Raw genomic sequence first — 72089 nt, 5'->3', positions numbered from 1 at the left:
CCCCCAAATCATACAAATGTGAGAAGTGTTCCAGCATCTTTAGGTATGTTTCTCGGTTAAAGCCCATCAAAGAAGACACGATAATGAGAGGACATTTATTTGTGCCCAGTGTGACAAAGGCTTGTTCAAGGCATCAGACCTACGTGTGCATCAGAGGATTCACACAGGAGAGAAGCCTTTCAGGTGCAGCACGTGTGAAATGTCCTTCAGCCACAAAACCAACCTTCGGGCTCATGAGAGGATCCACACGGGAGAGAAGCCCTGTGTGTGTTCCCTTTGCCAGAGAAGGTACCGCCAGTCATCCACCTACCACCGCCACCTGAGGAATCACCAGAAAATTGCCCTCAAAGGTGTTCCCTCCACACCAGAAGCTTCCTCGCGTATGGTCCCAATGTAATATGTATCAATATGTATGATAGTATGTATATTTCCTCGTACTTCTCTATTTAGAACACTCTTTATAATTTCCTCATTATATTTTCCATTTATTGCCTCACTCCACTAAAGTGTAAGCTTAAGAAGGGCAGGGAATTTCCCAGTTTTGTTCACTAAATTATCTCAGGTGCCTAGAAAAGTGGCTGACACATTTCAAATGACCAATAAATATCTGTTGCATAAATGAGTGCATGTGTAATGTTGGTGTTTACTCCTTACAGTCCAGTAATGTCCAAGCCCAGGACACACACCCCAGCTCCCAGTGGTCCAGGGAGGCTTTCCCTGCCTGCTCCCCTGTCCTCTGTCCACACCTTTATCTCTAGTGCAGGCACAGGCACCTAAAACACAGGGAGCAGAGGCGGAAACCCGGAAATAGCCAATTAAAGGGAAAGTTTATATTTAAATGCTATAATCATTTCTTTAATTCACTGGAAATATTAATAGCTAAATTGGACCTGAATAAGACTGATGACTGAAAGTTGCAGAATGCTATTTTATTTTTTAATATTTATTTATTTATTTAGGTGTGTGCGTGTGTGCGTGTGTGTGTGTGTGAGGAAGATCAGCCCTGAGCTACCATCCATGCCAATCCTCCTCTTTTTGCTGAGGAAGACTGGCCCTGAGCCAACATCCATGCCCATCTTCCTCCACTTTATATGGGATGCCGCCACAGCATGGCCTGACAAGTGGTGCGTCGGTGCATGCCTGGGATCCGAACTCGGGCCGCCAGCAGCAGAGCTCGCGCACTTAAACACTACACCACGGGGCCAGCCCCAGAATGCTATTTTATTGACAAAGACATACCAGAAAGGTAAAATGTTTTCCATTCTTTTCTTCCAAAGATAGTGCGTATGAGGGGGGAGGAGGGGCTTATTTCCAGAACAGGTTTGAAAGTGTGGTTTGGAGAATAAGAAAGGATTCTGTGCAGCACTGAGGCAGAAGCGTGTACTGGTATGCTATTTCGGATACTTTTGAGAGCTATCTTCCACTAGGAAATTGGAGTTCAATCCCACTGAGAAACTGGGGAGTGCTATGTAGAATCTGCCCAAATCTCTCACTGCATCCACAGAAGGGAGAACTATTGGGCTGTGGATAATCCTCCACTGTGTGGAGAAGCCCATTTACCAATCTTCTTCCCTGCAGTGTCTCCAGGTATTATGCTACTGCGAACAGTTAAGGAGACTGTTGCCTACATAAAGGAAAAATTTGGCTATCTTGATTTGTGACTGTTCTAAATTACATTATTGACCCTAATAACAATTCTTGTGTTTCTAGAGTGTTTCTCAAGGGTAAAACCATTTCAGTTCTTCATTATGGAAACTGAAATACATGTCACAGCTATTATTCCTGCCCTGTTGAAATAACCACACCAGGAAGATTGTGACTCAATAAAGTGCCGGATAGCATGGTGGTTTGTTGTCTCTCAATGTGAAAATGTTCTCATACTTCATCATCCAATATTGAAACATCATGGCATTTGGAAGAAGGAATTGATCTCGTGAGGAAGTCTTCTCTAAATTGGATTTATTTTTCATTATTTTATTTTCTGTCTCTGTATCTTTACCCGTGATGGAAAATGTTTTAAGTGACATCCACAAATCTCCCAAACAGACCAGTTTTGTGTGCTCACACAAAGATTTCTCAATGTGAAATACAGTCTGTGCCACCATTGCAGGAAAAATGGTTGATACTTTCCCTTTATCAGATTTCTAAATGAGTTGTTTCCTTAACATCTTCCAGCATTAACTTTTACAGATATTTTTATATCACTTACATGCGTTTGGTTTACATGACTCAATCCTTTGGAGTTACTCTTGTACCAAAATTGTGCAGTGGCAGCTTCTTCAAGTGGAATCCTGTGACCTCTTATAGTGACCTCAGTGTTTTGCTTGTTCCCTTGATTCTCCTATGTAACAAGAAGTTTCGGGAATATCTTGGAAAGTTCCTGCCCTAGACCTGGAATACCCTCTCCCGCACCCCCCCCCAGGACACTCTGCTTTCTTATACTGAGGAATGGATTAAGAGCCCATATACTGGGTGCTAGAATTAGGCATTGGTATAGGGTTGTCTATAATTTCTAGACTTTTTTCAATTTAAAGAAGGAAGAAAATGCATATATGCTTAAAATCAAATACTATATGAGTTAATATTCATCATTCCTATTAAATGCAGGTTTTAGTTTTATTCAAATTCTTTGGTTTTATATTTGAATTTATTTTTTCTTACATAGAAAGCTTTGTTTTCCAATTGTATTAACATATTTGTTTCCAAAATACCATACCAATACTTTTTTTAGTAAATTTTATATTTTATTAAAATATAAAATATAATATTATATAATATATATAATATATATATTATATAATATATATTATATATAAATAAAATATAAAGGTATATTTTAGTAAAATATATAGACAAAGTTTCAGATTTCTTTGAAGGTAGTTTTAACTTGATATATTTCTCTAGGGTCATAAAACCAAAATCCTGTGTTTTCAATTCACTTGAAGTATTTCCTTTTCATATAGAGAATAACCAATGGGATATTCAATAAGTTATTTTTTAACCTTTAAATTTTATATTTTAAAAACATTTAATTTGCTTTGATATTGTTTAATAATTATGTGATATATGGACATTTGTATAAATAAAACACTTTAATAGGATTTTTTTTCTTAAAAGTCTAGCTTTAAATTCTGCCCCATCCTGTATATGTTGTATGCATATATTTTTTTGTGTGTGTGTGTGAGGGAGATCAGCCCTGAGCTAATATCCATGCCAATCCTCCTTTTTTTTTTTGCTGAGGAAGACTGGCCCTGGGCTAACATCCGTGCCTATCCTCCTCCACTTTATATGGGACACCGCCACAGCATGGCTTGACAAGCAGCGCATCAGTGCGTGCCCGGGATACGAACCTGGGCCACCAGCAGCAGAGCGTGCGCACTCAACCACTACACCACGGGGCCGGCCCTCTATGCCTGTATTTTCATTCCTGCATAGACATGGAAAAACTTTAGCATACTCTACACAGAGTTCTCTACCTGGCTTTTCACTTCAGAACACATACAGCTCATAACTGTACATCAGAGTGGAGAGATCCTCCTCACACAATTTACAAATGTGGGAAACTATTGTGCAGGTGGGCACTAATGCATTTACCTGGTTTCCGTAGATAGAAATTTCAAGTGTTTTCAAGCAGAATTTCCATGAATAGCCTCTGCACTCATAAGCATACATACTTAATGTCTATTTAAATTGAGGAAATATGTGTTAGGTTTAGCATTGAAAGTTACTGTGCATGATGGTGATAACATATTTCTTTTTTAAAACTTTATTTTTTAGGAGTTTTAGGTTCACAACAAAATTGAGAGGAATGTACAGAGATTTCCTATATATCTCCTGCCTCCACACATGCATAGTCTCCTCCATTATTAACATCACTCACCAGAATGGTACATTTTTTACCAAGGATGGAACTACCTTGATACATAATAATCACCCAAAGTCCATAGTTTACCTTAGGGTTCACTCTTAGTGTTGTAAATTCTATGGGTATGGACAAATATATAATGGCATGTATCCATCATTATGATATCATCCAGTGCATTTTCACTGCCCTAAAAATCCTATATACTGTGCCTATTCGTCCCTCCCCCACTCCTCTCCATTCCTGCCAATGACTGATCTTTTTATTGTCTCCACCTTTTGCCTTTTCCAGAATGCCATAGAGTTGGAATTATAGAGTATGTAGTCTTTTCAGATTGGCTTCTTTCACTTAGTAACACGCATGTACGTTTCCTCCATGTCTTTTCATGGTTTGATAGATTAATTCACTTTAGTGCTGATAACATTCCATTGTCTGGATATGACACCACTGCTCCCTGTTCATCTTTACTACCATGGAAATGTTTCCTTAAATTAATTCTCCTCTTGCTCTACAAGTCCCTCAAAGCTGGTATTTTTAAGTGTGCACGGGGATTTTAAAACCACACACGCAGAAGACAAACCCTCAGGATAGCCAGGAGCCCAGAATGCAGTCTGCTTGCTTCGTTACCTTATTTCACAGAGCTCACTCCACAGTCCTCTGCTCACCTCCTATTGATATTTAAATTACCTCAGTAATTAACAATATGTTTTCTCCCCGGTATTTCTGCCACGTTTTATGGATAACATTACTAATAGCATTCAAGGCTTTGCACATTTCGCAAATGGTTTCCAGATCATCTCAACTCCTCATATAGGTGGGGTCACAGCAACTAGAGGCAAAATGATAGTCACTTCCCAGAAAGAGAGGAGATCATGGGTACACAAGCCTTTATCTCAGGGCTCAGATGTTCATTTTCTGTACAAGTGTGGATGCCTCCATGACAGCCACCGTCCTGGCAGCAAATGACAACTTGATAAGTAACTACTATTTCCGGATAAGTGTCAGACTATGGGAACACACTTGTTCTAAGAATAGAACACATTATGAAAATCAGAAAGAAATACTATCTTGAAAATCAGGTCTGCTTGCTTGGGTTGGACATAAATGCTGACAGACAGGTAGGGGGATGGTTTCTGAGAGACCCAGAGACATAGGTCCCCCTTGTCTACTTGCTTTAGGGCTGCTTGATTTCTTCTCCGTGATGTCTCTGATAGCCTGTCTGAATCATCTTTCATTTCTGACCAAACTCCCTGATCCTCACAGCATCCACTCTAAAGCCCTCACCACGCATGAAGTGAAGATCAGGACAAGAGTGCCTTTAACTCACAGCTACTGAGTGTTCCTTTAGCGTCTTGATGGTCATTGTTGACATATACATTTTTGGGGGTCTTTTCAAGGCATAATTTGCTAACAGAAGTTGTTAGGAGTATTTCTCCAAAATTTCTCTCATCAGTGCAAGAGATGATCAGCTTTCTCATTTAGTGAACTGAAAGAGTCACATAGGAAAAATGTGACTGAATGTTTGCAACTTTCAAATGGCAAGAATAATCAGGGAGGTGAAGAATCTCCAGATGTAAATGTTACCGTAATATAGAAGCATGTTATGTATGTATTTAATATGTTAATTCTATTAACATCTCACCTCTCTCAGTATAAACATCTCAGATATTTTTGGTTCTTAGTGTACCATCTGAGGGACATAAAAAGTTTGGTTTAACCAATATTCAGACCAGAAACACTCTGTGCTGAGCATCTTCGTATCCTTTTCCTACAGAGAGATGTTTTCTTAATTAAACCCCAATTATGCGTCTGTAGAATCTTTTTTTTTTCTTTTTGCTTGAGGAAGATTGTCCCTGAGCTAACATCTGTGCCAATCTTCCTTTATTTTGTATATGGGACGCCACCACAGCATGGCTTGATGAGTGCTGTGTAGGTCTGCACCCGGGATCCTGGCCTGTGAACCCTGGGACTGCCAAAGTGGAGCACGCAAACTATGCCACCAGGCCAGCCCCTGCAGAATCCTTTTAATCAGAGGAAGGTTAAGAGCCTTTATTTGATCTTGAGTGACTGCCATTCTTAAGCGTCAGCTGTGTTCAGCAAGAAGAGCAAATTTTGGATTTACAAGCCCCTCTTGTCTCTAATGCAAGCCTTGTTCATTCTCACTCTACGATGGTCTGTTTTTAACATAAATTTATTTCCTAATTTCCCTTAACAGTAGTTCGGTTTCTTTCCTTATAACCCTTCTTTTATTTTGCTTCATCAATATAATTTCTTTGTATTACTATTCTACTAGTCATTTTCTCTTTCTTTCTATTTAATCGTAAATGTTGTTAGAGGGTCATCATCTCAGCCAGGCACTGAAGCCATCTTGAGGTTTCTACTCCAATTCTTCTGTGGTCCTTTCTAATTCTCCTCTCTGCACCACTGCTGCCTCCATTTAGCCCTCACCCTCTCCACCTGGAATATTTATTTAAATCTGACAAAAATATCATGAGTTACCATCAAATGCCAGGTATGAGTTAATGCTGGGGCTACAGTGGGGTACAAAACAGACAAAAATCCTTACCTGACTAGTGGTCATGAACCCGCCTCAGTTTTTGTTTATCTGGTAATGTCTTGATTTCTCCCTCATTATTTAAAGAACATATTTGTCAGGTATAGAATTCTCAGGTGACTGGTTTTTTTAAATGTCTGTGGGGGAAAGAGGGCTTGGAGTGCACTAGTCCACCATTATGCTGATGTCACTCCCCAGGAAATATTTTAATTGAAACTTTTTTAATTAAAAGAAACTGGAGATAGCAGTCTGGAGTGGATGACCTGGTAACATAGTAAAACTTTGGTGAGAACTAGGAAACAAGAGCCCACAAAGTTCTTGCCTTTTCCTTTTTGCACATCTGCCCACATGCCATTTCTTTTAAGAAGTTTTTAGAAACCATGTATGTGTAATTTCAAATTTTAAATATCCATAATTTTATTCAAAACATTATTATTGAAATGTTTTATGTTTATTATATTCTCTTATTTATTAATATAGAACATAGTCATATTGATTTTGGATTTCATTGGAAATAATACCTCTTTTTTCGTTAAATCCAAAATTTGGTACACTCATTTATTTCTTTAGTTTTGTTTTCATTTCTATGATTATATTTTAAACTATTTTGTTATCATATACATTCAGGCACAATAATTACATAATTCTAAAACAAAAACAAAACAAGATACGTTCTGAGTGATATAGTTTCATCCTTTCTCTTCTGTCCTCTTTCCTCTCCCCACCCTACAAGTGCTCACTTGTATACACTTTTCATTTATTTTTCCATTATTAAAACACAAATGCATAAACATGGAAATTCATAATCTATATGATTCATCCTCTCTTTCTTGGAAAAATAAAGCTAATTGCACATAATATTCCGATATTTACTGACAGTTTAGGTCTGCATAGTTGAAAAAACTTACTCTTTTGTCCTTTTAACAGACAGACAACAAAATTCTAATTTTGTACCACTTATTTTTGGTATTAAAACCCATTTACTTAATTAAATTTATTCCAATCTTAGCCAGTCCTGACCATACATCAAATTCCTTTACCTTATTATTGCCAGTAGTTCTAATTACATTTGTTAGATTTTTAACCCTTAGGAACCTTTAATTTCTAGTGAAAACTAAGAAGTAAGCAATTATGAACTGTCTTTTACATTAGCATTCTATGGATTGGTAGACATATACGGTCATGCATCACTCAATGACAGGGATATACTCTGAGACATACGTCGTCAGGCAATTTGTAGTTGTGCGAACAACATAGAGTGTACTTACAAAAGCCTAGATGGTATAGCCTACTACACACCTAGGCTATATGGTACTAATCTTATACGACCACTGTCATATATGAAGTCCATCATTGACTGAAACATTGTTATGTGGCTCTTGGTTGTAAACACTTTTTATAATTTCTAGAAACGTGCTTTCTCAGGAAAATTTCTTTGGGGTGACATAAGACATGCTTACTAATAGACCCAGTTTTATCTTTAGTTTCTCTGCAAAAAGAAGCTAAAAGTAGACAAACATATGTTCAGTAATGAATATTCAATATTTGATCTTATTAGGGAATGGTCTAGATATTCAGTAAGTTTCTATCATTTAATTTAACTTAGCAAAACTCTGAAAAGTTTCAGGTTGCTAAAAAGATTTAGAAAACTTATTTGAAAAGTTCACCTAAAAATCTTTTATTCTACTTATATTAATTTACTTGCTCTTAATGATTATATTTAGAATATTTATGAAAACTTCATCATGCTAAGTTCTTTTTCTTTTTTGTTTTTTTTCTTTGTGAGGAAGATCAGCCCTGAGCTAACATCTATGCTAATCCTGCTCTTTTTGCTGAGGAAGACAGGTCCTGGGCTAACATCCATGGCCATCTTCCTCCACATTATATGGGATGCGGCCACAGAATGGCTTGACAAGCAGTGCATCGGTGTGCACCTGGGATCTGAACCTGGGCCACCAGCAGCGGAGTGCGTGCACTTAACCACTACGCCACGGGGCCAGCCCCGCCAAGTTATTTTTCTTCCTGACAAATTTGTAAGCCTAGGTAAAATAAAAATATTATATTTAATGCTGATAACTCTAAAGACATGTCTGTTTTAATTAAACCAATGAACTTATACTAGCTTTTATATATTAAAGATTATCTTAGATCATGTGAACTTCAAAGAAGATTTGGGTTTGTTTTTATATTCCTGAGAACTTTAGAATGCCCAATCCTTACAAGCACTTGACCTTCAACCCAATTAAATGCAGCTCTTTTACAAACTAGTTTTGGGAATACCATCGATGGAGCTCAGGGCAGGCTGCCCCAAGGTGCGCCACTCTGGCATGCAGATTATTTCAAGCTGAAGACAACAAAGGCTCAGAAGGCTCAGGAAGAACATTGGAACTTCCCCCAAACTGCCTGAAAGAATTTAACATAGAAGGCCTGTTCCAGGTAGGAGCCACTACTATATGATAGCTGTAGTATAAGCGTGATAAGAATAGGCACCAACAAGCCCATCTTATTGATATTCTGTCTCTTGGGCTACATTCTCTATAGGTGGCCCAGTGAAGAGTTCCCTGACAAACATTTACATTTCTATCTTCATGTAAATTGTCCTCTTCCCCTCTGAAATCCCAAAGCACTACCCCCCACACCCTCCTCACCTTTAGCTGAATACACTTAAGTAAGCAGCTTAGTCAGAATGGCTGAGTTGCTCAGTTCTCTTGCTGAGTTTCTCCCATGTATACTGTTATTAAACTTTGTTTTATTTTCTCCTGCTAACCTGCCTTTTTAGTTATTTGGCCAGCCATGAGAACCTTAAATGAAAGGGCGGGGGGATTCTCCCTCTTCCCCAACACCAACCAGAGGCAGAAAAACGTAACACATCTTCAAAGACATACACACACAATCATATAGATGGCTGCAGAGACCTGTTAGTTCCTAATACCTGTGAAGAGGACACCTAAGATTTTTCATTAGCCCAATTTCTAAACACCTCTTCTCTTTTTTTTCCTTCTGATGAGAAACTTCTCCCTAAAGTTTGCATTTCAAAGAATGACTCTTAGTTCCTAAAGTAATTATTATTTAAATTTACCTCCTTTTTTTGTTAGGTAATTGAATTGCAGTTTCCTAACAAATTGCAGGACAATCCTATAGCTAATGTCCTGATCTTTTACAATATAATAGGGGAGGTTTTGAGATTGGCAAAAAGGATTGACACATCTATCCACTTATTCTTGGAATGTTTCTTTCTCTCTGGATACATAGTTTCATTTTAACTTAGGGGAGGAGGCCTCAAAAAAGTCCCTATACAGAGAATTGGCAAATCGCGAGTACTCAGGTGAAGGATGGGGTGGGGCGAAGTAGGAGTCACAGTCATAGTCTTATGGATTCTATTGTTTTTTGTTTTAGGTACTTTTTAATCTCTTTCATTTTTCATTAGCCTTTTGTGAAGAGCCTTTCAATGAAGCTATTTTGGAATCTTGAAGCAGGCGTATCCATGGAAGGTGTGAGAAAGCCTCAGAATCCCTAGCAAGGCTGACAGAAGGTATTTCTCTCCTGAAGTCAGTCAGTAAAGACTGCAAGAGGTAGTTGCTCCTTCAAATGAGAAGACAATAATGCGAGACTTCAAGGAACATGAAAATCAAGGACACAAGACACCACCAAAGGAACACAATAATTTTCCAGTAACTGACCCCAAAGGCATGGAGATCTGTGATTTACCCAATAAAAAATTCAAAATAGCTGTTTTAAGGAAGCTCAATTGAGCTATAAGAAAACACTGAAAGAGGGCAGGTGACGTCAGCATCATGGCAGAGTGAGCTTTCCCGTGAACTATTCCCCCAATAAGATACAACAAGAGGAACAGTCACAGACCAACAATGGAATCCCAGACAGTGAAAAGCTAGATCAGAAAGATCCACACTGCCACACATCTGAGAGTGGAACATGCTGGGCCCCAGGAGGAAGTGGGGAGAGGTAAGGAGAACTCCTCTCCCTCCGCATCTGATCAGCGATCTCGGGCCCCACGGCTCCCAGAGAGGGGGGAGGGGCGGCGGGGGGAGGGGCGGCCCTCTGCCAGGAAACTGTACCTCTTTGGGCTCTCTCAGCCAGTGGGAAACTCCCGCACAGAGGACTCAGAAGAGCCACAGGGCTACCATCAACATCTGAGCACACCAGAGAGCAGATAACAAGGGGCGAATGAGAAGCCCCCCATGCCAGGGACCCAGAGGGCAAAAGAGAGAGGCCCCTCCTCCCCACAAACCGGACCCTGCAGCTCAGCCGACCAGACCAGACCAAGCGATCTGCGGCAGACCAGATCAAGAGATCCGACCCGCGGATCGCAGCAGAAAAACCAAGGATCGCATTGGAAAAACTGTGGCAGAGTGCAGGGGGCTTAGATTACACAGCCCTTTACCACCACACAGTGGGGGTGGGTGGATTTGCAACCAGAGGTTTCCAGCATGAGGAAAAACAAAGCCAACACAGGAACCACAATACAAAGATATATGAAATCACCAGACCAGAAGGAAAATAAGAAGCACCCAGAAACCAACCCTGAAGACACAGAAATCCATAATCTAAACGACAGAGATTTCAAAATAGCCATCATAAAAACACTAAACGAAATACGAGACAACACAGACAAACAATTCAATGAGATTAGGAGTTTCTTCACAAAAGAGATTGAAATCATAAAGAAAAACCAATCAGTGCTGATGGAGATGAAGAACACAATGGAGGAGATAAAGGAGAATCTGGAATCTTTAAAGAACAGAGCTGACAATATGGAGGAAAGAATTAGCATTTTAGAGGATAGGAACACAGATATGCTCCAGATGGAAGAGTAGAGAGAACTAAGACTAAAAAGAAATGAAGAAAGTCTCTGAGAAATATCTGACTCTATTAGGAAATGTAACATAAGAATTATAGGTATTCCTGAGGGAGAAGAGAGGGAAAGAGGAACAGAGAGCCTATTCAAGGAAATAATAGTTGAGAATTTCCCAAATCGGGGGAAGGAGCAGGAAATACCAGTAAGCGAAGCCAACAGGTCACCTAAATATATTAACAGACAAAGGCCCTCTCCACGACACCTAGTGGTAAGGTTAACCAGAGTCAATGACAAGGAAACAATATTAAGGGCAGCTAGACAAAAACAAAAAATAACATACAAAGGAACTCCCATCAGGCTCTCAGCAGATTTCTCAACAGAAACTTTACAGGCTAGGAGAGACTGGAATGATATATTCAAAATACTGAAAGACAAAAACTTTCAGCCAAGAATACTCTATCCAGCAAAAATATCCTTCAAATATGATGGAGAAATAGTAACTCTCCCAGATAAACAAAAGCTAAGGGAGTTCATGGCCATGAGACCCCCACTACAAGAAATACTCAAGAAGGCCCTCAGGCCTGAAAAAAAGAAGAGAAAGGGAATACAAAGCTTGGAGCAAGGAGAAAAATAGGTAGATAAACTCAGAAAAATAGTAGATCTTTACCGGAATAGGTTAGCAACCACTTAAATACAAAACTCAAAGATCAAAGGAAGGAATTCACCAAAAATAAATTTAACCTCATCACTGTAAACACACAGCTACAACACAAGATAGAATAAGGTATAACAAGAACGACGTAGAAGGCGAAGAGGAAAGTGATTGAATTGACTTAGTATAAGGAAATAGGAGGCCATCAGATAATGGACTATCTCATACACAAGATTTTTTACCCAAACCTCAAGGTAACCACTAAACAAATAATCAAAACAAAACCACATATGATAAACAAAGAGAAAACTAGAAGAGTCATAAGACAGAACAACCAAACTGAATTGGCAGTCCAAAACAAATGGGACAAGAAACAAAGGAAATGCAAAAGAACCAGAAAATAAGTGACAAAACAGCAACATTAAGCCTTCATATATCAATAATTACCCTAAATGTAAATGGATTGAACTCTCCAATCAAAAGATACAGAATGGCAGGATGGATTAAAAAGCAAGACCCAACAATATGCTGCCTCCAAGAAACACATCTCAGCACTAAAGAAAAGCACAGGCTCAGAGTGAAAGGATGGAAGACAATACTCCAAGCTAATGGCAAACAAAAGAAAGCAGGTGTTGCCATACTCATATCAGACAAAGTAGACTTCAAGATAAAACAGGTTAAGACAGACAAAGAAGGGAAATATGTAATGATAAAAGGGACACTCCACCAAGAAGACATATCACTTATAAATATATATGCACCCAACACAGGAGCACCAATGTACATAAAGCAACTATTAACAAACCTAAAAGGAGACATTAACAACAACACAATAATATTAGGGGATCTTAATACCCCACTTACATCAATGGATAGATCATCCAGACAAAAAATCAATAAAGAAATAGTAGACTTAAATGAAAAACTGGACGAGATGGACCTAGTAGACATATACAGAGCGCTCCATCCAAAAACAGCTGACTACACATTCTTCTCAAGGGCGCATGGAACATTCTCAAGGATAGACCATATGTTGGGAAACAAAGCAAGCCTCAATAAATTTAAGAAGATTGAAATCATAACAAGCATCTTTTCAGACCATAATGCTATGAAACTGGAAATGAACCATGAAAAAAAAAACTGGGAAAGGGACAAAAATGTGGAGATCAAACAACATGCTACTGAACAACCAATGGATCATTCATGAAATTAAAGGAGAAATCAAAAACTATCTGGAAACAAACGAAAATGAAAATATGCCATACCAAACCATATGGGATGCAGCAAAAGCGGTCCTGAGAGGGAAACTCATAGTGATACAAGCCAACTTTAACAAATAAGAAAAAGCCCAAATAGGCAACCTTAAATTACACCTAACAGAACTAGAAAAAGAAGAATAAACAAAGCCCAAAGTCAGCAGAAGGAGAGAAATAATAAAAATCAGAGCAGAAATAAATGAAATTGAGACCAAAAAAACAGTAGAAAAGATTAATTAAACAAAGAGTTGGTTCTTTGAGAAGATAAACAAAATTGACAAACCCTTAGCCAGGCTTACTAAGAAAAAAAGAGAAAAGGCTCAAGTAAATAAAATTAGAAATGAAAGAGGAGAAATTACAACGGATACCACGGAAATGCAGAGGACTATAAGAGAATACTATGAGAAATTATATGCCAACAAATTGGACAATCTAGAAGAAATGGATAAATTCTTAGACTCATACAACCTCCCAAAACTCAACCAAGAAGAAATGGAGAATCTGAATAGACCAATAACAAGTAAAGAGATTGAAATAGTAATCAAAAATCTTCCAAAAAATAAAAGTCCAGGACCAGATGGCTTCTCAGGTGAATTTTATCAAACATTCAAAGAAGATTTAATACCCATCCTTCTCAAACTATTCCAAAAAATAGAGGAAGATGGAGTACTTCCTAAATCATTCTATGAGGCCAACATCACCCTGATACCAAAGCCAGATGAAGACAATAAAAAGAAAGAAAATTACAGACCAATATCGCTGATAAACATAGATGCAAAAATCCTCAACAAAATATTGGCAAACCGAATACAGCAATACATTAAAAAGATCATACACCATCATCAAGTGGGATTTATACCAGGGACGCAGGGATGGTTCAACATCCGCAAATCAATCAACGTGATACATCACATCAACAAAATGAAGAATAAAAACCACATGGTCATCTCAATAGACACAGAGAAGGCATTTGACAAGATACAACATCCATTTATGATAAAAACTCTCAACAAAATGGGAATAGAAGGAAAGTACCTCAACATAATAAAGGCTATTTATGACAAACCCACAGCCAACATCATAGTCAATGGGGACAGACTGAAAGCCATTCTTCTGAGAACAGGAACGAGGCAGGGCTGCCCACTCTCACCACTCCTGTTCAACATAGTACTGGAGGTTTTGGCCAGAGCAATTAGGCAAGAAAAAGGAATAAAAGGAATCCAAATAGGTAACGAAGAAGTGAAACTCTCACTATTTGCAGATGACATGATTGTATATATAGAAAACCCTAAAGACTCTGTTGGAAAACTATTAGAAACAATCAACAATTACAGCAAAGTTGCAGGGTACAAAATCAATCTACAAAAATCAGTTGCATTTCTGTATGTTAATAATGAACTAACAGAAAGAGAGCTCAAAAAGATAATACCATTTACAATTGCATCAAAAAGAATAAAATACCTAGGAATAAATCTTACCAAGGAGGTGAAGGACCTATACAATGAGAACTACAAGACATTATTGAAAGGAATCCATGATGACGTAAAGAAATGGAAAGATTTCCCATGCACGTGGATTGGAAGAATAAACATAGTTAAAATGTCTATATTACCTAAAGCAATCTACAGATTCAATGCAATTCCAATCAGAATCCCAATGACATTCTTCACAGAAATAGAAAAAAGAATACTAAAATTTATATGGGGCAACAAAAGACCCCGAATAGCTAAAGAGATCCTAAGAAAAAAGAACAAAGCAGGAGGCATCACAATCCCTGACTTCAAAACATACTACAAAGCAATAGTAATCAAAACAGCATGGTACTGGTACAAAAACAGACACACAGATCAATGGAACAGAACTGAAAGCCCAGAAATAAAACCACACATATACGGACAGCTAATTTTTGACAAAGGTGCTCAGAACATACAATGGAGAAAGGAAAGTCTCTTCAATAAATGGTGTTGGGAAAACTGGACAGCCACATGCAAAAGAATGAAAGTGGACCAGCTGCTATCGCCATTCACAAAAATTAATTCAAAATGGATCAAAGACCTGAAGGTGAGAGCTGAAACTATAAAACTCATAGAAGAAAATGTAGGCAACACACTATTTGACATCGGTTATAAAGGAATCTTTTCGGATGACATGCCTACCCAGACTAGGGAAACTAAAGAAAAAATAAACAAGTGGGACTTTATCAGATTAAAGAGCTTCTATAAGACAAACGAAACCAGAATCAAGATGAACAGACAACCCACCAGCTGGGAGAGAATATTTGCAAAACATACATCTGACAAGGGGTTGATATCCATAATATCACACAACTGAACAACAAAAAAACAAACAACCCGATCAAAAAATGGGCACAGGAAATGAACAGACACTTCTCCAAAGAATATATACAGATGGCCAATAGGCACATGAAAAGATGTTCAACATCGTTAATCATCAGGGAAATGCAAACAACACTAAGGTATCACCTCACGCCCGTTAGAATGGCTATAATCACCAAGACAAAAAACAACAAGTGTTGGAGAGGATGTGGAGAAACAGGAACCCTCATACACAGCTGGTGGGAATGCAAACTGGTGCAGCCTCTATGGAAAACGGTATGGAGATTCCTCAAAGAATTAAAAATAAAGATGCCCTATGACCCAGCCATCCCACTACTGGGAATCTATCCAACAAAGCTGAAATCAACAATCCAAAGAGGCTTATGCACCCCTATGTTCATTGCAGCATTATTCACCATAGCCAAGAAGTGGAAGCAACTAAGTGTCCCTCGACTGATGATTGGATTAAGAAAATGTGATATATATATATATATATATATATATATATATATATATATATATACACAATGGAATACTAGTCAGCCATAAAAAAAGACAAAATCGTCCCATTTGCAACAACATGGATGGACCTGGAGGGTATTATGTTAAGTGAAATAAGCCAGAAAGAGAAAGACAAACACTGTATGATCTCACTCATATGTGGAATATAAACCAACACATGGACAGAGAAAACTGTACTGTGGTTACCAGGGGCAATGGAGGTGGGGTTGGGCACAAGGGGTGAAGGGAGTCATATATATGGTGATGGACAAACAAAAATGTACAATCCAAAATTTCACAATGTTAAAAACCATTAAAACATCAATAAAGAAATAAAAATAAATTAAAAAAAGAAAACACTGAAAGACAATTCAACAAAATCAGGAAAACAATACATGAACAAAATGAGAAGTTTAACAAAGAGATGGAAATCCTAAAGAAAGAACCAAACAGAAATTCTAGAGCTGAAAAATACAATTAACAAAGTCAAAAATGTAATTGAGACCACCACCAGCAGAATGGGTAAAGCAGAAGTAGGAAAAAGAGAACCCTTATGCACTGTTGGTGGGAAAGGAAATTGGTACAGCCACTATGGAAAACAATATGGAAGTTCCTTAAAAAAATTAAGATAGAACTACCGTAGGATTCAGCAATCTCTTTTCTGGGTATATATCCAAAGGAAATAAAATTAGGAGCTCAAAGAAATGTCTGCACTCTTTTTTTCATTGCAGCATTATTCACAATAGCCAAGAACCTAAGTGTCTGTCTACAGATGAATGGATAAAGAAGATGTGAGATACATATGTATATAATGGAAAACCATTCAGCCATGAGAAAGGAGGAAACCTTGCCATTTGCAACAACATGCACCTTGAGGGCATTATGCTAAGTGAAATAAGTCGGACACAGAAAGAGAAATACTTGGTGATCTCACTTATATGCGGAATCTAAAAGTGCTGAACTCATAGAGACAGAGAGGAGAACGGTGGTTGCCAGGGGTTGAGGAATGGGGAAATGGGGAGATATTGAATGGGGAAATGGGGAGATATTAATCAAAAAGTACAAACTCCCAGTTATAAGGTGAATAATTTCTGGGGATCTAATGTACAGCATGGTGACTCTAGTTAACAACACTGTATTGTATACTTGGATGTTGCTGAGAGAGGAGATCTTAAATGTTCTCACCATGCACACACACACAAAAGGTAATTATGTGAGGTGATGGAGATGTTAACTAACCCCATTTTGGTCATTCTTTTACAATATACACGTGTAGCAAATCATCACGTTATGCGTCTTAAACTTACACACTGTTATATGTCAATTAAATCTCAATGAAGTTGGAAAAAAAGGTGAGGGAAGTAAAATGAGAGGGAAGAGCAGGAGTAAGAGGGAGGGAACCTGGTTAGAGAGTATAGAAACTCTCTCTTTCCTTTACCTGCATCTTTTCTGTAAGCTTAAAATTGCATCACAATAAAAAGTTAGAAATATCAATCCATACATATGGTCACTTTAGCTAAAAGAAATATCATATAAAAATTTCAACAGAGGTTTAAACATAATTTAATATAATTGGACCTCATCATGAAGAAAACCCCTAGGAAAAGACTGTCCAACAATCAATAGCATCTACCAAAACCTACACCAGTATTATACCCACTGCTCCAATATTAGAATAGTTTCCTTGTGTGCAGCAACAAAAGACAGATTCTCATCCTTTCTGTTATTGCACAAAGGGCACGATCTGCTCACTGCGAGACAAAAGCCAATCATCAAGAGGCAACATGGTGGAAAAGAAAGGGCAGTTTATTATAGCTTGGTAGCAAGGGGCAAGATGGCCGACTAGTGTCTCAAAGAACCATCTTACAGAACAAAGACTACAGGCCAGTTATATAGAGGGGTGGCCTCTGAGTGGGGGAGGCATCTGGTCTCAGGGTGGGGGCATCCATCTGTTCTTAGTTCCTGGCAGTCTTTTGTTTTACTTGATATGCATCAGAGACTGGAGCAATGCCCTCTACCCTGATCTTTCAGCTGTCATTGATGATGGTTATCAGCATAGACTCTCTGTCTGGGGGTCATCACATCACATTCCTAAGTAACTCAAAAGAACAAAGTTATCAATTTATAGCAGCTGGGAGGGGCCATAAAGTCCAGAGTTAGTCAGATGTCATTCCAAGTCACAATATGGTTTCCCCTCTACAATATGGCTTCCCTTATGTCAACCTCGTATTGAGCCGGTATCATTTCCACTATTCTTCATTTCTCTCCTCCAGTTGTAGTCCTATCTATTGCATTAATGCAGGAAAAACACGAACATTGAAAGATTTTTTTTTTTTTTTGTGAGGAAGATCAGCCCTGAGCTAACATCCGTGCCAATCCTCCTCTTTTTGCTGAGGAAGACCGGCTCTGAGCTAACATCTATTGCCAATCATCCTCTTTTTCCCCAAAGCCCCAGTAGATAGTTGTATGTCATAGTTGCACATCCTTCTAGTTGCTGTATGTGGGACGCCGCCTCAGCATGGCCAGATAAGCGGTGCGTCGGTGCTCGCCCAGGATCCAAACCCGGGCTGCCAGTAGCAGACCGCACGCACTTAACTGCTAAGCCACAAGGCTGGCCCCGAACATTGAAAGATTTAAAAGGAAGAATCAAACATGCCCCTTTACCTCTTTAAAATATTTGCTGCAGTATCATCTTCCCCGTGAGTCCTGCTATGAATATTCTACTTAATGTTGCAACCCCTCCTTGTCCGTTGAACTTTTCATCATCCATGCTCTGCTCTTTTTTTCTATTTTCTGTAGAACATAACACCCTCTAATAAACTAAAGAATTTAATAAGTTGGTGTTATTTAATGCTGTCTGTTTCTCTCCATTAGAAGTTAGTTTCCCTGTTTTGTACAATGATGATCCAGTGTAGCTACCAAAGTGCCCAACCATTGTAAGAACTTCAATAAATATCTTGGAGAACACTTAATGAGATGACATCACAGATTTCTGTTCACTTGAACCACCCAGCTGTTCTTTCTATCTCTACTCGTTTGCTGCTCTACTTTCACTTTCAGTACACTCGGTGAACTCAGGAATGGAAGGGCATCATATTCTGAGACAAACTTTCAAAGTGATTAATAACCCCAGATAACGAGATGCTCATTGCATTGTCTCACTTAGTAGATCCCAGTGCTTTCTGGCCAGCTCAGTGTCCCATGAGATTTATTTTTTTAAGTGTTTCACAGGTAAATTGTTCCCCAGATATTTCTGCAATTTCCAGTAGAAAACTTGATAATTCAATATTAATTGCTTACAGTAATTTATACAATCTGCAAATGTTTTGCAAAGATCATTTCAACTCCCTATGCAGATATTGTCACTGAAATTACAGGTGACATGATAATCACTTCCCAACAAGGAGATGACATCATGGTGTCCCAAACCTTTATCTCAGGTTCAGAGGCCCCTTTCCACACCTGCACAGACGTGCCTGGGAACCCAGAACCCTGACTGCAAATGTTATCTGGTAAGTGTCTATTTCTTTTAGATAACTGTCAGAGTCATAGGAGAATTATATCCCAGAAAATCCAATAAAACACACAAACATAAATCTCTCTCTCTCTGTCTCATATGTTTTCTGGGATTGGAACACAAGTATGTTTTTGTATATAGTGAGAAATGACACTTCCTGAGAACATCAGATGTATACCGCCCCTCTGCCCACCTGCTTCAGGGCTGCCTGCCATCTCTCCTCTTTTTTCTCACAGTTACAGCTTCTCTGAAATCTTCCTTCATTTTTCTCTGACGAAAGATGCTGAACCTCATAGCATCCACTCTAAAGACTCCACACTGCAGACATGTGCCTGGCAAGTAGATAATGACGCTGAGCTTCCAGCTCTGAGTAGTCACCTGAGGTCTGAGTGATAGGCGCTGGCATGTGCATTTGGTTTTGCTCTATTTTCTGTGAGCCTGTTGTGCTAAAGGGTGTCTGTAGTGATATGGGTCTAAAACCTCTGTTATCAGTAGAAGAGCATTAACATCTATCTTCCGTTTAGAGAATTGAAAGTCTAATCATTCTCCATTTAGGGAAATGAAATGCTTATTTAAAGAACATTATGTCTCATGATTGTTGGGTTTGGAACAAGGAATAATCAGAGACTTTCCTCTTAAGATGTAATGTAACCACCAGATGTTAAAATGGCCTTGCTATTCGCATTCTGTGATTCAGCTCTTGCTCTCTCTACTCTCTAAGATGTGTGTTTATCAATCTAAAAGATAAGAATAAAAACAATAAAATTCTGATTGGAGTACTTGTTTGATGGAGAGGTTCACATCCCTCTTTCTAAGAGCAGGAGTCACTTCATTTAGACCCTCCCTTTGTTGCCCTAAACCCTATGATTAGGGAAATGTCACGATCCTTTACTGCCTGTGTATTTCTAAAGTTTTAAGAGCTGCAATGATCGCTAACGACAGCAATTTCTGGATTTACAGGATCCTGATGCAGGCTTTCTATTTAAACAAATTTTATTAATTCGCTGCATACCGTGTCTTCTTACCTAAGTGTTTTGGATTTAAATGAATTTTATGATATCTCTTACAAAGGATTCCTGTCTCTTTCCCTTTCTAGTAGTTTACTTCAGTGTCCTAATGCTTTTACATATTTTTTATTCCATTAGTTATCCCCAAAATCTCTTTTCAATCTTAAGTGGTGCTTTTAAAATTATAAAATTTTACATTTAAATTTAAAAACTATAAATTTCACTGTGAACTTTTAAACAAATCAATGTATGTATAAATTTAAGGCCGACATTCACTCTGACACTGCATACTCTGCCCCTCTCCACCCTCTCACCACAGACAGGTAACCCTGCTTCACTTGGTGAGGATCCTTCTAGTCCACTTTACATGCAGTCACTAAGATCTCTCTTCAGTCACATCTGATGATTTACAGCTGAGTGAATTCACCTTCTGCATTCTCTTAGGAAACATACCAATCCATGTCCAAGGGCTGTGAGTGGGCCTCACTAGTGAGATATTTTCTCCACCTTCCTACCCCTGGATTCTCAGTCGCCAAAAGTGAGGCGTCTCCCCCACACTTAAACACAAACTGTTCTCTTTGGTTCAGTTACTGAAATATGATTGAAATATATTTTACAAAGGGTTTATTTTACTTAATCCTAAATAGCACAATCATTCTGGAAAACAAGATTAGAAAAGATATTATATAAAATTTTATGTATTCAGCACTCCGACTGGTTTTCAAAAAATTTTAAATTTTCAGATATTTTGTACTCTTCGTGATATGGTCTGTCAGCTGTGGCTACAATAAGGGACACAGGAGAGGCCCAAGAAATAAAGTGTATTATACCCACGGGTCCTAGAAAGACAGAGTCAGCCAAGGCACGAGGGGGCCATTGGAGGTGAGCACTAAGAGAGTGGGCTCAACCAAGCAGGTGGGGAAGAGAGAGAGATTAAAAGAGAGAGAGAGGGCCGGCCCCGTGGCTTAGCGGTTAAGTGCGCATGCTCTGCTGCTGGCGGCCCGGGTTTGGATCCCGGGCGAGCACCGACACACCGCTTCTCCAGCCATGCTGAGGCCGCGTCCCACATACAGCAACTCGAATGGATGTGCAACTATGACATACAACTATCTACTGGGGCTTTGGGGGAAAAATAAATAAATAAAATCTTTAAAAAAAAATAAAAAATAAAAAAATAAAAGAGAGAGAGAGAATCAGTGGCAATGCCATTACTGAGGGTCAGGGTGGAGTACACAAGCAAAGGGTGAAAGGGGATTTCACTGGAACTTTTGAAGGTCACTAGGTCACAGTCAGAGGAGGGCAAGAAGGGGCACTTGTGGCAGGGGCCAGCCTACACACTGCTGCACCTGGTCACCTGGCTGGGATGTTCACACCTTGTTTGTGGAAATGTTGAGGCAGCAGAAAAATATGAAGTTTAAAATTTTACAATATAGCAGGCCAGTTTTTTAAAACTTCTAAAATTAAATCATACTTGACCATTGTTTTTGATAGGAAAGTAAGATGATGCAGTTTTTCTGTTAGAGGAAACTGACCTTAAAATGAAATTGCAGAAACAGTATGTATATATATGAAACATTCAACGTCATCTTTAACATAATTGGGCTTTCTCTGATGTTTATGAGAAAACTATATTTTATAAGGTATGATTTCTAATAGTTGTCTGTTCATATGCATTTCCAAAAGAAGCACTGAGACTGTAATTGCCTCTTGTTATTCCACATCTTTAGGTGTTTTCTTTGAGTTTTATTTTTCTATTTGTTTTAGGAATCTTTCAGTAAAAGATAGCATAAAAGTGAAAAAAATTTAATTTTTATAAATACAAATGTACTAAAAATGTTTTAAGTCCTCAGGTTTGGTACATGCTTAATAATACGTTTTCAGGCAAAATTATGATAATATACTGCAATACTTTTAGCTAAGAGATTAGACATTTCTTATGTTTAGATCTAGTATTTATTTATTGTCTCTAAGGTTAAAGCTGGAAATACACCTCTAATGTCTTCACTAAATCTCCAAATATTTTAATATCGTATATTAAATAAGCCATTTCTCCAAACTAATTCATCATTAACTTTTATCATATATAAATTTCTATAAACTCATCCTATAAATACCTGCAAACACAGGTAATTTTCAAGCTCCCCTGTTCTACTCCATTTTTTTCTTCCAGTAGCAACCTGTAGTCATTATTATACTTTATAACTTTAAGGCAAGTTCTTTTCACTAAACTGATTTTTTTAAAATGTGTGTAGTTTTGATATTAGTAGAGGAACTTTAGGAATTTTCACTGGAATTTTATCTAATAACATACTTCTTAGTGTGAACTGAATTATTATTAGACAAATTTCCATCTAGGACAACTGTTTTCTCTGCTGTTACTTAAAATGAATCCTATGATTTCAATACACTTTTTGGTTTTCATACAATGTTTCTCCCATATTACTTAATTTTATTGTTGTTCTAAAAAATTTCACTTGTCTTTCACTAATGTATTTTTGCTTATACATTTAAGGACCTATTGCCTATATAAAGGAACAATTTCGACTCTCTTTATTAGTGACTATTCTAAATTATATTATTGATCCTAATAACAATTCCTTTATTTCTCAAGTGTATGCCCAACTTCAGTTTTCGATCATGGAAACTGAAATACATCTCACAGCTATTATTCCTGCCAAATTGAAATGACCACACCAGGAAGATGGTGACTCAACAAGGTGCTGTCCAGAGTGCTGGTTTCGCGTCTTCACATATGAAAATGTCCTCATACTTCATCATCCAATCCTAACATATCAGCGCATCTGGAAGGACTTGTTCTCATGAGGAAGTCTCATCTAAAATGTTGTTGGATGTATTCTTTTATGACTTAATTTTGTATCTCTGTATCTTTTCCTATGACAGAAAATGTTTTTAGGTGAAGTCCACAGGTCTCGTACAAAACAGACCAGTTTTGTGTGCCCACACAAAGGATTTCTCAGTGTGAAATACAGTCTGTACCGCTATTGCAGGAGACGTGGTTTATATTAATCTTTTATCAGTTTTCAGAATAATGAGCTGTATCCTGAACATCTTCCAGCATTAATCTTTGCAGTTATTTTCTATCACTTATACCATAAGCGTTTAGCTTATGTTTGTCAATCCTTGGGAGTAACTATCATACCAAAATTGTGCAGTGGCAACTTCTTCAGGTGGAATCCTGTGACCTCTTGAAGTAACCTCAGCATTCTGACAGTTTCCTTGATTCCCTTACTTGACAAGATGTTTCAAATTGATACTGGGAAGTTCCTGCCCTAGACTTAGAATAAGATTTCTTTTCCCCCCAAGACACTGTGCTCTCTCCTACTGAGAAACTGTATTAAGAGTCCATAAACTGGGTGCTGGAATTAGGCATTTTTGTAGAGTTGTCCATCATTTCTATATCTTTTTCAGTGGAAAGAGAAATGAAATACACGTAAGTTTAAAATCAAATACCATATGAGTGAGTATTGAGTGTTCCTCTCAAATGTAGGTTTTAGACTGGTATTCAAATTCTTTGGTTTTATATTTGAGTTTATTTTGTCTTAATAGAAAGACTCTTTCCAATTTATATTAACATAATTGTTTCCAAAATATCATACCAATACATTATAGCAAAATATAGGCAAAATTGAAGATTTCTTTGCAGGTAGTTTTGCCTTCATATATCTCCTTTAGGAGATATATGTCAAAATTCTGTACTTTCAACTCACTTGAAGTATTTCCATTACATATAGACACCACCAACTGGATATTCAAACAGTTTTTTTTAACTTTTGAATGTAGTGTTTTTAAACCATTTACTTTGCTTTAATATTGTTTAATAATTATATGAAATATGTACATTTGTACAAATAAAACACTATAACAGGAGTTTTTCCTTAAAAGTCTAGCTTTAAATTCTGCCCCATCCCATGTCTATCGTGTGCCTATATTTTCATGCCTCCATTACTTGGGAAAACTCTAGCATACTCTACACGCAGTCTTGTACCTGGCTTCTCACTGCAGAATGCATCCAGTTCATAACTGTAGATCAGTGTAGAGATCCTCCTTACTCACTTTATAGGCTTAGACAACTCTGTTGTACAGATGGGCCATAATGCAGCCACCAAGCTCCTGTAAATAGAATAGACATTTCAATTGTTTCCAAGTACAACCTTCAGGAAGAGCCTCTGCACCCAAAAGCACACATACTGAATGCTCATTTAAATTGAGAAAGTATGTGTTAAGCTTAGAACAGGAGGTTACCGGACATGATGGTGATGGCAGCATACTCCTTTTTGCTTGTTGAACTGACCATTCCTCTGAACTCAACTAAAATCAATGTCCCATAGATATTGATGTGATGGCTTCTGCCAAGTGGGAAATGGAGATTATCTTAGTCATTCAGATGGGAGTGGGAATCTTTGGAAACTGCTCCCTCTTTTGTCTTTATAACTTCACTTTGCTCACTGGACACAAGGTGACATGCACAGACATGATTCTCAGTCAACTGGTCTTAGCCAACTCCTTGGTGCTTTTCTCCAGAGGGATCCCTCATACGGTAGCAGCTTTTGGATCAAAATATTTCCTGAATGAGGCTGGATGCAAATTTTTTTTCTATGTGCACAGAGTGGCCAGAGGGGTTTGCCTCAGCACTACCTCCCTCCTCAGTGGCTTCCAAGCCATTAGGCTTTGCCCCAATTTCTCTAGGTGGATGGAGCTCAGAATGAGATCCCCGAAGTGCATTGGCTTCTGTTGTCTCCTCTGCTGGATTTTGCATCTTTTGGTAAATACCTTTACTCCTTTCAGAATTACTGGTCCAATGCACAGTGAAAACTTTAGTGTACAAGCAAATTATGGATACTGTTCCTCTCTGAAGCCAGACCGATTTATAAAGTTTCTAGTTGTAGTCATATTCTCCACAGTAGACCTCATATTTGTGGGTCTCATGGTCTGGGCTAGTGGCTCCATGGTCCTTGTCCTGCACAGGCACAAGCAGAGAGTCCAACACATTCGCAGCCACAGCCATTCTCCCAGAGCTTCCCCCGAGGCCAGAGCCACACGCACCATCTTGATCCTTGTGAGCTCCTTTTTCTCCACTTACTCACTGTCCTCTTTTTTGTCTCTTTGGATGACTCTATTTGTTATTCCAGGCCAGTGGCTGCTGGATATTTCTATATTCTTGTCTTTATGTTTCCCAACATTCAGCCCCTTTCTGCTCATTTGCAGTGATACTCGTGTCACTGCTAAAACAGTTCTGTTTCATCTGCCAGGCAGGGAAAACACTTTTTGCTAATTTGGTTGAGACCAAATGACTTTATTCTCTACAGGAAATTCAATCAATCTTTTGCTCATCTGCTAATATTAGGTGACTGATAATTTTTAGATTCTTGATAGGAAAGTATCATTCTATGTTGACTGGAACAATTAGGTCCTGGAATTCATATTCCTGTAAGATGTCTACCATGAATATTATGTATGTTATTTATACAAATATTACTCAAACTAACTGTTTTAGCTTCATCAATAAAAAAGTTCAAGAATTTTGAAATAGTATAACAGAAGAAAATTTTTAAGTTTGGGGATTTGGACAAACTCACTCTGTGGTTGTTTGGTGTGTATATATATATAGTGGTAAATTATATGTGGCATGAAATTTGTCATTTATATCATTTTCAAGTATACAATTCAGTGGACTTAAATATATTTGCAATGTTTTGCATCTACCACCACTATTGGTTTATAAAACTTTTTTAAAAATCAAACAGATAATGTGTACCCATTAAGCAATAATTCCCCATTCTCCCCTCCATCCAATCCCTGATAATCTTTAATCTACTTCCAGTCTCTATGAGCTTGCCTATTCTAGATATCTCTTGTAAGTGGAATCATACAATGTTTAGCCTTTTGTGTCTGGCTTTAATCACTTAGCATAATGTTTTCAAGGTTCATCCATGTTGTGGCATGTAGCAGGACTTTATTCCTTTTTATGACTGAATAATATTCCCTTGTACAAATGTACCACATTTTTTAATCCATTCATGTGTTGATGGGCACTTGGGTTGTTTCCACCTTTTGGCTATTGTGAATAATGCTGCTATGAGCATTGGTGTGTATGAGTATGTGTTTGAGTCCCTGCTTTCAATTCTTTCAGGTATATACCCAAGAGTGGAATTGCTAGGCCAATGGCATTTCTATGTTATGTTTTTGAGGAGTTGCTAAACTGTTTTTCACACTGTTAAACTGTTTTTCACATTGCAGCATTTTACATTCACATCAGCAATGTACGAGCGTTCCAATTTTTCCACAACTTCATCAATACTTTTGTTTTTTTTCCCCATAGTCATTCTGGTAGATGTAGATTGGTATTTCATTGTGGTTTTGAATAGAATTCCCCTAGTGATCAATGGTGTTGACATCTTAAGTAATTCACCCCTGCTGTTTTCCATGATCCTTTTCCTCATCTATTTTCTCCTCTCTTCTGAGCTCCCATCAGTGTACAATCATGGATGATACTTACTCCATTGAAAGGAAACTCTCTGCCTCCACCACCTCCTCAAAGCTTTATCTATTCCATTTCCTGAGGCTTCCTGGCTCCTCTTCACCATTCTCCATCCCAGTCAGGCTTGCAGCCCACATGTCAAATTCCTTCCTCCGCAGTCTCTCCTCCATTCCCAAGTGAAGTCAGGGAAACACATCTTTCTTCCAATGAGTAAACTGCACATAGCAAAATAGTTCTCCAATGGAAGTAGACACCTCCTATTAGAAATAGAGGTAATGGGGGCCAGCCCAGTGGCATAGCCAGTAAGTGCACGGGCTCTGCTGCGCTGGTCAGGGGTTCGCAGTTTCAGATCCTGGGTGCGCACCGACGCACTGGTTGTCAAGCCATGCTGTGGCAGTGTCCCATATAAAGTAGAGGAAGTTGGGCATGGATGTTAGCCCAGGGCCAATGTTCCTCAGCAAAAAGAGGATTGGCAATGGATGTTAGCTCAGGGTTAATCTTCCTCGCAAAAAAATAAATAAGTAGAGGTAATGTTGGGGACCAGCCCGGTGGCATAGTGGTTAAGTTCAACCACTGCACTTTGGCGGCTAGGGTTCATCAGTCTGGATCCCCAGTGTGGACCTACACCGCTCATCAAGCCTGCTGTGGCAGCAACCCACAGACAAAGTAGAGGAAGACTGGCACAGATGTTATCTTAGGGACAATCTTCCTCACCAAGAAAAAAAAAATAGAGATAATGTATAACATGGCTTGAGCCCGTCATTTTGAGATTTTCTTCCCTGCTTATTCAACTCACATGATAATTTTCATAACTCAAGTTAAGTCTTTTTCTAGAAGGGGCTCAAACTTCAAATAAAATTTATTCTGACCTTTAAACAGGTTGAAAATTTCATGCTGTACTCTGTGGATTTTGTGTAGTCAGAGCTCAGAGCTGAGGAGGTGGCTGGAATTCTTGTGTGGACCTGACAGAAAGTGGGATATGGGCATTGAAGAAGCCTCAAAAATCTGCATGGGGTCACCAGGGTGTTTGGCAGGAAAGTAAGCTGTACATGTGCAAGGTGAGACTTTGCAAGGATGGACAGAGAACTGTTGCTGGGGTGGAGAAGTGGCAGGAGGTTGCATAGGCTGCACAGTGCAGATAATATTAGAATCCTGACTGGCCAGAGGGGAGACACCTCCCTGAACACCCTGGGTGGTCACTGGAGACCCTAGAAAGGCCTCACCTTAGGAGTAACAGGGTGTCCTAATATTTATTTATTTCTTGTATCAGATAATCCTTTAATTTGAATAAAGCGCCGGCCTCTCCCTGCTCCCATTTTCCTAAGGGAACCTGGTTAATTTTTTTCCTCTGAGAACAGAGTTGCTCCAAGGCAGTGAAGCCATATGTGAACTGAGGGTGCATCTGATAGGGGACAATGCCAGCTGGGCACAGTGGGGGTGATACCAGTTCAAGGCAAGTTTGAGGGCCGGCCCCGTGGCACGTGCGCACGCTCCCCTGCTGGCGGCCCGGGTTTGGATCCCAGGCTCGCACCAACGCACCGCTTCTCCGGCCACGCTGAGGCTGCGTCTTACATACAGCAACTAGAAGGATGTGCAACTATGACATACAACTATGTACCGGGCTTTGGAGGAAAAAAAGGAGGATTGGCAATAGATGTTACCGCAGAGCTGGTCTTCCTCAGCAAAAAGAGAAGGATTAGCATGGATGTTAGCTCAGGGCTGATCTTCCTCACACACACACACAAAAAAAAGACAAGTTTGACATAAGGGATTATTTATTGTATAATAAATAGATATATTTTTTAATTGTACATCATATTGTAGAAAAGAAACACTATTGTAACTTTGAATGACCTCTGATTAACTAACTCAGCTGGATATGCACCCTCCAGGAGATCTAACTGCTCCGTAGATTTTACAATTCCTGCTTGTGCGTGTACCTCCCAGCAGCGATAAGACAATAACTTTGTTTTTTTGAGTTCCTTAGGAATGTGATGCCCCACCCCCAACAGAGAGTCTATGCTGATAGCCATCATCAATGAAAACTGAAAAATCTGGTGTGGCGACTCCCAGTCTGTAACACCCAAGGGTCAACATTCCTAACCCCCTCCCCTATAACCCACTGCTATATGACTGCTGTAAGATTTTGTGCCCCTTAAGATGGTTCTTTGAGACATTAGTTGGCCATCTTCCCCCTCGCTAGCAAGCTGTAATAACCTGTCCTTTCTTTTCCACCATCTTGCCTCTTGACGATTGGCTTTTGTCTCATGGAGAGCAGATCATGCCCATTGTGTGGTTAGAGAAATCTGGCAACCCAGATGGGTTGTTAAGTCCTGCTCATGGCCAGCCAACCTTGGATGGGCGACCTGTTGGGTAAGTCCCTAGCAGCTGCTGAAGCTCTGTTTGTCTTGAGGATCTGCCCTTCCTCCTCTCCTGTGCCAACACTGGCTGCCTCCTAATGCTCCCTAGGGTGGAAAGAGAAATGGCTACTTCTGGGGGGTCAACAGGCTCACATATGGAGTAGGGTAAGTCACCTCGGTGGTGCACCACTGAGAACTTTCCTTCCCCTCCATCTGGGGTCCCCTCTTTGAAAGGGGGTACCATCTGGTTAATAGGATGCCCTGCCAGAGTGGGAAGAGGTATAGGACTTCACCCGGAATCTGGGAACCAGTTTGTCTGTGTCTGTGTCTGTAAAGAGCTCCAGGATCAGATGTCTTTTGGGGTTGGGTGAGTGACCTCATTAAAATGCGCCTGTACCTAAAATTATCTAATAGCTCATCAGGATAGTGGGTTAGAGGCCCCACTGGTGAGATCTGGTTGCCAGGTTAAAGTCCCAAGGCTAGGATTGTGGGAGACAATATAAAAGTTACAGCCACTGGGGCACACAAAAGGATTCAGTTAGAGTCCCGAGCTCTGAGTTAGAGTCCCAGAGTATTGGATTTTGGTGTCCATTCATCTTTGTCTATGTCTGACTGTTTTATTTGTTAAAATTGGCTGTTTGAGGACCGAGTTTCTCGGTGATTGTAACAAACTCTCTTTTGAAATTACCTTGTTTGTTATGGCCACCTTGGGAAAAGCCCCCTAAAATGGAGATAACTGTAAACAGCTGGCAAGATAACCCAGGACAATTTAAAATTACATTTTGGGCTCTTTTTGAGCCTCCAGACCAAAGAACATAGAAAAATCTTTGAAGCATCAGGGGCTCCACCTTTTGACTGAAAGTTTCCAGAAGCTGTAAATGTTTGCAGAGAACAGCAGAATCTTACCAAGCTTGTTTTGTGTCCTGAGGGCTTGACTTAATAATCTTCAGGTTGGGGGGATCCCAAAATACGGTTGGATGAAAATATGGTTGCACCTCATTTTGCGGTCAGAGATAGTTGGACAGAAATGCAGGTTGCACTCCTGTTTGTGGCTAAGAATCCTACCAAACTGCCGACAGCCTCAGGAGAATTACATCAGCCATTTGAAGAAAGCCTTGGCTGGGCCTTCATTGTAAGGGTCTTGATTTTAGGGATGCTTGAAATTTTTGCAATCTGATTCTAGGTTCAGCATAAATATACTTTTGACCAGTGATGTCTAAATTCTGAAACAATTGGAAATGATAATTTGATCCCCACCTGAAACCCCTTAGGCTGCATTCTCCTGAATTGGGTGACTTTCAGCTACAAGTAAGCAGTACAAGCTACTGAGTACTAATTCATTTATTGATCCTTCTCCTCCCAGAGATGGTCACTATTTTTACTTGTCTCTGTTTTTTGGGTCATTTGTCATAAAGGAAAACCCATAGAGCAAGATGTAGGCATCTCCATAAGCCTGTCTTCTGGGCTGGCCTGCAGTAGACTTTGCCGAAGGGTCTGCCTATGGAGTATGCACATAAGGTGGAAGCTATTACTAAGGTCATCTTGGAAGCCAAAAGAACCGCAACATTGGTGGGCACAGGTCGAGCAGTTAAGAGCCATTAGGGCGCTCACCACTTCAAGAAGTCTCCCATGAAAGGATCAGTTGGTCAAGGAACGGGGTAGATGACACAGGTCCCCCATCAACTTCAAGAAAATGTCCGTGCAACAAGGAGGTACTCTGTAAAGCATACACAATCCCCAACCCCGTGGCACCTCCCCCCTAGGTATTAGTCTGGCTCTGAGAGACCCAAAGCATAGCTAAAGCTGTTAATGTGCATATAAGATGAGGTGTTTTTTTTCCTCTTTTTGTCTTATTCTATGTCTTGAGAGCTTGGCTTTGTGACCTCTTTTGTCATGAGGGGTCCCAGTTCATCGGGGGCTTTTGTCATCTCAACCTTTCTTGTTTGTTAGTGCACTACCACCTGCGCAGCAGAAGCCTTTGTTTTCTTGGGCAATTTTTTTGGAGTGAACTTTCTGGATCTTGTGAGGGCTAGTCGTTTTGCACTCTCTTTTGGGGATGCCTCTTGGGTCCATAGTTAAGCCATAAATGCTTGTAGATATTGGGACATTAAAAATTGACAAGGCAAATATCCCCCAGAAACTCCATCTTGGAGAAAACTTGAGTGGTTTCTCTCTGCATTTGTAATGTACTTGGACAGGTAGATCAACCTATATTGTCATTTCAGTTACAACCCAATTTTTGAGAAATTAAGAGCAATTGTCCTTAAAAATAAATCCTTGCAAAACTGGGAATGCAGTTCTAGAGGCAGTTCAGATTCCACTCAGCTCCTTTATCTCAAAAAGGATTATCATCTTGCCTCTCTGGGAATGGTTACCTGGCCCATCACTAATTTCTAGGACTGAAGGGAAAAAAAAAAGTAAAAAGGTCAGAAAAATGGCCATAAAAGCACCCTTGCCAAAAATTTAGCATCTTGAGTGTCTTCTTCAAAAATATTAGTAAAAAAAAAGGCTTAAAACAAAATTTGGATTCATAACTAGTACCCGATTCATGGCAGTAACTTTAAAACAATAGATGTGGAGACTATGTGTATGTGTGTCTATATGTATGTTATATATGTGTGATATTTTACCTCTGGATGGTATAATTTCTAATTATCTCTATTGAATTGGCTAAAAGTCAGTGCTTATATAAATTATTTCCAAATATAATATAAACTAACCCAAATGTCTTTGAGGTTAACCTGACATGAAATAATCTTTGTTAAATAAAAGCTTATTTAAGTTTGTTGGTTTGATTAAAATGTACATGTCCTCAGAGTTATCAGCATTGGATACGATGCAGACATGCAGGGTTTATTCTAGGTTTATTGATCAAGTAAGCTGATGTTATCTCTATTACAAAACTGGTTAACAGAATAATAACTTAAAATAATAGCTGATTTTGTCTAATGTCTCATGAAGTTTTCTTGGGTAATCTAAACATAATTGTTGGGAACAAATAATTTAGATGTAAATGAGATAAGAGTTTAAACTTTTAGCAATAATTATATTTTTTGACATGTATTTGATAACTTCCAAAATCTCTTTGATAACAAAACTTTAAAATTTTGCTAGGTTAATTTAAGTGATAAAAATTCATTGAGTATTTAGATCATTTTCAAATAAGACAAAATATTAAACATTAATTACTAAATATAAATTTACCTGCTTTTGTCTTATTACAGAAAAACTAAAAGGTGTTTTGTGTCTATTAGTAAACATGTGTTTTATTAAAAGATTGTACTATAAAGTAACAAGTTTCCAGAAATTATGAAAAGTGTTTATAAATTTGTCAAGCCACAGAATGCTAATGTAAAAGAAAGTTTATAACTGCTTACTTAGTTTTTACTTAGAAGTCAAAGTCTATAAGGGTTAAAAATTCAAATTAATATATGTGATTTATTAATTTATATATATATAAATATATATATTCAAATATATATATATTTGAATAAATTCAAATTAATATGTTACTAAAAATTAATAAGGGAAACATCTTTGTATTCAAGGAAAGTAAGATGTATATTTTTAGTGAAGAAGGTATAAATAATGGAAATATTTCGTTTGGTTGGTTAAGAAAGATAAATTTGTCCCAAAGTACTAGGAGGAAAAAAGAAAGGCATAGGACAAGTTCTGAATGTAAAAGAAAATTATAAAAGGTTTGTGGAAGAGGAATTCTGGAAAAAGAGTTTTATGCATGGTCAAGTTGGCTGAGATTAAAATAAATCCAATTAAGTAAATGAGTTTTAATGTCAAAAGCTGGTGCATAATTAGAATTTAGTTCTCTCTCTCTTAAAAGGATAATTTTCTTGAACTTTAGTCTGCTCTTGGTAGAGAAATCAGGAAAGGTTTTGTTTTATCAAAATAAATTTCCTGTATTATTTTTACCAGGTTTTTAATCTCAGGTGCTAAGGTTTTTCCTACAGCTATTTAATCCTGCATTCGCCTAAAAATCTTTAATTGTCACCATGGTTAAATGGATAACTAAGCATTGTTTCATAGGGACCTGTGATATTATGTGGGTAAATGTTATTGATATAGGTATTTTGAAATTGTGTAACATTACTAAAATTCTGATCTGTCCTGGTTATCTGTCATAATTCTAGTTATTATTTTAAAGTGTTGTATGTCACAAAATTAACCAAATTTATTTGTCAATTGCCATTTTGTGGTCTTGTTGTTTACAGACTGTTATTGCTTTGCTCTGATGCTTTTGAAAAATACATTTCATCTTCAGAGAAATTCATGGAAAGAACTCTGGAGTGCAAGTTTCTGATAAACTTTCAGATCATAAAACTGAACTGGGTAAGAAATAACAGAACTCTAACAGAGAAACTGCTGACTTTATGAAACTGCTAACAGAAGATTAAGATCAAGAATTGATTACACAGGACTGAATGAACTGAAGAGGATGATTATAATTTTTATGACTTTTGTTTGAAATATTACTGATTTTTTTAAATGTTTTGTTTTCAGTTTTAAGGAAAACTTTCCCCTTTTCTCTCAAGCTAACTACAACTTATAGCAATTTGGTAAACTATACTTTTGTAAGCAGAATTAAAACATTTATCTTTTCTCTCTACCTGATCCCTCCAGAATTTGGAAACTCTTAGTAAGTGAATATTCTTATTTCATGGCAATATAGTTATTTGCATAAGTTCAATAAGAATCTGCTCTCCTTATAACAGGACACAATTGGAAACATTGGTTACATTACAAAGGCTTTGACTGGAATATTATATTTGAGAAAAACATACAGACTCAGATATAAAAAGAGCTTTTGAGAGACAAAGATTGGACTTTATGAAATAAAGCCAGGTGGAAATACTAGCCTGGTACCTTATGTACAGCATTCCAAGCAACACTTACTGGATAAGTAAGAGATGCCACTTACCTGGCAGGTGCAAGGAACCTCAAAACATTTTGGGGAACCTTGAAAAGAGAGGAATTCTCCCAAATCTGTAGGTATTGCAGGCAAAGTCTGATGACAAAGTCCTTGGCTTGGCTTTCCTGGACTAGAGGCCTTCAAAGTTCAATCTGAGATTCCTTATAAAAAGTTCCAGCCGGGCCGGTCCTGTGGCTTAGCGGTTAAGTGCCCATGCTCCACTACTGGCGGCCTGGGTTCGGATCCTGGGCGCACACCGACGCACTGCTTCTCCGGCCATGCTGAGGCCGCATCCCACATACAGCAACTAGAAGGACGTGCAACTATGGCATACAACTATCTACTGCGGCTTTGGGGAAAAAAAAAAGGAGGAGGATTGGCAATAGATGTTAGCTTAGAGCCGGTCTTCCTCAGCAAAAAGAGGAGGATTAGCATGGATGTTAGCTCAGGGCTGATCTTCTTCACACACACACACACACAAAAATAAATAAATTGTTAAAAAAAAAAAAAAAGTTCCAGCAAAGCAGATTTAAAACAGCCCATATGATCAGTTGCTATTCTTGCTGTACTTACGTAAATAATCAGGCCAAATTTATTGAAAACTAGACTTATTTTGCAAACCAGTTAGTCTTATTTTGACTACCTTTGGTAAAAATGAGGGTGATTTTAGAAAGATTGTTTCAATAGAAACTATAATACACAATCGTGGATGTTAAATTCTGGTTCTGTTAATTGTCTTTGAGGTTTTTGTTATATCTGTTAACTGGACTGGATCCTGAATTCTTCTAGTCTCCTGAAATATCTGGCTTCAAATCTCCAAACATTTTCAATTTTTTTCCCACCATTTTCACTTGGAATCACTGAGAACTGAAGCTGCCCTTTTCCCTAAAGCCTTGCAAACTGAAGCTGGAGGACTTGATATAAACTTAAGAGAGATTCACGTCTGTAGCTATGTAAGCCACTCAGAAAGTACCTGAATACCCAATAACATTATCAGAGACATTTCAAATTGCAAAAGATGCTTTGACTCAGACATCTAGAAATCTTTTTGGCTGCCCCCCAGACCCAGAAACTGATTTATAATTTGCTCCCACCATTAACTGTTTTCTTTTTGTCTTATTAATTACCTGGTTACTTGCTTCCACAATATGGGCCTAATTTTGGGAGCCCATCTGCATTACCATACTACTAACAGACTGGTTCAATAAGATGGAACAACAGGATGTCCCTAAAGATTGAGGGATTAAACAACAAAAGGGGGGAATTGATACTGGCTCAAGACAACCTTGACATAAGGAAAGCCATATTGTAAAAAAGAAACACTATTTTAACTTTGAATGAACTCTGACTAACTCACTCAGCCGGATATGCACCCTCCAGGAGATCTAACTACTCTGTAGATTTTACAACCCCTGCTTGTGTATGTACATCCCTGCTGGGATAAGATGACAACTCTGCTCTTTCCAGTTCCTCAGGAATGTGATGACATCCGAACAGAGAATCTATGCTAATATCCACCATCAATGAAAACTGAAAGATCTGGTGTGGTGACTCCCAGTCTGTAACAACCAAGGGTCAACATTCCTAATCTCCCTCCCCTATAACCCACTGGCCTATATAACTGCTGTAAGATTTTGTGCCCCTTAAGACTGTTGTTTGAGACATTAGTTGGCCATCTTCCCCCTTGCTAGCAAGCTGTAATAAACTGTCCTTTCTTTTCCACCATCTTGCCTCTTGACGATTGGCTTTTGTTCCAGGCGAGCAGATCATGTCCTTTGCCCGGTAACAGGTGTGGCAAGAGAGAGGAGCTGGAACTCCAGACCCCACGGTGTCTGGGGCAGACGCTGGTTCAGGTGGAGAGCAGGGGAGCACCAGGTCGGAGACTCCTAGAGAGTGCAGGCACCTCCGCGGAGGCAGTTAAGGGCACTCCCGTCGGGGCTGAGCCTCCACCCCTGGCCCCAGAATCCGAGTTCCCCCTTTTCACTCAGTGGCCCGGATCGCGACTTTCACACGCGGCGCCCGCGGGTCTGGGAGAGTGGCGGGCCGCGAGCTGCCCTGGCGCCTTCCCGGTAAGAGCGCGGGAGCTGCGGGCATGCGGAGGAGCCTCCAACCCCACGGAGGTTCCTGTGTCTCAGGCTCCTCCCGGCAGGGCTTCCCCAGCCCTCTGGGCTCCCGGCGCCAAGTCCCCGCCGCCGTCCGGGGGCGAAGGTCCTCACCCCCGCCCGGAGGTGGGGCGCAGACCCGGGCCGCCGGCGAAGAGTCCGCACTGCCCTCCGGAGGCCGAGTCCCCACTTGACGCGCTCGGGGCAGAGTCTCAGCTTTTCGCCTCCGAACCCAAATCCTGACCTTTCCAGGCGACCCCAGGAGGTGCTCACAACCCGCCGACCCTGATCTGGTCACGTCTTAAACCCGCCCTCGCGGGGATCAGAGAGCCGAGGCAGCGGCCCCGGGACTGTGGACGGGAAGCAGAACCACCACAGAAGGCGCTTCCGGCGCCCCCACCCACCCCGCGCCCGGGAAGCCCCCTCGCCGCCCGCGACCACCCCGGAGGGCGGAGGGTCCCCGTGTGGGGTTGAGCTTCCACGCGAGCCCTAGACCCCAGCGTGGACCGTCGCCGGCTCCCTCCCGCGCCCCTGCGGGGACAGTCTCGGTGCCCACTGGGCTGAATGGCGCCGCAGCCCCACGGCTCCAAAGCGACTCCCAGCACTCCGCGACCTGGTGCCCAGCGCCCTGCACTGTGGCCTGCGTCGCCGTGGGAACTACGTTACCCATAATGCCCGGGCAGCGTGCCCAAACGTGCAGTCAATGAAGGCCCGGAACGTTTCCGCGTTTGGACCATGGGTCGGGGCGGGAGTTCCGGCGTCGCCATGGTGGCAGTCGCTTTGACTGCTCTCGGGTCAGCCGTGGTCTGACAGCTCCAGGAGCGGGGAGTCGGGCTCGTGGTGACCACATCGAGAAGGCCCTAGGGGCGGGGTAGTCCCCACGGCACAGCGGCTGGTCTGAAGGTCGGCGGCGGCCGTGGATGACCGCCGTGCACGGGTCCCGGTTCTGTCGCCCGCCACTTAGGATCCCTGCTCCGCCCCCAGAGTCCGATGGCGGCGGCCGCGCGGAGGGAGCCGGCTCAGGTCAGTGCTCGTGCTCCGCGCCCTCCCCGCCCTCAGCCCAGCCCAGCCCTAGAGCCCCGAGTGCGGGCGCCGCTCACGGGCCTGCAGCCCAGGCCCCGGTATCCAGGACGGGGAGGCGCTCGTGGGAGGGGTCGCTATATCTGAAAACCAGTGTGATGAGATGTAGGAGAGGGTTGCAGGCAGAGGGACCATTTTGTGTAAAGTCGTGGAGGGGCGATTGATCCAGAAGCATTCGCGCCTGGAACGGCAAAGTGAGGCGTTTTACCTTCAACCTCTGGTAACCATGGAGGGTTGTGAATAGAAGATGCACATGATCTGAGTTCGACTTTCAGATTTTTCAAAGTTGCTCAGAGTTAGAACACACAGGAAAGGGGATGATAACACTGAGGCACAGGGAGGTTGAGTCCTTGTCGAAGGTCACACAGCTGTTAAGAGTCAGCACTGAGGACTGAGGCTCAGAGATAATGTAGTCATCCCAGGTCACCTGGCTCCAGGGTACAGGGAGGCCTGAGCCCATGGAACCCTTCCCTGGTTACATCCCTCTAATGACCTCTCTCTTCCCACAGATTCCCATGACTACAGACGCACTTGTGGACTGTACGCAGGTGAGTGACTGGAGGATATTCCAGGCCCTCAGTGGTGCTCACCCCACCCTTTGTCTCTGGGATTGTGTCCTGGGACTCTTCACCTGCCACTCTTCCAGTCCTTGGGCCTGGAGATCCTGAAGAAACCCCAAGCCCAGGGTGGTAAATCCAGGCTGGAGGTTGTATGGAGAGGTTCCTGTTGCTGACAGCCAATACAATGAGGTGTAAAAGGTTGCTTCAGACAGAGGTACCAGAACGTGCTAATGCTGGGAGATGAGACTGAGCTTGTTCAGGGAAGTGCAGTTCTCCTCTCTCCTGTCTCCTCAAAAAGAAAGGAGAACTGAGAACAGGTGGGAAGGTGTCAGGCCTGGAATGGCTCCAGGAGAAGTTGGGTGTCTCTTCTGGAGGTGATGGGAGAAATAGGAGGTTTGGAGCAGGGGTGGCAGTGATCTGACCCAGGTCTCATCAGGCTCTCTGTGGCTGCAGCATGGAGAACAGACTGGGGGTGTGGGGAGGCGATAGGAATAACAGGGAAGAGGTGACGGCAATACTTCAGGTGAGTGTTGGTGGTATACCAGTGTGGTGGTCCTAGAGGTGGGAGAACTGGTTGGATTCTGGATCAGTTTTTTAATTAGGGCTGCCCAGAATTTCAGATTTTGAGGATGAGGGAGAGAAAGGTAGGGGTCAGTGATGACCCCAAAGTTTTAGGATTCAGCAGCTGGAAGGATGGAAACTCCATTAACCAGGATATTAAAGTTGGTAGTAAGATTAATTTTCATTGAGGATATCAATTTTGTTTTGGGCTGTCTTAAGTCTGAGATGTTTCAGAGAACAATTAGTAGATGGCCACACAGGTCTGGAACTCTGAGGAGGAATTCAGTATGGACACATCCAAAAGTGGTCGCCAGTGTCTGCACTGGGGTATAGCTGTGGGTCACAATTAGGAGGGGGCCATGGTCATCATGGTAATGGTATTAGCAGCGCAGCAATGGGGCAGTGGGGTTAGAGTTAGGGTCTCATCCTTGGGTACCTGGGTGGGGTGGTGGGCATCACGAACACAGCTGAGGGAGAGAAGTGGCTGTGGGGAGGTTGTAGGAGAGTAGATGATCTGTCAGGTGGCCAAGGCTTCCATGGGAAGTGTAGACATGAGAGGAATGCAGAGTAATTGAGACAAGATGACAGTTGAGGGCAGCACTAGTGTTTATTCAATGCTCTGTGGGCTCACCAGGATTTTGTTGTGATCTTGCTGTGTCTTGGGTGTTTCAGTCAGGCTGGCAGTTTAGCACAGGGGCACAAGTGACCATGTGGGAGAGTCTCTGGGCCTGGGGTAGAGGACCTCTGGGGCTGGGCTTTGAATGATGATTAGACAGAGAGAGGAAGGCAGTGACTGGTGAGGGGACATCAAGTGAGCACAGGTGGAAGTAAGCCATGGGTATCTGAGAACTGCAGGTGGTTCTCGGTGGCTGAGATTGAAGCAAGGAGGAGAATTGGGCAGGGAGGCCTGCAGGGCAGGGTTTGTCCCCTCTGGCAGTTCGGATCATCGGAGGTCTGAGTAGTACTGGATCCTGTTTGAATTGACCAGCACCATCTGGATGCCATGTGCTGAGTAACAGATGGGGAGGCCAGGGAGATGCCTGTGGTGTGGACAGGAGGGTAGAAGTGGTTGCTGGCCGAGACTGAGAGAGAGGTGTGGAAGAAAGAGTGCCGTGGAGAGAGAGTGTGAACTGAAGGACCTAGGGCCGTGACGTTGAGGACATAAGGGTGAAGGGTGAGCCCACATTTGGTTGTGTCTGAGAGGCACAATCTGGGGGACTCCAGAGGAATTGCCTACAAGAGGCCATACGCCCTAGTGCCAGGCCCAGCGTTTAGATGGTTTCTCCCTGCCCACCTGCCTGTTGTTGCTGTGAGCAGGCAGGGTGGTCATGGTGCCGTGAGGAGAGGGCAGGAATCTGTGGCACCAGGGCCTGATATTTCCTCTAAGGTGGGGTCATTGGAAGGAAGGTGAGCAGGGGCTGGATGTGTGGGTGGAGGAACTTGGGGACCTAGGAGAGAAGTTGATCATGGAATAATCTGTCCCCATCATGGCAGGGCTGTGTGACCTTTGAGGACGTGGCCATTGACTTCTCCCAGGAGGAGTGGGGGCTCCTAGATGAGGCTCAGAGACGCCTGTACCATGACACAATGCTGGAGAACTTTGCACTTATAGCCTCTCTGGGTAAGGCCCTTCACCCACCCCAGTGACCTGGTTCCTATCTGTCCTCTTTTCACCCAAAGGCAGCTCTCTCCTTTCCACAGCTGGACCATGGGCTCTGCTAACTTCCTCACTTTCTCTGCATGTGTGCTGTGGGTGCCAGCGCTGAGCTGTGTGCACTGCCTTGAGCAGCTGTAAGTCCTTTTGCCCCAAGGTGCACAGGGAAGGGTCTGAGCTTCAGGAGTCTGAAAGTCAGCCTGGTGCATCTTACCTTGTTTGCGCTCTCCTTGGCGGGATGAAAGTATCCATGGCACTTTGTGTTCCAGGTTCTGATTGAGTCAGTCATGTTAATAATATTGATACTGGGTATTGGGGATGGGACCACAGCATTCAGGTTGTAGTCCATGAGGCACCCTTTAATTTTTCCAGATATCAGAACAGGCACAATTGGGCTGTAGAATGGAGAAGCAGTGAGGATAATCACCCCTTTATTTATTACATTTTATATAATAAGTTTTAATTCTTGAAGGCCCTGTTTTAACTTACATTGGGCCATATTAACTGTTTTAGCTAGGTGGTCTATAGGGTACTATTTTATTAAGCCAGTTTGTGTCAACGACTTAACGTTAATTTAAATTTATTATTCATCATGTTAGAGCATCTGTGCCCAGTATGGGATATTTTCAGGTAACGGATGCTATGACGTTGAGAAAGTTAGGAAAGGCTACAGTTCAAGTGAGGCATATATGTTTTTCTCTGTTTTATATTTAGTTACTTTCCTACGAGTATAGGGGTACAGTGTGTAAAAGTAGTGGGATCCCCAGATATAGTTTGAGCCCCACTAATGATTATGTTTATGAAGTTTGGCCATTGGTGCCTTTTAGTAAATGTTAAAGGTTATTTATTTTTTAATGTTTAAACCACTTTATTGAGGAATGATTGACATGTAAAAAGCTGTACATATTTCATATGTAAAAAGCTGTACATATTTCATATATACAACTCAGTGGATTTGGGGATAGGTATATACCCTTGAAACCATCATCACGCTCAAGGCCTAAATGTATCCATCACCTCCCAAAGTTTCCTCCCATGTCTTTATTATTATTATTATTTTTTGTGTACATGTGATAAGAATACTTAACATAAGATTTACCCTTGTAGCAAACTCTAAGTATACATCACAGTATCGTTAGCTATAGACACTGCTGTATAGCAGATCTCCAGAACTTAGGATCTTGCTAATTGAAACTTTGTACCCTTCAACCATCACTTTCCCTTTTCCCCTTTCCCCCAGCCTTGGGCAAACACCATTCTACTCTTTGCTGCTATGAGTTTGACTATTTTAGATTCCACATATAAGTGAGATCATATGGTGTTTGTTTTTCTGTGTCTGGCTTGTTTCACTTAGCATATTGCCCTCAAGGTCCATCCATGTTGTCACAAATGGCAGGATTTCCTTCTTTCTCATGGCTGAGTAGTATTCCATTGTACGTATATATGACATTTTCTTTATCCATTCAGCTATCAGTGAACATTGAGGTTTTTCTGTATCTTGGCTTTATGATAATGCTGCAGTGGCCATGAGAATGCTGGTATCTCTTGGAGAACTTGATTTAAATTTCTTTGGATAAATACCCCAAAATGGGATTGCTGGATCATATGGTAGTTCTATTTTTATTTTTGAGGAAGCTCCATACTGTTGTCCATAATGGCTGTACCAATTTACATTTCTACCAAAAGTGTACGAAGGTTCCTTTTTCTCCACATCCTTGCCTACATTTGTTATCCTTTGTTTTTTTTCTTTTAATAATAGCCATCCTAACAGGCCTGAGATGATATCTCATTTTGCTTTTGATTTGCATTTCCCTGATGATTAGTAATGTTGAGCACCTTTCCATATACCTGTTGGCCATTTGTATGTCTTTGGAGAAATGTCTATTCAGGTCCTTTGCCCATTTTTTAGTTGGATTATTTGTTTTTTTTGCTATTGAGTTGTACGAGTTCCTTATATATTTTGGCTGTTAACTCCTATCAGATAGATATACAGTTTGCAAATATTTTCTCCCATTCTGTAGCTTGTCTTTTCATTTTGTTGATTATTTCCTTTGCTGTAGAGAAGCTTTTAGTTTGATGTAGCCCCACTTGTTTATTTTTGCTTTTGTTGTCGTATCCAAAAATTCATTGCCAAGACCAATGTCAAGGAGCTTTTCCCCTAGGTTTTCTCTAGGAATTTTATGGTTTCAAGTCTTACATTTAAATTTTTAATCCACTTTGAGTTGATTTTTGTGTATGGTGTAAGATAAGGGTCAAATTTCATTCTTTTGTGTGTGGATGTCCAGTTTTCCCAGCACTGTTTATTGAACAGGCCACCATTTCCCATTTTGTATTCTTGGCCCCTTGTCAAAGATTAGTTGACCATATATTCATGGGTTTATTTCTGTGTTTTCTATTCTGTTCCATTGGTCTATGTGTCTGCTTTTATGCCAGTACCACACTGTTTGGACTACTGTAGCTTTGTAACATAATTTGAAATCAAGAAGTGTGATGCCTCTGGCTTTGTTCTTCTTGCTCAAGAATACCTTGGCTACTCGGGGTGTTTTGGGGTTCCATATGAATTTTAGGATTATTTTTTATACTTCTGAGAAAAATGCCGTTGGAATTTTTAAAAGGATTGCATTGAATCTGTAGAACGCTTTGGGTAGTATGGACATTTTAAGAATATTAATTCTTCCAATCCATGCACAGAGTATATCTTTCCATTTATTTGTGTCTTCTTTAATTTCTTTCATCAATGTTTTATAGTTTTCAGTGTACAGATCTTTCACCTCGTTGGTTAGATTTATTCCTATGTATTTTATTCTTTTTGATGCTATTGTAAAAGAGATTGTTTCTTAATTTCTTTTTTGTATAGTTTGTTGTTGGTGTATAAAAATGCAACTGATTTTTGTATGTTGATTTTGTATCCTGCAACTTCACTGAATTCATTAATTCTGACAAGTTTTGGTATAGTCATTAGAGTTTTCTGTATATAAGATTATGTTATCCACAAACAGAGATAATTTTACTTTTCCCTTTCTGGTTTGGATACCTTTTATGTCTTTTTCTTGCCAAACTACTCTGGTTGGGACTTTCAGTACTATGTTGAATAGAAGTGGGGAGAGTGGTCATCCTTGCATTGTTCCTGATCTTAGTGAAAAAGTTTTCAGCTTTCCCCATTGAGTATGATGTTGGCTGTGGGCTTGTCATATATAGCCTTTATTATATTGAGGTACCTTCCTTCTATATCTATTTGTTGAGAGTTTTTATCATGAAAGGACATTGAATTTTGTCACATGCTTTTTCTGTATCTATTGAGATGATCTTACGATTTTTATCCTTCATTCTGTTAATGTGGTGTATCACATTTATTGATTTGTGTTTGTTGAAATATCTTTGCATTCCAGTGATAAGTCACAGTTGGACATGGGGTATGATCCTTTTATTGTGCTGTTGAATTTGGTTTCATAATGTTTTGTTGAGAATTTTTGCGTCTGTGTTCATCACGGATATTCACCTGTAATTTTCTTGTGTTAGGTAGTCTTCTTATCTGGCTTTGGTATGAGAGTAATGCTGCCTTGTAAAATGATTTTGGATGTGTTCCCTCCTTTTCAGTTTTTTGGAGGAGGATTGGTATTGAATGTTCCATAGAATTCACCAGTGAAGCCATCAAATCCTAGGATTTTCTTTTTGGGGAGGTTTTTGATTACTGATTCAAAGTCCTTACTCATTATTGGTCTGTTCAGATTTTCTATTTCTTCATGATTAAGTCTTGGTAGGTTCATTGTTTCTAGGAATTTATTCATTTCTTCTAGGTTATCCAATTTGTTGGTGTGCAGTTGTTCATAGTAGTCTCTTAGGATCCTTATATTTCTGTGGTATCAGTTGTAATGTCCCCTCTTTCATTTATAATTTTATTTATTTGAGTCTTCTCTCTTTTTTTTTGCTTAGTCTAACTAAAGGTTTGTCAATTTTATCTTTTAAAAAAAAATTCTTAGTTTTGATCTTTTCTGTTTTTCTAGTCTCTATTTTATTTATTTCTGCTTTGATCTTTATTATTTCCTTCCTTTTGCTAACATTGGGCTTAATTTGTTCTTCTTCTGGTTCCCTGAGGTGTGAAGGTAGGGTGTTTATTTAAGATTTTTCTTTTTTTCTTAATGTAGATATGTATCTGCTTTAACCTTCCCTCTTAGAACTGCTTTTGCTATATTGTGTTGGTATATTGTGTTTCCATTTTCATTTTTCTCAAGATAGTTTTTGATTTCCCTTTTTTTTTTTCCTTTTTTTGTGAGGAGATCAGCCCTGTGCTAACATCTGCCAATCCTCCTCTTTTTTTGCTGAGGAAGACTGGCCCTGGGCTAACATCCGTGCCCATCTTCCTCCACTTTATATGGGACGCCGCCACAGCATGGCTTGCCAAGCAGTGCATCATTGCGTGCCTGGGATCCGAACCAGCGAACCCCGGGCCGCCACAGCGGAGCGCATGCACTTAACTGCTTGCGCCACCGGGCCGGCCCCAGTTTTTGATTTCCCTTTTGATTTCATCTTTGACTCACTGGTTGTTTAAGAATGTGTTGTTTAATTTCCACATATTTGTGAATTTTCCAGTTCTCCTGTTACTAATTTCTATTTTCATCACATTTTGGTCAGAAAAGATACTTGATATGATTTCAATTTTCTTAAATATGTTAAGACTTGTTTTGTAGCCTACCGTATGATCTGTCCTTGAGAATTTTCCCTATGCGCTTGAGTAGAGTGTGTATTCTGCTGCTGTTTGATGGAATTTTCTGTATATGTCTGTTAGGTCCATTTGGGCTATAGTGTTGTTCAAGTCCACTGTCTCCCCAGCCATCAAGGTTTTTTAAGATATCAAAATATTATATTATACAGAAAGTAAAAAAAAACACAATTAATAGTCTCACACCGTAGTCAGCATAATTTATCAGGACTTCTCTTCTTTCAGTTTGTTGGCATGGAACAGAGAATGAAGAGATACCTTTTGAGCAGAGTGTTTCTATAGAAGCTTTCTCACAGGTCAGGACTCCAAAACCAGGTCCAGCCACCCAGAAGACTCACCCCTGTGAGAAGTGTGTCCCAATCTTGAAAGACATTTTGCACTTGGCTGATCTACTTGGGCAGAAACCATACTTGGTTGGGGCATGTGCAGACCTACACCAGCTTCAGAAGCGTTCCAGTGCAGAGAAAAGGGATGTGGATAGAGCATCATTTGTAAAGAGCTGTATATTCCATGTGTCAGGGAATCCCTTCGCCTGTAGGAAGATTAGAAAGGAGTTCCTGGTCATGCTGGGGCTGCTTCAGCACCAGGACATTCCCAACAGTGAGAAGTCAAACAAAATCACCAAGCATGAGGAGGCCTTTCATGGTGGAAAAAATCATTACAAGTTGCGTGAATGTGGGAAAGCTTCCAGCCACAAACACAGTCTTGTTTATCACCCAAGAGTCTCCACTAGAAAAAGAGTTTATGAGTCTAGCAAATATGGGAAAGCCTTCTGCTGTAAGTACTCACTTGTTCAGCTCCAGAGACTCCACACTGGGGAAAGACCTTATGAGTGCAGTGAATGTGGGAAATCTTTTAGGCAAAGAGCCACCCTCATTATACACCAGAGAGTTCACACTGGAGAAAGGCCTTATAAGTGTGGTGAATGTGGGAAATCCTTTAGTCAATGCTCCAACCTTATTGAACACTGCAGAATTCACAGTGGAGAAAGGCCTTATAAGTGTAAAGAATGTAAGAAAGCCTTTGGGTGTAAATCCAATCTTGTTCGGCACCAGAGAACTCACACTGGAGAAAAGCCTTATGAGTGCAGCGAATGTGGGAAATTCTTTAGACAAAGCTTCACCCTTGTTCAACACCGGAGAATTCACACCACAGCAAGGCCTTATGTGTGTGTCCAGTGTGGGAAATCCTTTAGTCAAAGAGCCACTCTCATTAGACACCAGAGAGTTCATACTAGTGAAAGGCTTTATGAGTGCAGGGAATGTGGGAAAGCCTTTGGATCTAAATCCAAACTCGATCGGCACAACAGAAGTCACACAGGAGAAAGGCCTTATGAGTGCACTGAATGTGGGAAATCTTTCAGACAAAGCTACAGCCTTGTTGAACACCAGCGAATTCACAGTAGAACAAGGCCTTTTGAGTGTGGCCAGTGTGGGAAGTCCTTTAGCAGAAGAGCCATCTTCACTAAACACCAGAGAATTCACACTGGGGAAAGGCCTTATAAGTGTGGTGAATGTGGGAAATCCTTTAGTCGAAGCACCAGCCTTATTCAGCACTGCAGTATTCACACTGGAGCAAGGCCTTATGAGTGTGGCCAATGTGGGAAATCCTTTAGGCAAAAGTCTGTTCTCATTCAACACCAGGTAGTTCACACTGGAGAAAGGCCTTATGAATGCAGCAGATGTGGCAAATCCTTTAGCCAACGCTCCAGCCTCAATCTCCACCGAAAATTTCACACCATGGAGAAGCCCTATGAACGCAGGAAATATGGGAAATCCTTCACTCCAACATCTAACAGTTAGCACCAGAAAGTCCACACTTTAGAAAGGCCTTAGACCTGAAGGAAATGTGCTGTCTCTTTGTTCACTGTAATGGCACTAGACAGCTTTTGTGAGGGAGCCACCTGCCTGAAGTTGAACCTCATACTTCCAAACATGCAGAGGGGTGAAATTCCCCATGAGTTCCAGACATGTATGAGGCTTACAGGAGCTGCATTGCACACTGTAAACTCCCCAGGGCCCTTGCCAGAGTTACATCACTGCCAGTATCTCTGCTAGAAGCCATCTCACCTCTTCCACCTTGCACAGTGTTTCCTTGGTCACCCCAATGTGCTAAGGAAAAGCAGACTTCTGAGCTCTCTCTCCCAGTCCCTGGAGGAAATCTTGAGCAGTGTGTGCCCTTACAGTGATTTCCCTTTTCTGATTGGTTCAGAATGAATCTGACCTAGTTTGGGCCAAGAGTGGACTCTGCTGGAGGCTTGCAGGGAAGGCTTTTCTTCTTCATGGGTATTGTTGGTCACACATGACACTTGATTTTTCCAGCCTCCAAGTCATCATTGGGTAACTCTGCCTCACATTGCTCTGGTTTATGCTGTAATAAAATTCTTAATGTTTAATCTACCTTTAATCTTGGGGGTTACAGTCATTGTTTTGGGTGGGTGGAAAACAGAATTGGGCTCCATTTGTGTGAAGGGGTGGATGGCTTTTGTGGGCCCTCAACTTAATGTGTGCCTCAGCAGGGACAGTATGACAGAGAGTAGTTCTCATTCCAGTTTTGGCCTAATTTGCATTGCTTCCCAAGACCTAGGGACCAGTGCACTGCTTTGTGGTCCTAATTTGTGGCCTGGATGCCTCCATATATTGTGAGACCATAGGTCACCCTGAGGAGGGGTCACTTATTTTGGCAAGCTCCAGTGCCTTTGGGAATGGCATGAATTTCTTCTCTTGTTCCTGGAGAGTGTTACATAATGCCCAGCACTGTTGAGGGGAAGCTTTTCACCAAGTTCTACAAAGGAGCCAAGCGTCCTGATGTCCATAATTCTGTAGGCTGGTGTCACTTGTCAGACTACAGGAGCCAGGTGTGAACCATGATTGGTACTGAAATCCTGGGTGTGATTAATAGGCAGTGGAAGAGCCTGCAGCAAACCAGATGGAATGTGCCCCTTCTAAAAGTGCATCCAGTGACTATGGCTGTGAGGAGTCACAGGACCTCCAGAGCTGTGTATCTCCTGCAGCTGAAGTCATTGTTAGAGCAAGTAATCTAAAGGTTTTGTGAATTCTGGTTGTCTTTCCAGGCTGTTCACCTCAAGTCCATTGCTGTAAAGGGAGGGACATGAGGACAGAGAATGGAGGTCCTGTTGTCCAGGGATGTGGCTTTTGTGATCTAGCCAGTGGTCCTCTTGTCTCTTGTCCCAGATTGAAACAGCCTCCATTGCTCGCCAGTATTTCCTGCCCTAATTCAGGGCTGCCCTTCTCCAGGAATAAGGAGAACTAGAGTGGAGTAGGTGTAACAGTACAGTGGAGTGGGTTATTAAACCTTCTGGTTTCCAAAAAGAGTGGGAGATCCAGATTTTTTATTTTGAACTAGTTTTTAGAAACTTTATTGAGGCATAATTAACATGCAGTAACCTACACGTATTTAAGGTATACAATTTGAAAAATTTTGTCATACATATAAAACCATCATAATCATAGTAATGAGCATATCCATGATTTTCCTCATACCCTTTATAATCTCCTTGTCCTTCCTAGGCCTACAGGAGTCTAGTGATTTCCTTTTTTTAATAACAAATTAGTTTGCATTGTCTAGATTTTACATGAATCAAATCATGAAGTGTTTACTTTTTTCTGATATTTTTCACACTGCATAATTATTTTGAGATTCATCAATGTTGCTTATATGAAGAGATGACTCTTTTTATTGTTGAGCAGTGTTCTTCTCTTTGCATATGCCACTTGTTTATCCCTTCATCTGTTAATGGGCAGCTGCATTGTTTCCAGTTTGTTGCTGTTAGAAATACAGCTGCAGTGAACATGGGCATCCAGTTCTTTCTATAGATATGTGTTTTATTTCTCTTGTGCCAATTCTTCAGAGTATATGAATGTTTCAATATTTAAGAAACTGCCAAACTGTGATCTAAATTGGTTGTACCCATCCGTGTTCCCACCAACAGTATATGAGAGCTCCTGTTCCTCCACATTCTGCCAGTACTTGCTGTTATTAATTTTAGCTGTTTTAATAGGGGTGTAATGGCATCTCACTGTGGTTTTAATTGCAGTTCTCTGATGTTTCATGACCTTGGGCATTTTTTGTGTGTTTGCCACTTGTATATTTTCTTTAATGACTGTTAATGCCATTTGCTTATTTTTCAATGGATGTTGGCTGATATTTCCCTTTTTATTAATAAATAAAAAGACATGTATAACAAAGACATTTGTTGGAACTTCACTCATTCTTCAGCAGTGATGTGTCATCTTTGCTAAATGGAAGTATTGTTTTTGAATACTATATTTTCTCAATTTTTCTATGCTAGTCACAGTATAACTCCCACAGAGGCTGTATACTTTTAAGCATAATCTACATTCTCAACATATTCTCCATTACTTTCTTAAGTCTAGCCAGTCAGTAAAATAAACAAGCCCTGTTTCGTAGTGTTTGTCAGTTTCTCTAGTGTATATACTCCCATCCTGGCCAATTTTTTTTTTAAAAACATGATATCATTTATGTAAATAAAAAATACACATTTTGCAAAAATACAAATTTATAAATATCAAACAAAATTATAAATATCAAACAATTTATAATGTGTAGGGCTTGGGAGGGGAATAAGGAAAAAGGGAATAAAAAAATGAAACGAGGCAGGTCCTTCTATGGATGAGTAAAGATCATGTGTCATGAATTGAAGAGTATGATTAACTCTCCCTTCTGTACCTGAAGTCCCCCAGAAAAATAGTGTTCTAGTTTTGTTTTTAGGGTGATTCATACTCTAAGAAACACATTTATTTACTCCTGTCGGTTTCTTTTGTTTTGTTTTGTTTTTCTACTTTTTTTTTTTATTGCGGTAACATTGGTTTATAACATTGTATAAATTTCAGGTGTACATCATTATATTTCTATTTCTGCATAGATTACATCATGTTCCCATGTTCACCACCCAAATACTAATTACAATCCATCGCCACACACATGTGCCTAATGATCCCTTTCGCCCTCCTCCCTCCCCTCTTCCCCTCTGGTAACCACCAATCCAATCTGTCTCTATGTGTGTGTTTGTTGTTGTTTTTATCTAGTACCTAATGAGTGAGATCATACGGATTTGATCTTCTCCCTCTGACTTATTTCACTTAGCATAGTACCCTTAATGTCCATCCATGTTGTCACAAATGGCTGGATATCATCGTTTCTTATGTATCCTGGCCAATTTTAAGTTGCCAAAATGATGTCCCTAAACACGGAGTTGGGAAGAGACGTGCAGTAGCACAGCATTGTATTCTATTCTCACCACACTGATGCAGTGGTCACAGATAACCTCGGGAAGAGATGTAAGAGTAAGACAGAGGAAAATAATTTGGAAGTGACAACTTTTGAGTATTTACTACATTTACTTTAAAAATAGCTTTATAGAAGTATAATTGTTTTATAATAAATTGTGCATATTTAAAGTGTACAATTTGTGTTTTGATACATCCCTTAATCCCTTAATTAAATCCCTGAAACCAAAAGTTTCCTCTGCCCTTTTCAATCCATTCTTCCTGACATAAAGTTGATAGGACATATTCTACCCTTTGTAATGGATATTTTCAAATATATGCATGAAAGGAATATGTTTTTGAAGCCCCATGACCTCATCCCCAGTCCTCCATCATCATTGGTCAATTCATGCCATTCTTGTTTCATCTATTACCACGCACATCACTGAATTGTTTTACTTATATTCCCAACATCTTGTCTTTCAATACCTAATCTCTTCAGAATGCATTTCCAAGATGTAAGGGCTCTCATAATCTTAATACCTTTTCCAAACAAAATATTTGAGGTGTCATAAAATATATTGTCAGAGCTCAGGTTTTTTTAGTTTTCCCAAAAATGTGATTGTTCTTTAAGGCATCAGATCCAAAATGGATATATGACTTTTAGTCGATGTATCTGGTCAGTCTCTACTAATTTATAGATATCACTTCATTTTTTAATTCTTGGACCATTCATTTGTTGAAGTTGTTCTGTTGTTTGTCCATCAGAATTTGCCATGTTCTGGATTTGTTTTTTTTGCATCTGTCTGAAGCTGTTTCACATGCTTGACCCCCCACATTTCCTGTACACTGGATATTAATGAGATGGATGACTGAGGTCTGCTCCTGGTGGATAAATGTGTGAGAGTGACACACCTGGAAACCCACACAGTGGGACAGTGTGTTTTGCTAGCACACTGTAACTCAGCCTGGAAACAAAAGCATTTCAGTTACCATATGTTGCAGGTGTCCCCAGTAGAGTGGGAGAGTGCGGTTTGGTGCCTGCTAGTGTCACTGCAGCGTAGCCTAGAGACAAACACATATCTCAAACCCTGTGCAACAGGTATGTGAAACTGACGCCTCAACACAGCCTGCTTGTGGTATACATGTGTGTATACCACATCCACAACAGACAACAAGTGTGACATACATGGGACACCCAGCCAGCATATGCAAAGCACACGAGGGACCTGTGAGATGGGACACAGGTACCAATACACCACAGGAATGGTGGCCACACAAAAGCACCAATACAGCAGAGATTTGTGAGGCAGGCAGGTGATAAGGATGCCCCAGGGCCTGGTGTGTGGGTTGCACACACATACACAGAGACTGAATATACAAACAGACAATGGTGAGACCATGTATGAAAAGAGAACTTTGACCCACATCCTCTACATCAACCAACCTGCAATGGGGAGGACTTGGTGAATAATTGTTAGCTTCCCTAAAATCTGCCGATTAAGCCACTTCCGACTTAAGACCAACTAGAGAAAGCCAAATATGTTCCCCTAACTAATCACATAGGATGTGTTGCTGCTAGTTAGCCCGCCTCCAGCCTCACCATGCTAACAGCCTCCATCAGGGCATTCCTGAAGCTTTCTCTTTTTTCACCATCAAGTTTTCCCACTTTCCTGTCTGCCTTTGAGTCTCTGCCAAAGCAAGTGCTGGTGACTGACTCTCTTGCTATAGCAAGCTCTGAGTAAATAGCCTATAGCTTTTGCTTGTGCTCATTTGAGATGGTCTTCATTTATTTCCACAACACACACACACATATAGTCACACAGTCTCCATGTTCTGAGTGGGACAATGCAAGGACAGCATGGTTTGCAGAGAACAACGCTTCCCATCATTCTACAGGCTTGATGTGCTGATGGGGGTCAGAATAGGGAACAGGTGCACCCCTTGGCACAACTTGGAGGCTCCCAGGTCAGATGATTGAATGTGAGTGCATGGGGATAAGGGGGGATGGGGTTAGAAACCACCCAGAAGCCCAGTAGCAGAAGACTTGACTCAGAAATTGTTTCCCCAATCGGAGGCTTCTCAGCTGCAATTCCATTATGTCCAGAGGCCACATGGCCCTCCCCCTGTAGGCCGACACAGAAATCCTTCTGGAGGCCTCACTGATCCAGTGGTACCCTCTACAGCTTTCCCAGTGACTGAGCAATAGGTTCTAATCTTATGCAACAACCCAAGGCCTACTGGCGCCCTCTGACTCTCCAGGCATTGGTGACCTTAAAGGACATGACTGTGACCTTCACCTGGGAGAAATAAGGGCATTTGGACCCAGCCCGGAGGACACTGTAGCAGGATATGATGGAGAACTGTGAACTCCTGGTCTTGCTTGGTAAGACCTCACCTCTCTGCCACGTGGGCAACCCAAGGCTTCCTTCCTGATTCCACCTTTTGCTCACGTGTGGGTGGTAAGCACGGCCTCTTCAGCCTTCCTCCCTCTACCCACGGCCCCTGCTGTGTTCTGTGTTCCAGTCTGCCATCCTTTTGCCTAATCTTCCTGTGTCTGGGTCAGGAAACATTAGATAAGAAATATGCCTTCTGAACACAATCTTAACCCTAGCACCCAGCATGCTCTGTCCTCAGTTGGAGGTCCTTATTCCAGAATCCACAAGAGAGAGGCTGATTGGCTCAGCCTGGTTAAGGCAATTATCCCCAAAGCTCAGTTAGCAGGGCCATAGGTGATGGGCTGTTATCAGAAAAGGGGCTGAGTCAGGCAAACTTCCAGGTGGTATTTGCCATCAGTGCCCTCTGGGTATCTTCCTAAACAACACAATCTCAGTAAAAAGGCCCCTGGTGTTTACATGATCTTCCCTGTTTCCTGAAGCCTGGGCTACACCCCTCTGCTCAAGAGTGCCCAGAAACGTCTTTACATAGCATGGATGGACTCCCTGAGGAAAACGATCCTTTTTCCCTGCTCTTTTCCTCCTGAATATTTTCAGGAGGAAGTCTCCATTCAGCGCTTGGTTGTTGATGCCCCACTAGCTGTGGATAATTTTCCTGTTTAATAAGAGAACAGCTTTAGATTCACAGCCTTCAGCAGGCAGCCTGAGCTCGCTGGGACTTAATTTCATTGTTATGTTTTGAGGGCAGTTTTCCATGTGTGGCCAATCAAACTGATTTTCCAACTTGCCAAGGCAATGAATAATTCCCTTTTAGACTAAATCTATTTAAGGTAAATAAAAAGTGGATCCATTTAAATTGAAACCAGGAATATCAATGGCCACAGCTAATGCTTCCTGACACTGAGCACATGTCAAGCCTGTTCCAAGCACTGTTGATGGCCACTCATTTAAGCCTCATGACATCCCTATCCTCTCAATGTCAGGAAAATACAGCCAATGCAGCGAGTCCCTCACCAAGCTCAACTTACTCACTTTAGAAGCTGTTCCTCCATTGTGAGATGCCATCCTCTGCCTTCTGTGGTGGTAAAAGTCCTTTCTTTTATGAAATGTGGGTGAGAGGAGATCATAGTTGGTGTCCGTGAGATGTTCCTTTTGGACCCATCCTCTGTGTAGCCTTTCTAGTTTTAAAATTTTTTTAGCGGTTCACGAAATGCCATCTGGGAATCACCAAATCATCCCCTCTCATAGGCTCCTCCTCCCCTTAACTTTTCCCACTCATACCCCTCCTCACCTTCACGGCCGCCTTCCTCCGAGGCTGCTAGCCCCACACGGCGGCTGCATGTCATTTCCTTCCTTGTGTAGCACCCAGGAGCCCAGCTCCTGAGGCCAACTGATGGTGTCAAATTCTAGCTCTGCTGCTTATGAGCTGTGTGACCCTGCACAAGTTAATGAACCTCTTTGTGTGTCAGTTTCCTCCTTGGTAAAATGGGTAATATGGTAGCTACTTCTCAGGACTGTATTAGGGTAAATTGGTTAATGTGTGAAAAGGGCATAGGACAGCACCTGATGCTCCCTAACTATGGGTCTGTTGATGGTTATGATCCCTGCTGCAATCATCATTATCATCATTGTCATCATCATCATCATTATACCAGGACTTGGCCCCTTCTAGAGCAGTGTTGCGTAGCTTTGTGGTTATACAGCACAGACGCCAGAGATGGCCAACCTGGGTCTCCAACTTGGATCAGCTGCTCATCAGTTCCCTGCCTGTCAGCAAATAAGCTGATCTCCCTGAGCCTTGGTTTCATCCTATGGAAAATGGTGCCTGTCAGCCACCTGCTTCATGAGGAGGCTGTGAGCAAAACTCAAAATAGAATCCTTTAGTGCAACGCCTACAGGAAGAGACGCCTAACACTTGACCATGAAGACACATACCATGTAAAGAGACCAAAGCATGTGCTCACAAGGGCAGCCAGGAGCTGACTAGATGTGTGCCACAGCAGGCTGCAGACTCCAAGGGCACCCCTGCCTCTGGACTTCTGTGGGAAGCTCCTCAGTGCGGCTCCCTTGGGGACCTCATTGCTTCTTGCTCACATCAAGGTCTGGTGTGGGTCAGCGTGGAGCTCTGGACCGTGGTTATTCCAGGCCCCAGCTGCCTTCTAATGTCACCATCTAGCTTTCTGGTTGCTCTGGCATCATCCAGGTTGCATAGGGGAAATGAGAGGGGAGGGCAGAAGTCACACCCACTTGGACACAAACATCACTTCCACACACATTCCATTGACAGGAAGTAGGCATTGGGCCTCACCAGGGTGCTCAGGTCTGGGGAATGTGGTTTAGCTGTGTTCCTGAGGAGAGGAGGAAATGGGCTTGCTTTACAATCCCATGGGACATTGGGAATGCAAACTCCTCCTTCCAGAAGGTGTTTTCTAATTAACCTAATTTATTGGATCTGAAATATCCTGTGCACCATCTACTTTTAAAAAAATACTCACCCTGCTCTTGAAAAGTAGAGTGATAATCATTTCTGTGTCATTGGGTTCCTTAAGGATGTAATGAGATAATGCAGAGAAGCGCATAGTGCTGTGCTTTATTCATAAGAAATGGCTCAGCAAAAGTAAACTATTTAGTATTATCTGTGTAGTAATATTAATCATAATGAAAAACAGTAATATACATTTGCTTGTAGACTGTCTTCCTGACTCAGGAAAAAGGGATATTTCTTCCCCTTGAAATCACTATCTCTTTTATACTCTGCATCCCATCCTTTCCCACTTTTCCATTCATTTATTCATCCTCCTCTTTGTCCATCAGACTCTCAGAGGCATTTCCTTGCACTACATCTCCATTGCCTTTGTGTCCTCAAAATACTAACATGATCTTTAGCCTTGTCTATCCCACATCTGACTGCAGAGGCAGCTGGAGCCATCAAACGAATGGATTGGCTTCGTTGCCATGTTGTGGCCTCTCCCCTCGAGTCGTCCTTCAGGCTGCTCAGCCAGCCAGTGTCTGTGTCCAGCCGCAACTCAGATCCTGAGTCTGTTCCAAGTGCTCCCCCATCTCAATCCAGTGTCTCCACTTGAATGTCTCAGACCCACCGTGAGCCCATCATGAGTAACAGAAATTCATCATCTTGCCTACTACTCCAACATTCCCAATTTCAGTGAATAATCTTGCCATCCAAACAAGTTTGAAATCCAGATTCAGCCTTTGGCCATAATACTCCACACAGTGCTGAGAAATTATGCCTGCATCACATAAGCCTGCTCTGATGTCTGGGTGTCTCTCTTTTGTGATTGGTCCTAATGTTGTTAGTATTTTCTATCCTATACCAATTTGCCATGCATCTTTTATCTATTGTGTTAGCATGCAATGATGATCATTGGGTAGTTGATTATTTTATAAGCTGTTGAAACATTTATATCCTACTTCTATTGCTATTTCTGCATTTATTAGCTAGAAATCCTCTATAAAGAAGAATTTTCCATAATCTATTCTGTTACCTCAGAATACAGTCTGTATAGAAAAGAGAAGAAAGAGCTTGATGCCTTCACTCTATTTAGCAATTTTCAGAATAATTATCAAGATCATTAACATCATCCTCAAACAATAACCAAATGTTTACCTCAGGGATAAGATGCCTCCTTTGCACACATGCTCAGACTGTGATCATGGCAGCCACTGTCGTAGTAGGAAAAAGCATTTGGTAAATGGCTCTTCTTTTTGGATAAGTCTAAGATTTTAAAATGAATTGTATCTTTCGTAGTCTTTTCGGGCTGCTATAAGAAAAATACTATAGACCGGGTGGCTTATAAACAACAGAAATTTATTTCTCACGTTTCTGGAGGCTTGACATCCAAGATCAAGGCACCAGCAGATTCAGTGTCTGGTGAGAACCCATTTCCTGGTGAGAACCAGCCTTCTGGACACCATAGACAGCCTTCTCTCTGTGTCCTCACATGGTAGGAGGGGCAAGGGAACTTTCTGGGGCTTCTTTTATAAGGACATTAATTCCATTCATGAGGGCTCTGATCATCTAATCACTTACCCGGCTCCTATTACCATCATATTAGGCATTAGATTTTCAACATGTGAATTGAGGGGAACACAAGAATTGAGACCATAGCAATATCTATGTCAAGAAATTGAGTGAGAAATATTATATGGAAAAAACAGTTGGGCTTGTTAGGGTTGGAACACAAACGCTGAGGTGTATCCATTCAGGGAAGAATTTTTGTGTGTGGGGGAAACAGGCAGAATGCCACGCTGTCTGCTTCCTTCCGGGCCTCCTGACATCCCTCATGCATTTCCCCTGTCATGACCCTGGCTGAACTCTTTTCTTCCATGTCCCTTGATTGCACACACTGAAGCCTACAAAATTCAGTCTGAAGCTTTGATCTACACATAGTTGAAGAGTAATAAGATAATATTTGTTGGTTGAAAATACTATTGAAACTACAGACTTTTGAAAGCATGTACGTCATGATGGAGCGACATTGCAGTGTGTGCATTCAGGTTTTTCTTTGGGTTCCTGTTCTGCTGAATGGAATCTATAATATATTGTCTCCCTTTTATGGAATATATTTTTTAAAAATAGAAGGGCAGAATAAATACAAAGATACTTGGATGATGACATAAGCTTAAAATTATAATTTATGTTGAACTTTTCTCATTTTATGTAAATTAAATCTACTCTATATATTCCACACAGAATTTTGAAGAACTTCACACATTTATTTAAAAATTTATAGAAGACAAAGTTTTCACTATTGTTCACCTGTTTCAGGGACATCCAACATCTTCCTCCCCAACATCACAGTAATGGCCCTGTGTAACATCTTTTCTCTCTTGACCCTGAGCCAACATACCGAAACTCACAAAATTAACTCTAAAGCTCCAGTCGGCGTGTATTTGAAGAGCAACAAGATGTTTATTATTTCGCAGCTATGATACCTACTTTGTATCTGAATGACATTATATCGTGTGTTACTCCCATATCTTGAATGGCACTTGCTCCATTGGGAGCATCTGAAATAACAAGACGCAGAAAAAACTACTGGGAAATTTAAATGCGTGCCCTTTAGGAATATCAGATGGCTCTCCTCCTTCATTGGAGCCTCAGCAACGCCCCTCTCCGGGCCTCTGTGGCCTTGGCTCCTAGAAGGAGCAGAGCATCCCTTGCTCGGCGGGATGCAGGATTAAAAACTACATTACCCAGAAGGCTGTGCTCCGCGGGACAGCGGTATGCGCCGGACTAGTGATGAAACCGGGAAGGGGCGTTGCTGGCCCGCAGTGGCAAAGGCGGGACTTTCGGGGGCGCCGGCGTGGACGCCTGCTTGTGGCGGGGTGGGCCTGTCCACGCCCGCTGTGAGACCCCGCGCGGCTCGTCGGGACGGAGCGGGGAAAGACAGCAAGGAGGAGCCACCTCCGCGCCTTTGTAGGACCTGGGGGAGGGTCGGCTGAGTCCGCGGGACACCCTCGTCCCCCGGCGCCCTCGCGCGGCCCTGCTCTCCCCACGGTCCGATGGCGGCGCCCCTGGACCCGGCGCAGGTGAGTGGACGGTGCCCCAGGCCTCTCGCCCGCTGGGATGTCACCCATGTGGCCGCGGCGCACTGACGTGCGGGATGGCGGTGTCCTGTGACCCTTCGCTTTGCCGTCTGCCGGCCGTTGTTTTCTCTGAGCCCCGGGATGGGGTTCCTCGGCTCCGGGTCCCGAATCCAGGTCAGGGGCTACCGGGGGACGGTCCCATCTCTGAAGCCACTGGGGAAGCTGTGTGTAAGGGAGAGATGTGGTTTCTAGAACCGCCCCCCTGCCCCCGCCCCCAAGCCGTGCGCGTGGAATGACCCGCAGGGAGGAGCGCGGACTACAGAATCCGGAGACCGCTTTGTGGGTTCCGCCCACGCCCCTTTCCGAGACTGTGAGCTGCAGCAAGTCCCCCTGCTGCCCTTGGCTTCTATTTTTTTTGTATAAAATAGGAATATTAACAGTTCCTTCTCCTGAGTTGAGGGAACTAGAAACTGGCCATGGGTGATTTGTGTCCCCCAGTGTCCAGCACGGTCCAGGGAGCATCGCCCTGGCCCTGTTTCCAGAGATGGCTCCTGGGTCTGTGTTGATCTTACAGGCTCACCCCAGCGGGAGTCTGACCCTTGGGCCTCCCTGGCCTCTGGCCTCTACAAAGCTGAGGGCTGGGGTGGGGGAAGAGACAGGAGCAGCGTTTTGGGATTGCCGCTATGCCAGGGCTGAAATGGTGGCAGGGCAGGCTTGGAGCCATAAAGGACAAGGAATTTGTCTTTCGGTTTACAGCAGGTAGAACTGGCTTCCCACTGACAGTAGTGAATCTATTTTCCTTTTTAAGACGTTCAGTTATATTAGAAAAGTGAGTCCATTCAAGTGGTCAGTGATGATTGTGTGCAGGAGTGTGGTGTCCCTCTAGACACAAGTGCACAAGAGGCCCCCGGTGAGTACCCTCATCATAGCCTTGATCATTCTCAGGCCTTGTCTTATTGGTTAATTTCCCGTCCAGGTGAGGCTCCCTCCCTCACTTTATTGCAGACCCACTCCAGCGTCCCCTCCTTAAAGAGGCCTCCGTTGCCCCATCTAAAGTGGACTGTTGTCTCCTCGCTCTTTTCTTCTCTTTGGAATGTTTAGGTCCCTCTGACAATGTCTTGCTCATTTATTTAATTGTTTGTGTAGGATCGCTTTCCAGCCCAGGAACATGAGTGCCTGTTGCTGCTCTATGCCAAGACCTCAAACGGCCTGGGCTTGTAAAAGGTACTCAATAAATGGTTGAATGAGTGAATGGGTCTCCCCTTCAGGGGCTTCCATCACACTCCATAATAGATACTAACTCCCTCCCCCACAGCCCACAGGGCTCCCCCGGATGTGCCCCTGACTCTGCCTCCATGTTCCTCCCTCTGTTCTTCCCTTGCTCACAGCACCCAGCCAGGCTTCCAGAACTCACCAAACTCCTTCCCATTGTGCAGGCTTTGCCCTTGCACTTCTGCCTGGGGCCCTGTCCTCAGGTCTCTGCAGGGCTGTCTCCCCGCCCCGTTCCTGTGTGTCCAGTCACCTTTTAGGATAGTCTTTTCTGGCTGTTTCAGTTCCAGCTAACGTACCGTTGCCCCCACCTGCCCATCTTTTGGCAACTCTGTGCCGTCTTTTGCTGGACATCCAAATCCGGCCTCTGCTCCTTAAATGTGAGATTGTGGGCGACTTTCTAGAGCTGCCCGAGCCCCAGGCTGCTGGCTGTGACATGGAGGTGATGATGGCATTTACCTCATGGGCTATGGCAGGATTTTTAGTAAAAGTCACAAATGACATTGAACACTTACTGGGGCCAGGCACCCCAGTGCTTGCGGCGGGAACATTTTCTCTTTAGTTCTCAGAACTGCCCAGGTAAGTGGGAATGATCACTGTATTGATGTGGAATTGAGACACAGAGAAATGACGTGATGTCCTCCCCATGGCACACAGCTGGCAAGAGTCAGTCAGGAGTCTTGATTCAAACCTTGGGAGTCTGGCTCCAGAGCAAGATCTTTATCACTTTACCTCAGCGTGCAAAGCCCTCAGCCCGGGGCAGGCACACGGCAAGGACCAGGGAGGCTCAGCTGCTGCTGTTTTCATTGTTGGAATTGTCATCATGATCATTTTCCCTGTTCCTCTGATATCCCAGAGCACTTGCCGTCTGCTCGCACAGTGCTCACAGGAAGGACTGTTCTCTCATCTCCAGTGGCTTCCCCCTTGGGAGGTTTTTCTCTCAGCCACAATTGCATTGTGTCCAAAGGCCGCGTCCACCTCTCCCTTGAGCCCAAACCTGAGCTCACCCCTCAGGAGGCCTTGGTGATTTCGGGCCTGGGTCTCTCTGCACCTTCACCAGCAACTAAGTGACAGGCTCTTATCTCATCCAACAGCACAAGGCCAACACCACTACCTCTGTTTCACTTTTCAGGTGTTGGTGACCTTCAAGGATGTGGCAGTGACCTTTACCTGGGAAGAGTGGGGACAGCTTGACCTGGACCAGAGGACTCTGTACCGGGAGGTGATGCTAGAGACCTGCAGGCTCCTGGTATCACTGGGTAAGGGCTCACCTGTCACCCCTGCGGGGGACCCCAGCCTCCTTGACTCCTGGCTGGTCAAGGAGGTCACAGGAGCCACCTTCCCTCCTCCCCACAGCCCCTGCAGTTTTCTGGTCCCAGCTCCTGCCTCTGGTCCCCTTCTCTGGTCTGCCTGTGTCTGTATCAGGGATCACTGGGACAGGAACAACATTCTTCTGAACACAAACCCGCACCCCGGCGCGCAGCACACTGGGGCCTCAGTCTGAGCTCCTTATTCCAGATTCCACAGAAGGAGCTGACTGGCCCAGCCAGGTTGGGTCAAGTGTCCCCACAGCCCAGTTGGCAGGGCCATGGGTGAGGGGCTGTTCTCAGAAGAGAGGGTGAATCAGGCAGACCTCCAGGTGGCATTGGTCAGCAGTGCCCCTCAGGGATCTTTCTGAACAATCTCGGTAAAAAGGCCCCTGGTGTCTATATGATCCTCACATGTTTTCTGTGGCCTGGGCCATGATCCCCCACTGGTATAGATGATTTTAGAGGGTGTACAGGGTTGTCATCTAATGCCATGGGTGGACACCCTGAGAAAGCTGATCCCTTTCCCCTCTCTGTCCGGCATGCTGATTACTGTCAAGAGAAAGTCTCGGATTCGTGCTGAGTCCTTCATGTCCCCCAGTTATGGCTAATTTTTCTCTTCAACAGGGAGCAGCCTCCAGCTCACAGCCCTGAGCAGGCCGAGTGAGCTCACTGGGACTTTAATGGCATTATTTTGATTTCGCTGTTGTGTTTTGATGGTAACCTTCTATTTGTGGGAAATGACGTTGACTTTCTCATTTACCAGAGCAAAACGGGGTTCCCTTTTAGAATAAAATATTTAGGAAAAATAAAAAGCGGGTCAGTTTACAATGGCACACTATGTGTGCTCTGCAGAGCCATCACTCTGAGTTCAGTTGGGAAGGTAGACATCAATTCTTAGATGAATTGTGATGAGTTGTAGAAAGAAAAAATAAGATTATTTAGGAATATATAACCAGGGGTCATAACTTATCATGGGTGCTTCGAAAAAGGCTCCTTAAGAAGTGACACTGGAGCTGAGACTTGAAGGCTGAGCAAGAGCAAGCTGGGAGGGGTGGTGGAGGAGGAGATCCAGATGGAGGAACCAGCAGAAGAGGCCCTGAGGTGACAGGGAGCTCACCTCCTGGCAGAGCCAAAGGAATGTTTGAGTCACGTTTTCTCCTGCCCTCCTGGTGAACCTAGTGCCAGGCACATAGTACACATGGGGAACATTCCTGAGACATGTCTGCATGAATCCTGGGCTGTGGATCAGAATCTGTCAGTTGGGACTTCTGTGGGTCCTGGTATCTCAGTCACTGGACTTCTATACAGAACTCTCCTATCTTTTACTCCCCACATCCACTGAGATGTATTCAGCTGCCTGTAACAGAAGACCAGCTCAAACTGGCTTCCCCCGAAGGAACTTGACCACCTCACCTAATGAGAAGCCCCAAGGTGGTGGTGGATGCAGCAGTGCGGTTACATCATCAGTGATGTGAAGGTTCTCTCTGCTCTCCGTGGACTAGGCATCTGCCTTTTTCTCAGGCTGGCTCCCTCACGGGGACATACGATGCTGCAGCACTGACAGAGGCAGTAGGCCCCCTTGTTCAGCCCTCCCCTCCCACATGGGAATAAAAGCTTTCTCTTCAGAACAAGAATCCAGCTCAGGTTACCTGTCTACCTCAGATTACCAATGATCAAGGATGCCATTCACCAGTTTATTTCCACCAATAGTTTTTGCTAGTAGTTTCTCTCTGGGCATCAGAATTCCCTGAGGAGATTTCAGAAATACTGATGCCGAGGCCTCACCCCAAGAAATTTTGTTTATTTTGGTTTAAGGTTGTGATCAGGAATCCCTAGGTGGTTCTGAAGCACACGGTGTTGAGAACCAGTGACTTAGATTAATTACAAAATGCCTGGAAGGAGGGCCTCCCCCTCCTGGTGTCCCATGGCTGTATGTGAAGTGGTGTGCACCTGAATAGTGTTGGCTTCCACTGATGAAGTTCAAGGGCAATGGTGGTGTGCAGACAGCACCACCCTCTGCAGCTGTTGCAGCCCAAGTGGGATTTGTGCTCTTGGTTTCCAGGTCACAAATCAGCATTTTCTTTACTTTGGGAGCAGATTTATTCATAGTCTTGTCCCTGTCATGAAACCCCAAATGGGATGGAAAGGTTTTATTCTTCTTATCAAAACACCTGTGTCCTATTTCTTTCTCCATCTACAGGGCATCCAGTTCCCACACCAGAGTTGATCCACCTGCTGGAGCACAAGCAGGAGCTATGTACGGTGAGGAGAGGCCTCTCACATAGGCCCTGCCCAGGTAGGAGCCTTCAGACCCTGAGGGGACCACTGCTTCAGAACTCAGGAACCTCTTCATTGTGACCTCCTGGGGGTCTGGATGTTTCACTCTCCTATCAAGAGTGTGCACCAGCAGGTCAGCTCTGAACCAGGACCCAGGTGCCTTCTAATGTCAACAGGTAGCTTTAAGATTGCTCTGGCGTAACACAGCTGGCAGAGGGGAGATGAGACAGGAAGGGACAGAGTCACACTGGGTGCACACATACTCACTTCCACATAGTCCACTGACATGAGCTAGGCGTTTGGCCCCACCTGGGAGCTCAAGACTGGGGATGTGGTTTAGCCGTGTACCCAAGAAGAAGGGCCGGTGGGCTTGGTTTATATCATCTCAGTCCTGCTGTACTCAGCCTACTCTCAGATAATCAGAGCAATAATAGTTTCTGTGATTGTTGTTTGAGGATGTAATGAGGTAATGCAGCAGGCTGCTCAGTACAGTGCCTGACTTATAGTAAGGATCGACAAAACTCAGCTTAGTGGTATCCAGGTAATTAATTATAATGAATGATAGTAATATCACACATTTCCTTCTGGACTGAGGAAAGGGCATCTTTCCTCCCCTTGAAGTTACTATCTGCACTGTACTCTCTATCCCTCTTTCCCGCCTTCTCCATCCGTTTCTCCATCCTCCTGTTTGTCCATCAGACACTCAAGGGTAGCCTCTTGCACTGTATCTTCTTGCCCCTGCTGCCCTGAAAAATGCCAAGGTAACATTTGGCCTTTTCTGCCCACATCCATGCTGCTGAGTGTAGCTGGAGCCAACCACCCAGTGGATTGGATCACCAGAGTCCCAGGCTCTCCTCTCTGCAGGTCCTTCTCACTTCTCAGCCAGCCTGGGAGTGTCTTTGGGCAGCCCCACTGCCAACCCTCTGTTCCAAATGCCACCCCCCTACCCCCAATCTCTTGGCTCCACTTAAATGCCTTAGAGGAACCTTGAGGTCATCAGGCCTTAGAAGACACTTGTGATGCCCACTCCTCCCATCCTCAGTTCAGAGAATGTCCTGCCATCCAAGCAGGTTAGAAGACTGGAAACCGCTCAGACAGCACCTCAGCACCTGTGCTTCCATCAAACCCAACATCCATCCATCTCAAACCCTCTCATTTGACATTCTCTGTGTCTCCTGAAACCATCACCTCCCCCACTTTCATTGGCTCATCACCAACACTCTAGTCCAAGCTCTCATCAAAGGATGAGATGAGGGGCCAGCCCTGTGGCGTAGTAGTTAAGTCTGGTGCGCTCCACTTTGGTGGCCTGGGTACACAGGTTCATGGACATACATTCATCAAGCCATGCTGTGGTGGCGACCCACATATAAAATAGAGGAAGACTGGCATGGATGTTAGCTCAGGGCGAATCTTCCTCAAGGGAAAAAAAGAAGAGAAGATTGGCAACACATGTTAGCTCAGAGTGAATCCCTCTCACAAAAAAAAAACGGTGAGATGATGCCAGAGACTCCCACCAGGTCTTTCCACATCTCTTCCGTGCCTCTGGTCAGCTCTTTTTTATGAACCAGCTTCTGCAGCCACTCAGACATGTTTCAGATTGTCACCACTTCCTCAGTCACTGTATCTCAGCATGTAATCAACTTCACATTAAAAATAGTCTACCGGGGCTGGGCCTGTGGCATAGCGGTTAAGTGCTCACGCTCCGCTGCTGGCGGCCCGGGTTCAGACCTCAGGTGCGAACCAATGCACCAGTTGTCAGGCCACACTGTGGCGGCATCCCACATAAAGTGGAGGAAGATGGGCACAGATGTTAGCTCAGGGCCAGTCTTCCTCAGCAAAAAGAGGAGGATTGGCGTGAATGTTAGCTCAGGGCTGATCTTCCTCACAAAAAAAAAAAATAAAGTCTACATACTTTTGCTTCTTGCTCCTGAACCCTTCAAGACTCATCCACGTCTGTCCCACACCTCTGGCTTCCCTTCTTGTCCTCTGTGGAAGACATCTTACCTCTCATCATGGCCAGTGCCTCCACCAGGGCCTACTTCATAGCTTCTGCCCTATCAAGGAACTTGCTTCCTCGCTTATTTTCTGCGTATCTTCATCTTTTCTCTACTCAACCTAAAAATGGGCTCCAGTTGCTTACACTTGGGAAAAATAACAAAACCACAAATGCTTTTAGATCTGTCATAGCCCATGACTAGTGTAGACTCTACTTATAAAGCTGAGTTCCTTGAAGGAGTTGTCTCATTTTGGGAAAAGATGTATACACCTGAATTCCATACCTATTGTTTAAAATCTCCTTAATTCTTTTTTATATCAGAAATATACAATGATATGGACAAATCTTAAGGGTTCAGCTTAAATATTTACATATGTATAAACTGCAATATCCTCCACCCCAGTCAAGATTTAGAATATTTCCAGGACCTGGGGCCAGCCTCGTGGGATAGTGGTTAAGTTTGGCGCACTCTGCTTTGGCAGCCTGTGTTCAGTTCTTGGGCGCTGACCTACACCACTTGTTGGTGGCCATGCTGTGACGACAACCCACGTACAAAATAGAGGAAGACTGGCACAGATGTTAGCTCAGGGTGACTCTTCCTCAGCAAAAAATAAAAAAAGAATATTTCCAGGACCTTAGCAGGCTCCTGGTGCCCCATCCTTTTTCGAGAGTGAGGTGTGCCTTGAACAACAGAATTTATTTTCTCACACTTCTGGAGGCTGGAAGTCCAAGATCAAGGTGCTGGAAGAACTGGTTTCTACCAAGGCCTCTCTGCTTGGCTTGTAGAACAAGATGGCAGCTTCTTACTGATGTCATTGCTGTCATCCTAATAGCCCAGTGCAACAATGAGAATAATAACATATTAGTCAGGGGTCACCAGAGAATCAGAACCAACAGGATATATTTGTACATAGAGATTTATTTTAAGGAAGTGGCTCATGCGATTGTGAGGGCAGTGATTTCAAAATCTGCAAGGCCAGCCAGTAAGCTAGAGGAGTTGATGTTACAGCCTTGAGTTTGAAGACAGTCTGGAGGCAGAATTCCTTCCATTCCAGGGATGTCAGTCTTTGACCCACAATTTAGTAAACACGCTGCATCAAGAACCCTGCCGAATGCTTTACAGGCATTTTCTCTTTTAACCCTCATGACACCCTGAGAAACTGAGCATCTCCTAGTCTCTCAGATGAGGAAGTTACGACTTGAAGAAGGTAATCCACCCAAGATCAGCTCACCTGACAGAGGCAGAGATGGAACCAAGGCATTCTGGCTCCAGACCCTAAGTCTGAACCACCATGCTGATGCCTCTCCACAGAGCAGAACCTTGTCTTGTGCTGTTGGGCCCTGTGTCCCTCTGTCCCTCCTCCTCTGTGATCTTCATCCCCTTCCTCTACTGCAAACACCTCTTCAATGTGGGCTTCACCAGGCATTGGCCGTTTCTTCCTTTAGCTCTTCAGCGCTCTCCAAGGGTGAATCCGCCCATGCTTACTCCTTATATTTCAAGCCAGCCCTATTCTCTCTCTTCCTCTTTCTGGCAAATCTGACTTCTCCATTAGGACCCAGCTCATGGGACACCTCCTCCTCTGGGAACATGACCTCTTTTTCTTCCCAGTCTTGTCAGGTGCTCTTCCTTATACTCTCACAGCACCAAGACATCAGTTCTTGGAGCAAATGACCCACAGACAGTGTAATTAAAAATGCCCTCTCTCCCCTACTCTGGACTGTGAGGAGAGGTCTCCACTCTACATCCATGTCCCCTGGTTTTCTCTCCAGGTTTTCCCTTTAATGGTATCAAGGGTACAAGGACCATAAAAAGTAATTGGAAACTAAGTGTTGCTTTTGTTTCTCCTATATTTACATCACTGAAAGTCCCCCTTTGTGTATTGGATTCTCTTCAGGTGACAGAGCAAAACTTCAGACCAGAGAGCCAAGCTCTTCTCAGTCCGTTTTGTCTGAGGGAGCCTTGCTCCAGAGAAGCCTGACTCAGGGATTTTCAAGGGACTCCAGCTTGGGGCAAGCCAGGGACCAGGAAGGGCTTCTGGAAATGCAGAGAGGTCAATGGAGGCCAGAGACAGACCCCCACAAGGAGACCCATCCTGGGGAAACACGCCTAAAAGATGATGGTTTGGGAACACATGATAGTCTGTGCTCCAGGGTGTTACAGGAGAAAGTTCCTCAGGGAGATGTCCTCCATGAATGTGACGCACAGGGACCAGAAAAAGGCCCCATGATTCATGCTGGAAGTAACCTCTACAAATGCAAGCAATGCGGGAAAGGTTTTAACAGGAAGTGGTACCTTGTTCGACATCAGCGAGTTCACACTGGCATGAAGCCCTATGAATGCAATGCATGTGGGAAAGCCTTTAGCCAGAGCTCAACCCTCATTCGGCATTACCTCATTCACACGGGGGAGACACCATACAAGTGCATGGAGTGTGGGAAGGCCTTCAAACGCAGGTCCTACCTCCTGCAGCACCATCCGATTCACACTGGGGAGAAGCCCTACGAGTGCAGTCGGTGTGGAAGGGCCTTCACCCACCGCTCTACTTTCATTCGCCACAGTAGGACCCACACTGGAGAAAAACCCTTTGAGTGCAAAGAATGTGAGAAATCATTTAGCAATAGAGCACACCTAATTCAACACTCCATCATCCACACTGGAGTGAAGCCCTATGAGTGCAGTGAGTGTAGAAAGGCCTTCAGATGCAGCTCAGAACTCGTACAGCATCAGCGGATTCACACTGGGGAGAAGCCCTATGAGTGCACTCAGTGTGGGAAAGCCTTTCACCGGAGCACATACCTCCTTCAGCACTCTGTCATCCACACTGGGGAGACACCATACAAATGCCTCGTGTGTGGGAAGGCCTTCAAACGTAGGTCACACCTCCTGCAGCACCAGCGGGTTCACACTTGAGAGACCCTGTGAGTGCCCTCAATGTGGAAAGGCCTTCACCCACTTCTCCTCTTGTCTTTCAAAAGGGGATTCACACTGGAGGAAAAAACCCTTTCTGTGCAAAGAATGTTGGAAAGTGTTTTTTCTCAGCTCTTCAGACACCTGAGTAGTCACATTGGAGAGAAGCCCTGTGAATGCAGTGAATGTAAGGAAGCCTTCAGCCACTGCTCAGCCCTCATCGCAGGGTTTGTACCAGAAAGAAATGCGAGAAGCTGTGTCACCAGTGGGTCCACCTCCGTCAACGTCAGAGAACATACTGGGGAAAGACATTCTGAATATAACTATTGAGGACAGTCTGTAGCCAGAAGAAAAAAATCTTACCTGCCATCTGAGAATTCATAATGAAGAGGAACACAATTGTCATGGCTGTGAGAAAAACATTCTGTGACAGGTCACCTCTTGTCATGTAGAGCCATATCAGGATTCAAAATAGCTTGGACTTTCCCATACCTGTGAGAAAGCATGCAGGAGGCAGGTCTTCCCCTTGGTTTACACTTAGAAAAGCATCTCAGCATTATTTCAAAAAGAAAAAGATAAAGGAGGAGTAGAGGATGGAGATGGAGACTATAAAAGGAAAAGACAAACGCCTTCACAAACCCTTTTAGACTCCCTGCCAGGCCTCTTGCAGTTTTTCATCAGTTTTATTTTTTGGTGTGGAATGTTTGAGAGAGAAAGGATCTCAGCCCTTTTACTTATTTTTTGTATGTGTTCACTGCCGTCCTGTCAGGGAAGCTGGACAGTGAGGGCTGCTCTACAGACGTTTGTGGGGAGCTGTTGTTCCAAATGTCTCCACCCATGAGGAGCATAATTCTTTGTGGGAAATGAGAACACTTGAGTCATGAGAGACTTGAACTTATTAGAAGTTAGAAAACTGAAATAACATCATATGACACTTATTTCCTATTTTATGTCTAAGGAGACAAGGATCCACATGCGGATCACCCTGGTAAAATAGGCACCCACTACGACAGTTTAAGGCTTTGATTTTTAGACATAGACTCTGTTCGTGTGGTATTAAATGCCCAACACTCTCTCACTTTTTCTGGATTCCATTCTACTTGTTTGTTTTCTTTTTTTTCTCAGCATGGTGATTATCTTGTACTCATGTGGCTTTAGGTGAGTCCTAGTTCTTTCCTCTTCCTGGTGTTTCTCAGGTTCTTTAATCCTGTTTGGAGGACCGGGTATTTCCAGGTCCCCTTTGCAGTTTTTTAGGGGTTGAATTATAGCTAAAACCAGTAAAATGAAACACACAGCTGAGGTAAATTGATAATAAACTCAGAAAAACAAACATGGAGGATTCTCATTGATCTTAGACCCATTTGTGTGAAGTTTTCTTACGAAATAAAGTGCCAGGGATTTTAGCAGGAGAATCCCGGTGTATACATGTGGGTGTCAGGTTTGTGTGGGTTACACACTTGCCACCATAGACTTATTCTTTTGGTGCTGGCATTGGATGTGGTCATTTGAAATGCATCCTGTTGGATTTTCTTTCAGACTAGTTGTCAAGCTATGGAAGATAATCAATGTTAGGTGAAAAAATTTACAGAAAAATATAAAATTATCATTTCCTCACTTCCTCAGAGCCTTTTAAAAGACTATACACAAGCTTCACATTTTCAGAGTGGGCATTCGCCATTTTTGTGGTGCACATAGTATGACTGCACATCTCAATGAGTTAATAACTATTTTTTGTTTTCAGGATAGTGTGCATAGTTTTCTGTTCTTTGGGAAAGAGAGTTGACTCTTGAAGACCACACCCTCCTTCACCCTCTCTCTGGAGGGTGGTATGTATTGTTGCTGTAGCTGTACTTGTGGCTGAGCCACTGGGTTCAAGCAAGTTGGAGAGTGGGGCCAGCCCTGTGGCTTAGCGGTTAAGTGCGTGCACTCCGCTAGTGGCGGCCTGGGTTGGGATCCTGGGCGCACACCGATGCACCGCCTCTCCAGCCATGTTGAGGCAGCGTCCCACATACAGCAACTAGAAGGGTATGCAACTATGACATGCAACTATCTACTGGGGCTTTGGGGAAAAGAAGGAGGATTGGCAATAGATGTTAGATCAGAGCCGGTCTTCCTCAGCAAAAAGAGGAGGATTGGCATGGATGTTAGCTCAGGGCTGATCTTCCTCATAAAAAAAAAAGAGAGAGAGAGAGAGTTGGAGAAACCTAGCCTCTAGAAACAGCTTGGCTTTCATCAAAGGGTTCTTCTTTCCATGCCTGGACCCTGGGCTCCAGTTTGTCCCAAAGCAGGAGTGATGTGTTTTCCACTGAATGAAGGAAACCCTAGGGTTTGTTCCCTTAACTTCCAGCACTTTCCTTACAGTCTTCAATTATGTGTTCAGTGCGAGGACCTACTATATATTTGCTGCTGTGATTGGCAGATCTCATGAGACCTCCATCCTTTATCTGCGTGAACATTCACTGTGCTGTGGGCACGCTGTGGACAGGGAGGCACTTGTGTGACTGAGATACGGGTCCTGCCCTTGGGCAGGGAGAGAGCTCCCTGTCTAGTACAGGTCAGCAGAGTACACTGAAATCTAGAGAGAGAGAAGGAAACTGAGCACATGGCTTTGCTGGATTCTTAATCACCTTGAAGATTTTTGTCTCCAAAATAGGATTCTTTCCCATTCTTGAGAGCATTCAGGGCACTGAACCTGAAGGGAGGGCAGTGAGTAAAATTAGGATGAGTAGCAGAGTGGTACAAATGGAGAAGAAAGTTAAGGTGACATTTACTCAGTGCTCCAAGAAATAATTTATTGCCTATTGTATGTGGGTCCAGTCTATAGGCTTTAATAGGTCTATGAGATGCACATGCACAAAACATAAAAATGCTTTTCCGCACAGAGAACTTACATTTTGGTTGAAGGAAACAATCAATTAACAACATACCTAAGTTAAGTTACACAGTATGTCAGAAGGTGATGGGTTCTATGGAGAAGAGAAGAGAGCCAGACATGGGTGAGGAAACATGGCAGCAGGGATGAGTTACAATGTTAACAGACTGCAGATTAGGACTGACAGGGACAATGCTATTCTACCACATATTTTAGAGGTGGCAGAAATTTTATTTATTCCTTTCTAATGCATGTATGTATATATATTTTCTCATCATATAACACTCAATAGTCCATGTGAAGTAATGTTGAAGGACAGAGGAGATACCAATTTTTCTTTTCTCCCTGATCTTGGTGGAAACATTTAATAACAGATCATATGTATGGCATGTGTTGTCGAATTTTTTGGAAGATTCTTTTTAGATGTTCAGGGAAAATTAATTCTGTACTTTGTTAAAAAAAAAAAAAGTGAGTGATTTAGCATCCAATTTTATGCATTTTATGAGTTGAATATATGATACATATTTTCTATGAAGTGGTGAAACATATATTGATTTTGCATTTTTAGACTTTTCATATAGTTTCAAACTTACAGAAAAGTTGAAAGAATAGTACAAGATATTCTTGTGTAAATTTTACCCAGATTTAACAGTTGTTTGTTTTGCACCTTTTCCTTGATCATTCTCTCAATCTCCCCACATACAGGTGATGTCTTTACTAGCATGAAGACACACTAGAAAGGAATGGTAAAGAAAGAGTGTGGTGTCTAATAGTCTATGTAGCAGCAGCTGCTAGGTTTTGCTTGCCCATCTGTCACACATTCAGTTGGTAAGGAAACCACAGCCCAAACAGATTGAGAAAGATTATTACTTAGAATGTCAGCAGACATAGTGTCAGCTCCCTGCTATGCCTGTCACAAAGGACGACACCAAACCAAAAGGGCCAGATGACAGGCAACATGTGCGGTGGGACTCTGTTGCTGAGGAGCCTCTTCAAGCCTGGATCTGAGTGGTTTTATATTCTGCAGATGGATCCTAAGGATGGAGGAGTTAAGTGGAAATCCCGACAACTCACAGGAACCAGGGAGGTAGTGAAACTCCCATACACTGTTGGTAGGAAATATAAAAAGAAATAACCATTTCAGATCAGTTTGACATTTTCTTAAAAAGCTAAATATTCACCTACCCTATGACTCAAGCATTGCACTCAGAGGAATTAACATGAGAAAGGAAAGATATATGTATAAAGATTTATACGTGAATGTTCATAGCAGCTTTACTTGCAATAGCCCCAAAATGGAAACA

At 42.3% G+C, this 72089-nt stretch overlaps 2 protein-coding genes and 1 pseudogene across 4 annotated transcripts; all 3 read left to right on the top strand.

Annotated features, from left to right (window-relative positions):
• LOC131397923 (zinc finger and SCAN domain-containing protein 4-like) overlaps positions 1 to 398 on the top strand; it is a 1935-nt pseudogene extending 1537 nt beyond the window's left edge.
• Positions 399 to 24861: 24463 nt separating this feature from the next.
• On the top strand, positions 24862 to 25832 carry LOC131397922 (vomeronasal type-1 receptor 1-like). Its single transcript, XM_058531031.1, has one exon. The coding sequence runs from the start codon at positions 24862 to 24864 to the stop codon at positions 25792 to 25794; it is 933 nt and encodes a 310-aa protein (XP_058387014.1). The 3' UTR covers positions 25795 to 25832.
• Positions 25833 to 37110: 11278 nt separating this feature from the next.
• Positions 37111 to 67968, top strand: LOC131397510 (zinc finger protein 550-like). 3 transcript variants are annotated; one of them, XM_058530483.1, is made up of 5 exons: positions 37111 to 37409; positions 37976 to 38014; positions 60555 to 60681; positions 62933 to 63028; positions 66901 to 67968. In XM_058530483.1, the coding sequence occupies exons 1-5, from the start codon at positions 37377 to 37379 to the stop codon at positions 67914 to 67916; spliced, it is 1311 nt and encodes a 436-aa protein (XP_058386466.1). In that variant the 5' UTR covers positions 37111 to 37376; the 3' UTR covers positions 67917 to 67968. The 3 variants fall into 3 exon arrangements, with proteins under 3 accessions (XP_058386466.1, XP_058386465.1, XP_058386467.1); XM_058530482.1 differs by lacking the exons at positions 60555 to 60681; positions 62933 to 63028; positions 66901 to 67968 and adding exons at positions 40082 to 40208; positions 45187 to 49162; XM_058530484.1 differs by lacking the exons at positions 37111 to 37409; positions 37976 to 38014 and adding an exon at positions 57919 to 58156.
• Positions 67969 to 72089: the final 4121 nt, after the last annotated feature.

This window comes from Diceros bicornis, chromosome 34 (assembly GCF_020826845.1).
Source record: "Diceros bicornis minor isolate mBicDic1 chromosome 34, mDicBic1.mat.cur, whole genome shotgun sequence".
Classification (NCBI taxonomy): domain Eukaryota; kingdom Metazoa; phylum Chordata; class Mammalia; order Perissodactyla; family Rhinocerotidae; genus Diceros; species Diceros bicornis.
This window is presented reverse-complemented; position numbering and strand designations above follow the sequence as displayed.

Bases quoted from the DNA above. Each gene is read 5' to 3' on its own strand.
- LOC131397922 (XM_058531031.1), top strand. From the start codon at position 24,862: ATGGCTTCTGCCAAGTGGGAAATGGAGATTATCTTAGTCATTCAGATG.
- LOC131397510 (XM_058530482.1), top strand. From the start codon at position 37,377: ATGGCGGCGGCCGCGCGGAGGGAGCCGGCTCAG. The intron at 37,410-37,975 runs GTCAGTGCTCGT...CTCTTCCCACAG, and splicing joins CGCGGAGGGAGCCGGCTCAG to ATTCCCATGACTACAGACGC. The intron at 38,015-40,081 runs GTGAGTGACTGG...CCATCATGGCAG, and splicing joins CACTTGTGGACTGTACGCAG to GGCTGTGTGACCTTTGAGGA.